Here is a 71,247-nt window from a genome sequence, read left to right as displayed (position 1 = left end):
CCTGCTTTCGAATAGAATCCGATGGCTCTTGAGGTCTCGCGTGCTGCATGCTAGCTAGCAACTAGCGGCTAATGCCGGAGATACGACCGCTGGAGCTGGCGTTGAATGTCAGCGTAATCCTTCGTCACAATGGTAACAAACGCTTTACTCGCCGCGGGCCGGACGTGGAGTGGGGTACGCGGTCACCTGGTTGCGTGAGACAGGGCTGGCAAGACAAGAAATAGGGTTTAGAGTGCACTAAAACTTGGACAGAAATGCTAATAAGACACATGAGAATTGTTTTTATATTGTGAAAAAAAAAAATCCCCAATACATTCTTTATAATAACACCTTATTTAGATTTGTGTTGATAAAATCAATACGACTTGATTAAAGTATTTGATGTATTGGGCCCTGCTTACCAGTGTTATTAAACTGCCATTGATTTCAGGGCAGCTAGCTGTTAGCGACAATGTGAGGGTTGAGCAGGTCTCAAAGGCGGGTAAATCAAAGGTTGCAGCTTGTTATCAGGTTTCATATGCAGCTCGAGGATTACGGGCTATGTAACGCAATAAAAATAGAGCTCCGAGGGAGAGCAAGGATGCTATTACGACTAGCGCGCTGGGCAAGGCATAAGCCTGGCAGCCTCACCAACATAACTTATTCGCTTATTCATGCATGCGTGTCATAATATAGTCCACAGAGGGACAACGGACTTACATAAACACCGCATTATATACATGTAAATGTGCAATAGTGTTAGAGTAGACAATATTTAGTATTCTACTCTTTGCGTGTTCAATTAACTGAATGGTGAGATTCTGGTGAAGAAGTCCCTTTGCAAAGGTATCAAAAGCTTTTGATCACACAATTGAATACACTCAAACCGTGTTCTGTTCAGATTGTGTGTCCTCTCCTCCGGCACATCATTATTTATTGAAAAGTGGGTGAATACGAAAAGTCTCCTCCCATCAGCAAGTTCCCAGGAATACAAATCAGATTAGAGAAAAACAATAATACATCAGCCTGTGCCTCCCCTCTTCCGACCGGCTGAGACCGGTACTAGACTAAACTCCCTTGTAGATAATAGTAGAAGAGAAACCCGTTGCCCTTCTTTTCTCATGAGAGGGGCAGATAAGAATACAATAGACAATTCTATTCATTGAGCTACACAGCTATAACTAAATCCAAAACGGCTAAAATATAAATTGAAACTGAAAAACAATGTTAATAACTTAACAATAGCCATATAGCATGTGTTTTTAAACTTGTAATTCTGGCGATTTATAAAAGTTTGGAATTTTTGATTCCACGCCTGTGTGAGCCAAACAATGCGGTGACGGACGTTATGTAAGCAGCTCGCCATGTTTCATCACGCCCTCTCCTCTTGTCATGTCTGGAGAACAAAGACTTCCTCGCGGCAATCTCACCTTTAAGACAGCGGCGTCGTCAATAATTCAGCGGCGCCGCTACTGCAGAGAGAGCTCGTCGTCGTCGGTGACCGATGAACAGCGAGGGTGGGCTCAGAAAGGAGCAGCACACCCAACCGACCCCAGTCACTCGTTTGTAATGGATAAGTCCAACAAGAATAGAGAAAGTATAGCACGGTATATTGTGGGGGGGGTTTGAGTGTGTTTACACCAAATGTTCTTTGGTTATTGATGAATGTCACCCCCAACTTCCCCCAACATTACTTGTGTAAGCAAAGACGTAAGTGGAAGATTCATCTCAACACTCCTTGCAGCGCTACACATTGAAACGTTTGATGAGTGGACTCGATTGGATTACAAACATTTGCCGATGTTTGCCGGAATGGACGACATGGCAATGTATGCTCTGAGCGGCTCCCAAAACACAGACATTCTTGAGTCTTCTGTACTTTCGGCTTTTAGCGGTTGCTATGTGCATTTGTCAATGGGGTAGATGCCACGGACTTCCGGGTTTTACACATCAGCGCCGTTTCCGGCCACTGCGGGCCGCGTTCCAACACTCGGACCCCCGCCCCCACGGCCCCGCTCATCGGCGGGAGGGCGTCTCGGCTATCTGAAATGCTTCGGACACTGAGACACGACACACTCGCAGCCTCGCGCCCGTCGACGGGAACGCGCAACCGAGGATGCACAAAGGCGGAAGCGCAAGTACTGGGACGCGGCCCACACGTCGCAAACCGGAAACGGAAACAAAGTTGATGGGTGAAAAGTCGGACGTCGGAAGTCCCGCCTCCTCTGTGGCATATAGTCCATTGTAAATTTGAGATGGATGGATGGATGGATGGATGGATGGATGGATGGATGGATGGATGGATGGATGGATGGATGGATGGATGGATGGATGGATGGATGGATGGATGGATGGATGGCTGCTGAGAGATTTTAAGGCGGGTATTTGGATTCTTGACCACCAGATCTATTTTTAGCCATAGCTAGCCACAGCTAGCAGCTCACCGATATCTCGATCGCATTATGGTAAAAGCATTTTTACCATCTTACAATGACGCTTACCATAATCAAAATGTCAGAACGCACTTTGGTCGACTTTGTCGCTTGGAAACCCGTGAACGGCACACAATGTGCGGCAAATAACGTCATGTGAACGCTATCTATAGCGAGAAAATCCATTGCGGTGAACGTCTCGGACTCTTTTTTTTCTGCAGATTGAGGCGGATGCATGTGAAACATTCCAGTTATTTGGATGGCTGTTAAAACTGTGTCATAACTTTTAGAAAAGTAGCAAACCACCCCGAGCATTATGTTTTGCCATTTTCGGGGCGGTTCAATAACAAGTTGATTGAAGTCCAGGTCATGTTCGAAGGAATCAAGAGCGCGAGGTGAATTCCCCTCAGGTGTTGCGGCCGCCAAGGTTTGCGGTGAACTAAAATTCAACCCTTGAAATCCTGCGTGTGCACTCCACGAGCGATGGTGGCCGCCATGACAGAAAAAGGCAGCAGGGAAGGCCGTTTAATGGCCACTGGTGAGGATCAAAGGCCTCCGGGGTTCCGGGATAATGCGGGAGTTGGAGGTGGATGTATATCTGTGGAGAACTCACAAAAAAAATGGCCGCCGGGCGCATCCTACCAATCGATGCGCTGCTTGACTCATTTTAAAGAAAAGAAAAAAACGTATGTTTTGACTGCTTGCAAAACACGTCAATTAAATTTGTGATTGGATGATCTGTTCATCATATGTATTGATTCTGAATGATCATTCTGTCTTTCCTGAGCGTTTTGTCGCCTCCCAAGTCTCCCCCGCAAGGGAATTTAACCGCCATAAGTTTGACCGGCGCCACATTTATGTGCCATCCCTTTTAACAAAGCGACGCGGCTGACAAGCCAGGAAAGTGGCGGGAGTCCTGCGACGCGTCCGCCGCGTCGGCCGCGTCAGCCGCGTCCGCCGCGGCGCTTCAGGCATCGTTAGCCAATTCCAGGCGGAGGAAGGGAAGATGGGAAACAACAAAGAAGAGGAGCGCATAAAGGAGACGAGGGAGGAGGAAGGCAAGAAGAGGACGGCCGTCATTTTCCGGGTAATAACAAAGCGGCGATGGGACTCGCACAGCAAACGGCGTGATTAAAATGACGTCTGTCCTTCCTTCCTTTTCTCGGTCTCTCCTTTGGTCTCTTGAGGCCTCCCTGATTTTAGGTTTTTTGGATTTGTTGGGGTCTGGATGTTTCTTGGGCTGGGGAGGAGTTCTGGTGGGGGGTGTCTGGTCGGTGCTGGATTTCACCTTCCTTGGTTTTCTTTGGTCCCCCTCGGGTCTCCTGGTGTTCGGTTTAGGTGAACGGTATGAGATTTTTTCTAATAGGTTTTCTGGTGAGCTAACAAATACACGCACGCACGCACGCACGCACGCACATACACATACTCACCCACACACACACACACAAAAAAAAAAATATATATATATATATATATATATTAAAAAAAAAAAAAAAAAAAAAAAAGAGCAATGATGATGACATTTCCGAATGAACAATACTGAGCTCTTAAGAAAAAAAATAAAAAATAAAAAATAAAAAATGACGTGATCACGCACTGCTCAGCTTTAACATTTGAGGAATGAGCAAAACTCCATCGGCACTCAAGGTTATTTTAAAAAGATGCACGCCGGACAAGCGTGACTTGCTCAAATGGATCCCTTGAAAGTTTGAGGGTCGTTTGACGCAAGAGTTGACGTTATTGCCGAGAGGTTTTCAAGTGCACGTTGTCGCCGAGAAAGAGATGATGACTTTCACGCCGTGCGACGTTACGCGTGCGATACGCCCTTTTGGCCACACGGGCTCTGCTCTGCTCTCAGCAGTCCATCTCTCTGCACACATCTGCATGAGACATAAAACACACGAAACAAGCACGGGAGCGATTTTCTCCTCTGCTTGTTGTCTCAGCAGAGAGCAAAGGAAGCCGCGTGTTCTAAAGAGCTCATTAACTTTTGATGACCGGCTCCTTTGGCTGTAGATCTTGAAAGCAAACAGGAGCCAGAATCCTTATGGCTATTGATTCAGCAAGCCCCGCCCCCTCCCCCACCCCCTCTGCAACCCCCCGCATCCCGACAAGGGCTACTGACAACTTCAAATTAGTCGTGCCAAGCAGACTAAAGACTTGATGGCGCAAATCTAGTTACGTTTGGATTTTTGAACTTTTAACTCAAGTAACAAATGACATAAGGTCTTTTTTCACAGCCCGTAAAAATATTTAGAGGTCACAAATGAACGGTGTCTGCAAATTGGGATGAAGCGGCTGAGACCCCCGTCATCTAAAATGAGTATTGTCGCTATTGTGTGTTTGTGCAAAAGTGTGTCAGACAGAAGCTTTTGGGCAAAAAAAAACAACGCATGCAGATAAACTAAACTTGTGACTACCATTGGAGGCTAAATATTGATGAGCTTTTTGTTTTAAATGTCTCACCGATCATGTATAATCAGATATACCATAGTAAATAGCAAGATAGTTCAATAGTCAGGTTTCCATCCAATTGTTTAAAAAAAATTTAAGCGAATTTATTGAAAATGCGCAAAACGGACATGCAACTTCTGCCCGTTTCCATTTGTTCTTCTTTTGCGAAGAAACTCCGCCGCTGTAGGTGGCGCTATACACCATAGAGATGTGTGTGATTTAAAAGAAGAAGAAGACCAGAAAGCGATTGCATCGTGCGATGACATCGTATGAGTTTGCTTTTGTATAAACTGGAGCGTTTCTTTGCTGTTTTCCGTCTAAAATTGCGTTCATATTTGCTTCTTTAATTAATTCCAAACAGACGTTCGTTTCGTCATCCCCCCAAACATACTTTACTTTATCGTCCGCCATTGCTTTGTGACTGCAAACGTACGTGTGACGTCATATCCGGTCTTTTATTCGCTAAACCTGTTTCCATAGCCAAAATTCGCATTTTCTACCCCCACCAAGCGTAAAAACGTTTTTGCAAATGTTGGGCCCTTTTTCGAATGTCTCGCATTTCCATTCAGTTTTATTTCCGCATTTCTTGAAAATTGGAATAAAAACGGGTGAATGGAAACCCAACTACGGTTGTTGTTGTTGTCCCAGCATACAGTATACTTTTTCTTTACATTCTCTTTTGTAATGTTTTATAATTGTTTGTATATTATATTATATTCCATTTCTGTTTCGTCCCCCCCCCTCCCCCCTTGTGACTATAAATGTACATGTGACTTAAGATCTGGTCTTGCCAGCGGTTATTTTCCATAGCCAAAATTTGCATTTTCCCTTTTTCGATACGCTTCAAAATCCACCCCCGCTAAGCGAAAAAAATAAAAATAATTTGCAAATTTTGAGCCCTTTTTCAAATTTCTTGCGTTTTTTTATTTTTAGTTTTATGTTTACTTTTCTTAAAAATTCTAATAAAAACTATAAAGGGTTGGATTTGTTTGGTTGTCCATCTGTTTGTTAATTAGCAGTCTACTTCCTGGTTCATTAAGGATAACAGACGGACAGGCGGTGCCATTGTGATTGGGGGGATTCAGGGTTCCGTTAATACCAGAATGACTCAAACGATAAAAAGTACATTCATGTAAATGCGTTTATTTAAACTTAACATAAATGCATTCCTTACCAAATATTCGACATTTTGCTTAAAAATAAAATAGATTGTGTTCAGTGGGGGGGAAATAGACCATTTTAGCCCAAAATTTCAGGAAAGGACATATAGAGCTGTAATTTCAAAATCATGGTGCCGCGATATTTTCATATGTTCAATATTTATTGTCAGCCCATACTTTGCACCAACCTTCAAGAAAGTTGTGTAGAAATTGGCTTTGTATTTGTTGTGAAATTTGCTAACAGGAAAATCGTATGAGCAACATTTAGAAGAATTCTTAACAAAACTACACAAATGCTAATTGGTCAAATTGTCTGGAGATGATGATGCATTCAAAAAAAAAAAAAAAAAAAAAGCCGGCATGATGCCTGCGACGGTTTGGAATTGAGCTTCAGTTTGCAGACAACTGACAGGAAACATTGTTGTTTTTTAGCCTCGCACAAAACCGTTGCATGGCACATAATTATTTTTTTTTTTTACTCACAATTGGCTTCTATTGCATTTTGGAAAAGATTTCATTTATTTTCCGTGTTTCTTTCCGATGGGGACGTGTACGCGTCGAGCATTGTCACGCGCGTGCGCCTGCCTGAGGGAAAAGACAAATCTTCACTTTTAAAGTCACACCTGGAACAGCTCAAAGGCCAGCAGGCGCCGTGGCTGAGCCCGATAGTGCCGCTGACTGACTCAACCTATATCTGACGCGGCGTTCCCAGCGTGGCGTTCCCAGCGTGGCGTTCCGCGCGGTGCCGGGAGTGAAAAGCGGCTGCGGCGAGGAGAGCGCTGATAAGGCGGGGGCTGGTCATGTCCAGGGTCCCGTGCAGCTGAGATAAGGCGGCAGGAAGTGAAGCGCGACCACTTTCTTACGGTCTCCCTCCATCTTCACGACACGGGCCTCCGGCTTTCTGCTCATTGTCAGCATACGCAACGTTATCTCGTCCAAGACGGATGTCCGCTGCTTGTGGCTTTGCTCGCGCTCATATTCCGATCGACGTGTGAACGGCACCTTTGTACGGAAGCGTGCGACTGCCAATGTGGAGTTTTGGACTGCTGAGCATGTTCAAACGTATTGCAAATATATTTGTAACGTACTTGTAAGCTAAATGCTACAAACATAGCATCCATCCATCCATCCATTTTCTGTACCGCTTGTCCTCACAAGGGTCGCAGGGAATTGCTGGAGCCTATCCCAGCTGGCTTCGGGCAGTAGGCGGGGTACACCCTGAACTGGTTGCCAGCCAATCGCAGGGCACACAGAGACGAACAACCATACTCACAATCGCACCTATGGACAATTTGGAGTGTCCAATTCACCTGCCATGCATGTTTTTGGAATGCGGGAGGAAACCGGAGTACCCGGAGAAAACCCACGCAAGCACGGGGAGAACATGCAAACTCCACCCAGGAAGGCCGAAGCCCGGACTTGATCTCACAACCTTTGCACTGGGAGGCGGACGTGCTAACCAGTCAGCCACCGTGCCGTAACATAGCATATTTTCCCATAATGCCACGGGGCACTACTTGCAAATGTACAAGTGAAAAAAACAAACAAACACTCTTTTTGGCCCACATTTTACTAATACATACGGAAATGACGCAAATATGATTGTTCATTCATAACTTTTAGGATTTATTATTATGTCTGTAGTGCATGATTTCGGTTCAGCGTTGTTTTCCCATAATGCAGCGGGGTACTGACTTGCGCAATACCCCATGACATTTTGGGGAAAATAGGCTATGTTTGTAGCATTTAGCCTCCACGTGCTTCTGAACGCTAATGCACTTATCATCTGCAGATCCTTGAATATAAATGCCTTTTTCAGCCCACTTCTCCCAAAGTTCTGTCTGGCTATCTCGCGCCGAGGTATCTCCCTCATCTCGCCTTCCCGAACCCCCGCGGGATAGACCTCAACATCTGTCTCATTGCTGGAAGTCATTTTGACGCTGAAGAGGAGAACGCGATCTCAGAGTTCTCTCATCTTCGGCCGGCCAATCCGGCGGGGCTGGAGGACACTTACGGTACAAGTTGCTCCTCTTCAGTGGCGGCTTTGATTCTCGGCCCCTCGCCGCTGATTTTTGCATAATCACGCCGTAATGAAGTTGGCGGCGGTCCCGGCGCACTGCATGCTAGCTCGCGCTAATATGCTCTAAATGGCTGAGAGGAGGTTCCACTAGAGAGGCGGTCGGAGGGCTGGAAGTTGGAAAGGTGTTAAGTCCCCTTCATGGCAGCCACATTTATTAGAAACACAATTACACAGGTGCACAGGGGCATTCCGCACTCCACAATGATTTCTCCATTCTCCGGTCGGTGGAGCGGCTAATTTCCTCAGCAGCTTAGTACTTATGGACTGTTCTGTCGGTGGCCCGAATGGAATTGCACGGTTGTTTCTGCGTCGCACGGTGCATTCAGAAACCGTTCAGACTCATTTTTGTTCTGCGACAGCATTGCGCCATAACATTTTGTGTCATTGTTTTCCTGCATTAAGACACATTCGATAGACTCCGTTGACAAAGCGAAAGGAGGTTGCAGTGGAAGTCAAATGACCAAATGCTGTAATGGCGTTTTCTAGCAACATATGCCAAAAACGCACGTTGTACAAAATCTTGGGGATAAAACCACCGTCATTCATCACATCTCGCTTTAGATCAAGCGTACATCACACCTCAACTCTGACCTGATGTCGTGCTTTTTGTGGCTCAGCAAGGTGCACTCTAAAAATGTTTATACAAAATGAGCCCATTTTTTTGAACCAAGTAAAGGATCTGACCAATATTTATGAGTTGTTTACGCTGGAAAAAAAAACATTTCTCGATTCAAAGTAGAGGATCGGTCCCTTTTTGAGCCATATGGAGTTATTTTTGACCCAACTGTTTTTAGAGTGTGTAATATCTCTTCAAGTCGACTCGCATTCTAATTAGTAAGACTCCGCCCTCACCATACACATTCTCACTTGTAGTCAAACATGTTATGAATTAGTGTTGAAGCTCTTAAAGGTGTATAAGATCATTAACAAGGGAGTTATGTGAGGCGCTTTCATATAAAGCACTGTCATTTATAAATAAAGTTTGGATTTTAAAATATGAATAGAAAACATAAGAGACGTTTGGACAGCAGGTCGAATTTTTAAACAGATGCTGTGTGCTTTCCTTCTATCCATATGCAGTATTTTAAATTCCTTATGTTGGTGTAAGCATGAACTTGTCCCCAAACCCGCTTCCCCTCTTCTTAGAGAACGTGTGGAAATATTCGCTTGATGGGAAGTGTAAATATTCAGAGGGTTTAATTGAGCTGAATCTTTTTTTAATTTATTTATTTGATTTTTTATTATTATTATTATTATTTTTTTTTTTTAAAGAGCTCAGTATTGTTCATTCGGAAATGTCATCATCATTGCTCTTTATTTATTTTTTAATATATATATATATATATATATATATATATATATATATATATATAATTTATTTATTTATTTTTTTGGTGTGTGGGTGAGTATGTGTATCTGCGTGCGTGCGTGCGTGCGTGCGTGCGTGCGTGTATTTGTTAGCTCACCAAAAACCTATTAGAAAAAATCTCATACCGAACACCGCCGTCAGGAGACCCGAGGGGACCAAAGAAAACCAAGGAAGGTGAAATCCAGCACCGACCAGACACCACCCACCAGAACTCCTCCCCAACCCAAGAAACATCCAGACCCCAACAAATCCAAAAAACATAAAATCAGGGAGGCCTCAAGAGAAAAAAAAAATAAAAAATAAAAAATAAAAAATAAAAATAAAAAAATATAATTGAGCTGAATCTAACTTTACAAATTGACCGAGGTCCGTTATAGGTGACTGTGGATATGCATTAGTCTGATTTCAATTAATGTCATGCAATTCTGTTTTCTTTAGCACATATGTAAACGTGTTGATTCACAGGAAAGCAAAATCATGGGAAATTCAAACATTTATACAAAATTTGTGAAAGCAAACTGTAATTGGATACATTTTTGTTCCTATTTTTTATTGGAATAGATTACGGAGTCTTCCCAAAATATTTGCTCATAAGAAAATGAAAGCTATTATCAGTATTCTGAGCTTTACTGTTTTTTTTTTTAAGACACCTCGTTAACAACACCTGCCCTCTATTTAACAATCAACTGAGTTGCAAAAAAAACCCACACAAAAAACCCCAATAGGTTCATGACACCAAAATGTCCATTTCCAACCACAGAGAAAAGAGCTGAAAGGTCTTCTGGCTTGTCATCATCACACACTTGACACAAAGAGGAACGACACGATACATAAAAGATTTGCACCAAGTCACACACAGGGATCATCGTCCCTCTGCCCTTTGACAAGCTCCTCCCATAATTGCGACATATAATATTCAGAGCACATGCTGACCCAAGTTTCATGCATATTCGTGTGTTGTTTTGTGCACTTGTTGTGTAAAGATGGCGTGTGTGAGTGCGTGCGTGCTCGCTTGCAACTGCCTGCCGTATGATAGCACCATTTTCTTGCTGTGCGGGTGCAAATATCCATCTCGCTCTAGTTTGGCTGTCAACATGCGCTCCCGCACATCTCTCACCCGTGAACACATCACATGGAGAGAGAAAAGCTTCCCAGACGAGGGTTTTATTTTTTTCTAATCGACACGTTGCTAGCCAATGCCGACATCCTTGAAGTAATCCAACAAAATGGCAGCTAGCAGCTAACCATTTAAAAAAAAAAAAAAAAAAACCTTATCAACCTTTGGGCTTGTCTTTTAATGAAAGCATCTTGCCTGGAGGCTTGTCTCAGAGCCGTAATGTATGGTTGAGTGTTGAGGCCTATTTGCCGTTATAACACTCATGTCTAATCAGAGGATGGGCCACTTTTGGAGTGTTTGGAGAAAGCACTTGTGCCCACAGGCAATCAACGCCTCATCACTCTTATGTGCGGAGAAGAGGGCACGAGGCGCACAGCAGTGAAGAGTGCAATTTCACCTCCTTCTCTTCCCCTTTGTTCTTGTGTTAGACGCCCCCCGTTTTCATTTTCTCCGCTCCGTATCACACATTTCTACAGCTAATTTAGTTCAGTTAAGTAAAAGACACCTTTTCCACCAGAGAGCGGGAATCCTGTTGAGCGCGCCGGAGTGAGGGCGGTCGCAACAAAATGGAACCCAACGTCGAGGAATTGTGACGCATGCGAATTGACAAGTGCAAACTGCCGACTTGGTTATGCTCGCATTAGCAATAGTGCTAACAAGTGGAGAGTGTTAGAGTAGACAATATTTGTATTCTACTCTTTGCGTGTTCAATTAACTGAATGGTGAGATTCTGGTGAAGAAGTCCCTTTGCAAAGGTATCATTATAACAGAAGCTTCTGATCACACAATTGAAGTCACCCAAACAGTGTTCTGTTCAAAAGTGTGCTCCTCCTCCTCCTGCACATCATTATTTATTGAAAAGTGGGTGAATACGAAAAGTCTCCTCCCATCAGCAAGTTCAGCAAGTTCCCATAGGTATAAATCAGATTAGAGAAAAACAATAATACATCAGCCTGTCCTTGGATTCTTCAACCGACTGAGACCGGTACTAGACTACACTCCCTTCTAGATAACAGTGGAAGAGAAACCCGTTGCCCTTTTCTTCTCAGGCGAAAGAGACAGATAAGAATACAATAGACAATTCTATTCATTGAGCTACACAGCTATAACTAAATCCAAAACGGCTAAAATATAAATTGAAACTGAAAAACAATGTTAATAATTCAACAAGAGCAAAATATTAAACTCACCAGTTCAGTGGATGTTGGAAATTGGTCTTCAACACAAAATAAATGGTCCGGTTCTGAAAGTTGTAAAAGAACAAGCAAACGTTGAGCCTATTTCCACTGCAGCAAGCCAGCACGGTGTTTGGCGAGCGTTTCCATTACAGCCGACCGTGTCGGAAGCGGACCGCGTGGAGCTGCTCGCGGCCCTGCGCCCACGTCGGGCAGGAGCGAGCTCAGGGCGAGCCCAGGGCGTAAAAACGCCGTGGCAGTGATTGGCCGGTCGGTCATGTGATGCCATCAGTGATGGACATCGGCGAGGGGAAAAAAATAACCAGCACTTTTCGACAAGTGTTGGTCGTCTTCTATTAGCGTGTTTTGCCTTGAGGGCTTTCCGACGATAAAGCATCGTCCTTTTCTTCGCGGCGGTATCCTCCTTGCGTTGCGAGCTCTGAAAAACCGCCACAAAAAAAACAGAACCAGCAACCGATACCGGGCAGCGTCGTCCTCCATGGCTTCCGTGTTTTGGTTATGTGTTGTGTTTCCGCGCTCTACTATTGTGTAACATCGACACTAGTGTACTTTCAACACTACTCGGTGTTTACCAGTGTCGAATTTTAACACTATACAGTGCTGGGAAAAAGTAACACTTCAAAAAGTGTTAGATTTAACACTCTCAGTGTTAATCTAACACTGGCGATTTTGCTGTGTATACTGTAGAGGCAATTTGACATTTGTGTGACTCAAATTCAATTTGGATTCTATCCAAACTAAACACGAGCTGTGGAAAAATAATCTTGTCTCCAATCATGATTAAAAGCGATTGCCTCCCTTTTAGGTCTTGTTAGAGTAGACAATTTATTTGTATTCTACTCTTTGCGTGTTCAATTAACTGAATGGTGAGATTCTGGTGAAGAAGTCCCTTTGCAAAGGTAATTAGTCAGAAGCTTCTGATCACACAATTGAAGTCACTCAAGCAGTGGTCTGTTCAAAAGTGTGCTCCTCCTTCAGCCCACAGTACATTTATTTGCAACTCAGTGAATACAAGAAAATCCCTCTCTCCTCCCATCAGCAAGTTCAGCAAGTTCCCATAGGTATAAATCAGATTAGAGAAAAACAATAATACATCAGCCTGCCCTCTTCCGACTGAGACCGGTACCAGACTACACTCCCTTCTAGATAACAGTAAAAAGAACTTGTTGCCCTTTTCTTTTCAGGCAAAAGAGACAGATAAGAATACAATAGACAATTCTATTCATTGAGCTCCACAGCTATAACTAAATCCAAAACGGCTAAAATATAAATTGAAACTGAAAAACAATGTTAATAATTCAACAGTCTGGAGTTGGACGACCTGCGGGCCACAAGTTGCCCACACTTAGTCTGGATGCTTAGATAGGTTAAGAAAAAAAAAAGTCTTATGGAAGCAGAGTTTAGCTGGATTGAAAAATACGCTATACTACAGAGTGACGTCGATAGATTTGGCCAAAAGTAGGCATTGAGTACGTCGATGCTGGACCAAATCGTCCATTGAGTTTGCTTCTGCTCGTCGACAGGAAAGGCTTTGGCTCCCGCGCCTGTCAAGGCAGGCAGAGCGAAAGAAGCCGTGGGAGTGAGTTGAAAAGAGACACGGGCAGAGATGCGCTAACGAGCCTCGGGAGGCAGACGTTTGCCGCCTCGCGGTGCCGAATGTACGTGCGGACGAGCGCATCACGCGAGCTGACAGCCACTCCGTCACTGTCAAGTGGCAAATTCGCAACGAGCGGCAATTTCCTACATTTGCCGCAAAACTCAAAGATCCCTCTTGTGTCTTCGGTTTTGGCGGCAGAGAAAAGCAACGACGTCAGACTTTACGGCACTTGTTTCATCAAAGTGGGATGAACGAAGCGCTTTCTAGGAGACGCCATGCGATCGTTGGAAGATGGAAGCAAAAGCCTTCTGACCGTCAGGATTTGGTTCCTCATTTGAAGTCAACGCATGAAGACGGTTTTCTTTGCTCGCTCCGCCGTGCAGAACTTTACACCTACACGGCCGCACTTTTAGTGATTCGCGACCCCCTTGACAGGCACATTCATCAAACGCGCACTCCACTCTTATGGTCAAGTGCCTCTTTGTGTCAAAAGCATCGATTTTATAGCCGAGTAGTTGTTGGGCAAACAAGAAGTCAGCCGGTGTGACGGCGCACATGCATGCGACCGGCAGAGAAATCAGAGACTGAATCTGGAACGATGTTTCCGTCTTCCCGAAAAGAAAACCTCGTGGTTGTCATGGCGTTTGAAGCAAATATGTTGCATTATTCAAACTGCACTGCATGAAGGATAATTATTCTTTGCTGTTTTATGCTTTGCGCAAAAAGAAATATGTCGTGCCCCCTCCTCTCATTTAAAAGCGCGTTCCACTCTTCCTTCATGATCTTTTTTTCCTCGCATCTGTCGGTCTTGTGCGACTTCAACATTACGCACACGTGTGGCCTTTTTCTCACACAAAGCATTTAAAACATTCTTTCTTTCTTTTTTTAATACATCCCTCCAGTTCAGGGGTAGAACATGTTGAAAGTGTCCTCGCGTGCAAATCCGCGTTCCCGCACACGCTCACACCAACGTTAAGCCCCTTCACACTCCGTTTGGCCACCAAGGTTCAAGGTTTGTCACATTCTCAACAATCCCTTTTTTGCCGTGAAAAGAACTCCCCCTCCAAAGTGCTCGAAGCTTGTCATTGGCTGCACAACAGGGTTGCGGTCAGGAAGTTGCACTTGACGAGCACCATCACTTCACTTCGCTGAAGCCAGCCGGCACTCACCTTTGTTTTGTAAAGTTGCGCAGTTTTGCACACAAAAATCAGGCCTTAATAGCACGTGCGTGATGGATAATAAAAAAAAAAACACTTTTGCTCCTCATAGTTGGAGATGAAAACCAGTAACCTTGTGGGAAAAAAAAAGCTGAGGGCCATGAATCATATCAATCATATCCGCATTTTTGGAAGCTGGACCTTGCTGGCTGCTTGCTTCTTCTTCTTCTTGCAGAAGCAGAACCCAAAGTGTGAAGAAAGAGAGAATCCTTCAAGACAATGAAAGCCTTAATGGCGCTTTTGTTTTCCGTCCCTGAGATGACCGTTGGTTGGTTAATTTCAGTCTTGGTGGTTTTGGTAGGCACTCCAGTGACCGGACTATCCGTGTTAGGGCCGCGGTTGGATTTTGATGCACAAGAGTTCCGTTTTTTTTTTTTTTCAATTCAATTCACTTTTCACTTCAATCCGATATTGATTAAGTATGGAACATCAAGTCTTATTAAATATAAAAGACACAATAAAAACGCCACAAACATTAAATTACAAATACAATTTTGCAGAAGAAGTGACTGGTTAAATGATTTGGTTATAATCACACAAACATTGGCATTTGCAAGGATGAGATGAAATTATTTTCATAATTCTAATTCAATAATTGTAAATTAATCCAAAAGATTCTGAATTGTCTTAAAGGCAGATCTTTCATTCATGTAAGGAAATACTTTTAAATTCATGTGAACAGTCAATTTTGAGAAAACGGTAAGATACAAAAAAAAATCTGCCTTTAAAATTCTATTTTCTTACAAATTTATGGGAAAAAGAGACATTAAAATAATTGATGCATTCAAATGGTTTTATGAATCAATATCAGGCTCGAAAAGGAAAATCAATTCATTATTGATTATTGGCGGAGCCAAACCCTCACAGGAAACAAATTCGACTTACTGCCGCCAAGGTTGCCCTTTTGTCACCGATTCTGTTCAAAACTTTTATGGACAGAATTTCTAGGCGCAGCAGAGGCGTTGAGGGGGTCCGGTTTGGTGGCCTCAGTATAGCATCTCTTCTTTTTGCAGATGATGTGGTGCTGTTGGGCTTCATCAAGCCGTGATCTGTCACTGGAGCGGTTCGCGGCCAAGTGTGAAGCGGTTGGGATGAAGATCAGCACCTCCAAATACGAGAAAATGGTCCTCAGTCGGAAAAGGGTGGAGTGCCCTCTCCGGGTCGGGGATGAGATCCTGCCCCAAGTGGAGGAGTTCAAGTATCTTGGGGTCTTGTTCACCAGTGAAGGGTAGGTTAGAGCGGGAGATCGACAGGGATGCGGACGCTGTATCGGTCCGTTGTGGTGAAGGAGGAGCTGAGTCGAAAGGCAAAGCTCTCGATTTACCGGTCCATCTACGTTCCTAGCCTCACCTATGGTCACGAGCTGCGGGTCGTGACCGAAAGAACAAGATCCCGGATACGAGCGGCCGAAATGAGTTTCCTCCGCAGGGTAGCCGGACTCTCCCTTAGAGATAGGGTAAGAAGCCTCCTGGGGAGGTGTTCCGGGCATGTCCCACCGGCGGGAGGCCCCGGGGACGACCCAGGACACGCTGGAGAGACTACGGCTCTCGGCTGGCCTGGGAACGCCTTGGAATCCCGTCGGAGGAGCTGGCTGAAGTGGCTGGGGAGAGGGAAGTCTGGGCTTCCCTGCTAAAGCTGCTGCCCCCGCGACCCGACCCCGGATAAGCGGTAGAAGATGGATGGATGGATTATTGGATTTTTTTTTTTTTTACCCAGACCTAATCTGTGTACAAGCAATAATTTATTTATTTTTACTAGTGCTTTATGTCCTCTTTCAAGCACTGATTTTTCCCGTGTCACTTTTGCAATATTGCACCAGAAAGAGTGACCTCAGTATAACTCATATCATAAATTTGAGCATGGCGGCCTTGGCGCACTGAAAGGCAGCCGTCTCTCATGATTGCTTACAAAGTTGTCACACTCTTCAACACTTTCTCCCGTCCCGCTTCTTGACATTGGTGAGGATACAAATGCATGCAGACTGAATAATAGTGGCTAATAAAACACCGGCATGTCACAAAATGTCCTTGCCGCGGCATCCCACAAGACAACCTTTGGTGCTAAATATTGGCCTGCTGGGAATTTTTTAATCACAGAAAACATTTGGAAACAAGATGGAGTGGCGCCAGCTTGTTCAACTGTGCGCAAATTGTCCCTTTATGGCTTCTTCTGCATACGAATGATCACAGCAAGCTTTGTGCTCTGACGTGAAATTGATGTGACTCTATTAAGTGCAATACAGGAAGGGAAGCGATAAAAATTAAAGTTATAACAGCAATATCATCCTCCCTTTTTTTTCCATCTCCGTTCGCGACATCCCAGCGCGGCGGTTCCGTCCTCGCTCGTAGAGCTCGCCTGCGCGTGCCGTCTTTGATGTTTTACGAGGACGTTCACTGGATGGCAATTGTGACTTACGGCCAACAATCGCCTTTGGACTTTTTTGGTGCTGTCGATAGCCGAAAGGCTTTCGCTCCGCTGAGATCAATATTGATTCGAGGCGGCCTGCAAGCAAACCTTCAATATCCTGGCTGAACTTTACACTCATTGGCTGGCCACACCCACCCCAACGCTTTGCCCCGCCCGTCTTCCGCACCTGATCTGAGAGCGTCAAGAGGAAAAGAAGCTGGCGGGTTCTACCGGCGTCGTACATGATATCGTCTTCTTTTCAAGGCTCCCGAGCGCCTCCGTCAAACATGACGGATCATGTTTGAGGCGTTCTTCTCTTGGGAGCGATCGGCTGTCGGCGCCGTCAAGTGCGCGACGGTGAGAATGAGGAAGAGGCAAGCGAGCGGACGTGGAGCCGACGCGTTTCTCATTACGGGCCCAATCCTGCGGGCTGTCGGCCGGAGTGAGAACAATTTGGAGGCAGCGCTCGAGAGCCTCATCTGGCACTCCTGTTGGAGGGGAGAGCCACATTCAGGCAACGCTTCTCTCGCCTCTGGGAACAAATTATCTCCCCAGACGCGCTCGCTCTCCCAAACGCACGCTGGCTTTTGTGACATTGGCTGCAGAGACGAGGAGTCCCGTAGACGCACTCTGGGATCGGGTCGGGATTGGTTGGCGTTACTGTTACAGATCATATCTGGAGAGCTCTGCTCTTTGGCAAAAGACAACAAGAAATTCTTAACTTCAACAGGTGCGAGCTTTGTAGGCGTCCTGCAACATTTGCCGCTGCGTCGGGTCGAGCTTTTGTGGAGTTCCGCCGAATCGGAACGGAGCCGTTTTGGACAATAAAACGTGCCAAAAGTCACATATGACCAAATCCTGTGACTCTCGGTACACACAGCAAATCGGTCAGTGTTAAATTTCCAGTGTTTGATCAAATATGCAGCAAGCAGTGCTATTTTAACACTTCTCAGAGTAAATGTCCTTGAGTGATATTGGGTGCAAGTACCTTTTTACCAGAGTAAAGTGTTGTTTGAGTAAAAGTTTTAACACTGACAATAGCGGAGTACTTTCAACACTTCTCAATGTTGACCAATGTAGATTTGTACTCACGACTGCGTCGCGACATATTCAGAGGTGGGTAGTAATGAGTTACATTTACTCTGTTACATTTACTTGAGTAACTTGTTGGAAAGTTTTACCACACAATACTTTTTACTTTTACTTGAGTAGATGTGTAAAGAAGTAACGCTACTCCGCTCTATTGGGCTACTTTGGAGTCGTTACCCGCCGTCCCATTCATTCAGTCTCTGCTTGACTGACTGTGTAGGAACATTTCCGCCGACACGAGTGATGTGACGTTCACAAACGAATCGAGCCTTTTGAACGCTCTTCAATGTGACGATGGGAACTGAGTCTTTATAGAGACCCGCTCAGCCCCCTAACCCACCGTTCGCTTTTGGAGGGAGCGTCATTTTCGCATATTAACATTATCAAACAACAACAACAACAAAAGAGGACACTGCTCATCGCGCATGCCTGCCTTAGCACCATGGCTGTTACGTTCGGGGGGGGGGGGGTTAGGACCCAAATGCAGGAAACTGGAGGCGAGGCAGGCTGGCAGGAAATTGAAACAAAAAGGGGATTTTATTTCCCAAGGAAAAAAAAGTAAAAAAAATAAAGTAACCAACAAAACTCACTCGAATAACCAGGGCAAGGACAGGACGGATGGCAGACTCAGAAAGTCAAACAAACACCTACGAGCAAACAATGAACCAGGATGAACTGAACCAAAGAAAAGAGACTAAGGCCCCGTCCAGACGGAAGCAAAGCCGGCCTCGTTCTTCAAACAAATCTCGTCCACACCGAAGCATTTCAAGACTTGCGTGCGTCCAAAAGAAGACGCTGAGGACGTTTAACGGCTGCAATGTATATGCCAAGTCTGGAGGGGCGCTGTTGCGCAGCCACAGGGAGTTAACGGAAAGCGGAGAAGAAGAATCAGCCAAGATTAACTTTATTGCAATCTACAGAACAAACGTGGCTTTGCGTGTATCGAAACAACATGAAAAAGACGAACACAGTGGCGGGTTGATTCACGTACAACCGCTTGTTGAAGGTGGGGCTAAAGAAGCTAAATGTTTTGCGAAAACGGCTACAACGCGGCTATCCGCCATTGTTGTTGACAGACTGACAGTCACGCGAGAATTGGCGCATACGTCATCAATGTGCGGCAATGCGTCGTCACGGAGCTGCGACCGTTACATCATCGCTGGAGGAGTCGCCTGCATGTGGCGTCCAGACGCACGCGTTTTGAAATCTGTCCACTCTGGAGCCCGCTTTCAAAAGTCATCGCTTTCAAAAGTCATCGCTTTCAAAAGTCATCGCTTTCAAAAGTCATCGCTTTCAAAAGTCATCGCTTTGAAGCTCCGAAACCGCGCCATCGTGCGGACCAACGGCCTAAACGGTAAGAAACATTGACACCGGTTTTCGTGTGGGCGGGGCCTAAATACACTAACACTGATTGACAAGACGAGACACACCTGGATGAGACACAAGTGGCAGGGGACACTGATTGGTTGATACACGAGGAAGGTCAGGCCAACAGGTGGATCACATAAAGCTTGACGAGACAAGGGAAGGACACACGGACAACACAAACCAAACCGATGACAGACAACGAAACAAACCAAACCCAAACCACAACAATGGCAGACGTTAGAACATAACGAGCTCAAAAAGTGTTGTTGTTTTTTTATGATATGAAGATATTTGCACATCATTTGACGTTTTTGTCTATCTGATGACATTGTTTTTAAAAAAAATAAATCCGACTTCATGTTTAAGCAGTTACTCAGCACTTGGTTGTTCTTTTCAGCGTTTTAGGACTACTCTTTACTTTTACTTGAGTAATATTATTTTAAAGTAATGCTACTTTTACTTGAGTACAATTTTTGGCGACTCCACCCACCTTTGGATATAGTAAGCAAAGAAAAGGTTGATAACATAAACTAAATCCAATGGGAATATTGCTTTTCATTGATTTTTTTTTTCTAGTGCGTGCGTGCGCGCGTGCGCGCGTGTGTGTGTGTAGATGCATAAACACATGATGGTGGGTAGAAGAAACAATGATCGGTTGTTCCAGTCCACCATACGTTGACTAATGTCTTCATCATGGGTGCAAATGGAAGCGTAACTCTTTGAGGATGTTTAGGAGACATGAGACAGCACAAGACAATAACTTACAGTAGGAGAAGCGAAACGTGTTGTTTGTGTGCTCGGGCGCGCGCGCACACACACTCTACCAACGTGCCAGTTATTCGTTAAATGCCATCACGACTGCTCCGGAGTGCCTAATTGGATTTCCGTTCTCACTAAGAACCTGTCCACTGCTAAAGGGAACGACCTCTTCGTTAGTCTGTCACAAGCGTGGCCGCAAACACACGCACGCACGCACACACACCGCAAACACACTTGGATTCAGCTACACACACATTTACTTGGTTTCAATTTCAAACACCGTCAATTGAATTTCGAAAGAGCAAGTGTGACACAGAAGGTCTTAAAGGTCTGCGTCCTTTTGGTCGTATATGAAAACGGATGACATCATAATCTCATGAAAAGTCGGTCCTGATTGGACGGGACGGCTCCTCGGGTTGCGGTCAACAAATGTGCTTACGAGTTAACGGAATTCTTCCTTTCATGCTGCCTGAGCTGAATGCATTAGTGAGGTCTAAGAATAGTTGCTGCTAATATTACGCTTGTATGCATTTTAATGTGAAAAAATAGAATACTGGACATAAAAGTAACATCAACATTAGCGGTGCAACGGAAGTCACGGTTCGGATCACGGATTTGAGTCACGTATCGGATCGTTTTGCGGACCAGCAAAACAAAACAAAAGATCAAAGCACTTTTCCCATTTAAAAAAAAAAAGGTCAATTCAAAATGTCTAATGTAGCCGTTTGGGATTTAGGAACAACTTGTAAGTGCAATATGAGGCAGAAACATTCTTATTTTTACACGGTTCATGTGTAAAATAACAAAGTATTAATGGCTTAAAGTTGTGTTCCTATAAGCTAAACAGCTAAGTTTGACATTTGAAGTTGAATGTTTTATAAAATAAATGTAATTTATTATTATGATTATGATTATATTATTTGTGTATTTAATTACAAAGTAGCCTTAGTCCAGAATTGTGAAAAAGTATTCAAGTAAGCCAGGTACCAGCTGTCAAACTTACTCGATGGTTATGCTAACAGCTAGCCGCTAGCCACTTACGTCGGAGGCTTCTGCTGAAATTATACAATAACGGTGTAATTAATTAGTGGTTTCTTAACGTCCTAAATTAGCGATTGAGCATGAGTTCGAGATAGCGTTGTGTTGATGTTGGTCGCAACTTACAATGTCAAAGAAACGTCTCAAAGGGAAGTCAAGTTAGCTTCACGCTAGCTACGACGTGGGTGGACTTCAAAGTAAAAGCGTTCTAAGGCTTTTTGCATTGTCGTCAATGTATTGCTGTATTTGGTCAACTTTATTTTGAAGTTAGGCTTAGCGTGTTACGTTGGGGATGTTTCAGCTTCCTTGACATGTCAAGGCAAGTCATGACGCTTTTGTTTTTGCCCCCATGCCCCACCCCAACCCCGCTAACCAATCTGTGGATCGGGCCTGATCCGAACCGACCACTAATAAACATACATGATGGTGCAGGTGAAAAAGGAAATCGTTGTCGTGCCACACGAGGCGTGGAATCAGTTTCACATTCACAGGCAGCTTCTTGTCAATCCCTCCGAGTTCTGTGGCACCAGATTGCGAGCAGGCCGTCAGGGCGACCCGGTGACTTTCGGAAAGTCGAAATGTCTGCCAGTCTTCTGCGGAAGCGACCTCGTATGCTTGCACCCTGATCTCACCGTTATTGAGGATTATGGCCCTGGCCCCTCGTCCCCCACCATCCACCGCCTAAATGAACCCTCCTCGATTCACACAGCAGTTTTACGACTTGTGATTTTATGAGCCCTTCCTTGAGCGGTCACTTTATCTTGGCGGAGGGGTTTGTGTGTCCCAATAATCCGAGGAGGTACATTTTCTGGCGCTTTATGCCCCCCGGCAGGGTCACCCATGACAAACAGATCCGAGGTGAGGGACCTGCTCAAGAACCCTTTAAGATGGGGGGGATTTGACTTCCCTTGCCAGGGTAGGCAAGTGAGGCAGTGCCGCACTGCCCCCTGCTGACCAGGAGTTTTTTTTATGACTAAAACCCCTTATGATTACATTGAATTATGTTCCATTTTAACTCTATTGTCCATGCTTTTCATTCATTTTCTTTTTCAACCATTCATTACCAATGATTTAATTAAATATTAAATAATAATAAAATTGATTAATTAAATATTAAAATAACTGAGTGTGTTCAACTTCCCATGGGCTCACCACTTGTGGGATGGGCCAAGTGGGTCAGGTGCATTTAATGCTGGATGGCGGCCGAAGGCAAGAACCTTGGTGGTCTGATCCACGGCTACAGAAGCTGGCTCTATAGGGACGTGGAATGTTATCTGGTGTCGGTGGTTGGGAAGTTTGGACTAGATATAGTCGGGTAACAGTCCTCTAGTGAGAGGATATTGTTGGTTGGATGGATGGATGGATGGATGGATGGATGCATGGATGGATGATGAATGGATGATGGATGATGGATGGATGATGGATGGATGATGGATGGATGATGAATGGATGATGGATGGATGATGGATGGATGATGGATGGATGATGGATGGATGATGGAAGAATGCATAGATGGATCCATGGATGGATTCATGGATGGATGGATGATGGATGGATGATGAATGGATGATGGATGGATGATGCATGGATGATGGATGGATGGAGGAGTGGATGCATGGATGGATGATGAATGGATGATGGATGGATGCATGGATGGATGCATGAATGGATTCATGGATGGATTCATGGATGTATGGATGGATGATGGGTGGATGGATAAATGCATGGATGGATTCATGGATGGATGATTGACAGATGCATGGATGAATGCATGGATGGATGGATAAATGCATGGATGGATGAATGCATGGATGGATGGACGGATGGATGGATAAATGCATGGCTGGATGGATGGATTCATGGATGTATGGATGGATGATGGATGGATAAATGCATGGATGGATTGATGGATGGATGATTGACAGATGCATGGATGAATGCATGGATGGATGGACGGATGGATGGATAAATGCATGGATGGATTGATGGATGGATGATTGACAGATGCATGGATGAATGCATGGATGGATGGACGGATGGATGGATAAATGCATGGATGGATGGATGGATGATGGATGGATAATGGATGATGGCTGCACGGATAAATGCACAGATGGATGGATGATGGACGGATGGATGATGATGGATGGATAAAATGATGGATGGATTTATGAGGCCCAGCCACTTTGATTTTCTGTGGCCGGCCTTTTCAGCTCATTTCCACCTGCAACCTGCAGGGCAAAGTTTTGTCTTCCTCGCGCCCGCCGCCAACTTGCGCGAGCATAAAGCAAAGTAAAAACGTGCCTTTGTGATTTGTCAGCCAGAATCCTGCGGGAAATATGAAGTCATCCTTGAAATCGATTCTTTTGAGACGCCGCATGCGCACGCGTTCTTTGTTTGTCATTGTCGTTATATGATGTCGTCATGCGTGCGTCCTGATGCTTCCCACCCCCTCGCCATTTTGTGTCCATTGTCATTCAAACGTGACCCCGCCTTTATTGTTTCTCCCCCCTCCTTAACTCCCCCTCGACATGCGTGCGCGTGAAAGGCAGCCTCTTGCGACCGGCTCTTATCTTCCGCCGCTTCCTGCCTTTCGGCCCCGCCCACCCTTGCTACACCCCCATTACCGACAGCCCCCACGCTGCTCCCCCGTCCTGCTCCGACGCCCGCCGACAATAGGGACCGGAGAGCCATAATGGCAGCCCGAGTCTGGCTTTGGCCCCGGGGGGGGGCGCGGCATATCGTCCCGGCCAATCTTAATGCACGTTTTCCGCAACAAATTGGCCAGTTTTACTTAAGAGAGGCGGCGGCTGAGCGCTATGAATATTTGATGGGGCGAAGGCGGCCGAGTGAGGCCATACAATGACACGGGCTTATCTTATTAAGGCAGACAGAGGGGGTCGGTACCTGGCCCGGTCCGGAACACTCTCCTGAGATCTGAGATTCATGCGTCTTGTAAAATACACACTTTTTTTTTTTTCATATCTTCTTGTCCTCACCCTTCAAATAGAAACGGCTTTTCAATCAGAGGTGCTGGCAAAAGTCCAGACTGGGGCAGAATCTGTCCTCACCGGGTAAACACAACAGGCTTTATGCTCGGGTTTGACCGATTATCGGCCGGGCCGACCCGATTATCAGTTTTAGACGAATATCGGCCTTTTTTCAAAACCATACGGCTGATAATATATCAATTTAAAAATACGTCAACTTCAGGAAAACAAATTATTAAAATGTTCCGTTAATGTTATAAGAGATGCTGCTGACCCCGTTTGAACTAAGATAAGTCCAATTTGAATACCGTACTTTTTTGACATTTTACAATAGGGAGCAATTTGTTTAACGTTTTTATTAAACTTTTGAAGACATGCTACTTTTTTTTAACTCCAATATTTTACAAATCCTAAAAGTTGCTCAATATACATTTTAGAAGCTGGCGTTCGTATTTTTTCAAATTTTGACGCCAATATTTTCTTTTTTTAGTGAAAATGAATATTGGCTCCAAATCGGTCATTGGCATCCTTGACGACTAAAAATCGGTATCAGCATCGGCCCTGAAATAACCATTTGGGTCAAACTTCAACGTATTGAGTTGAATACCCAAAGCGCTGCCTTGCTCAAGTTACCGCGACGCGCCACACTAATGTTCGTTATTCCTCTTTGTGACCAAGTCGAGCGCATGACGGCAGAAGAGGAAAGAACACAAGGATAGTTTTCCCAACTGTCCCTCCCTTCTCCTTCTCCTTCTCCTCTCTCTGTTTCTGCGCCTCCTGTCCGTCCCTCTGGGCTTGTGTGATTTACAAAAAAAACGGCGTCTCATATTGCCTTGGCGGTGATGGCGAGTAATACAGCAGCCTCCAAATCAATGGAGCCTGTCCTAGATTTCGCCGCGGTCTCAACTCTCTCTATAAAGGGATCTGGAGGGCACTCTATATTTTTATTAGCTGCAGAGAAATGGAGAGGCAGGGACCTGGATCTCATTACACACACACACACACACACACGCACACACACACAAACACACACATGCACAAAGATGAAGTGGACATATGAACACAAAAGTTGCATACGCATAAAAACACATGAACAAGCATGTGGAATCTACGCACTTCACGTGAGACCTGCAGGTGGCTGGAGGAAAGGGACTGAACCCCCCCGACCCCCCCCCCCCCCCCCGCCACACACACACGAGCACGATGCAAATGTCAGAGTGGGTTACACTGCATTGCTGACACTGCACTTGCGAGGCCGTAGCGGGAAAAGATGCATGCGGCGTGCAAAGGGACAGAAGGCAGAAATAGCAAAAGACATGTTCCGCTTGCGTCCGGACATTTTCACTTCCTCAGCAGGGATCAAGTCTAACGTTTGACGACAGTGAAATCGTTGATCAATCGTTCTGTTTTCTTGTTCTTCGGGGGTTACGGAGAGCCGAGCGCGGCTAAAAACGTAGGACGAGATTCGATACGACCTGGACCGATCACAAAGCTGAATCTTCACGGAAAATGCGCGGATGTTTTTGGACTGTGGGAGGACGCTGGAGAAAAGCGACACGTGCAAAGTGAGAGGATGTGAACGTCACACACAAAGATATAAGATGCTCGTTCGCAGGACGGGGCTATCGGTTATGATTAGAAAGATGTCACACTTTGTCTGTGGCTGGTGTCTGTGGATCTCACGCGGCTTCGTCTGTCCTTCCTTCCTTTTCTCGGTCTCTCCTTCGGTCTCTTGAGGCCTCCCTGATTTTATGTTTTTTGGATTTGTTGGGGTCTGGATGTTTCTTGGGTTGGGGAGGAGTTCTGGTGGGGGGTGCCTGGTCGGTGCTGGATTTCACCTTCCTTGGTTTTCTTTGGTCCCCTCGGGTCTCCTGACGGCGGTGTTCGGTTTAGGTGAACGGTATGAGATTTTTCTAATAGGTTTTTTTGGTAAGCTAACAAATACACGCACGCACGCACGCACACACGCACGCACATACACATACTCACCCACACACACACAAAAAAATAATAAAAATAAAAAATAATAATAAAATAAAGAGCAATGATGATGACATTTCCGAATGAACAATACTGAGCTCTTTAGAAAAAAGAAAAAAAGAAGAAGAAAAAAAAAAAAAGATGTCATACGATTGTCCTCAATACAATGTTCCCTCGCAACCTTGCACTACAGTTATCGCCGATTTTCATTTGTGACCAATTTGGTTTTTGGTTAAGGTACGCTATTTCAAGATTAAAAAAAACGAATTTAATTAAAAAACACGAGCAGAGTTAAATAAAAATGGAGGAAGTTTCTCAGATCCACCACACCAGCATCTACCGAAACTCAGACCCAATCTGTTTCCTCCTCAGGTCATTGAATCGGTGGAGGCTGGTGTCTGCGGATCTCACGCGGCTTCGTCTGTCCTTCCTTCCTTTTCTCGGTCTCTCCTTCGGTCTCTTGAGGCCTCCCTGATTTTATGTTTTTTGGATTTGTCGGGGTCTGGATGTTTCTTGGGCTGGGGAGGAGTTCTGGTGGGGGGTGCCTGCTCGGTGCTGGATTTCACCTTCCTTTGTTTTCTTTGGTCCTTCCTCTGGTCTCCTGACGGCGGTGTTCGGTTTAGGTGAACGGTATGAGATTTTTTCTAATAGGTTTTTTTGGTGAGATAACAAATACACGCACGCACGCACGCACGCACGCACGCACATACACATACTCACCCACACACACACAAAAAATAAAAAATAAAAAAATAAAAATAAAATAAAATAAATAATAATAATAAATAAATAAATAAAAATAATAATAAAGAGCAATGATGATGACATTTCCGAATGAACAATACTGAGCTCTTTAGAAAAAAAAATTAATAAAAAAAAAGAAATAAAAAAGAAAAAAAAGAAAGATGTCATACTTAAGATTGTCCTCAATACAATGTTCCCTCGCAACCTTGCGCTACAGTTATCGCCGATGTTCATTTGTGACCGATTTGGTTTTGGGTTAAGGTCCGCTATTTCAAGATTAAAAAACGAATTTAATTAAAAAACACGAGCAGAGTTCAATAAAAATGGCGGAAGTTTCTCACAGCGCACACTTTTGGAGTGAGGAGGAAACCGACAATTCGTGTGGCGAGTGATGTGGAAAAAAAAGTATTTTATCCATGGTATAAAATACAAAGCGGAAATGGCGTCTCTTTGCGTCATACGTGTGTCGGTGCGACGTGGTTGAGACGGCAGTCGATCACGTTAGCACGAAGGGAGCTACTCGATCTCGTCTCGCATATAAAAAGGTTCATGTGAATCTTTCAGGAAGCGGGATTTGGACCGGTCCTTTATTTTCCAGTCTTACTCTTTGCTTTATTTGCAATCTGCTGCAGGGGGCGACATTCAGAGTTTCGTTTCAAAAAGCATGCTAGCTGTTGCGACGTTCAAAGTCGAGTTGAAATCAAGCATAGCAAAACAATAAATGTCACCTCAACACGTAAAAACAAACGTGTCCGGAACGAAATATTTCAAAAGAGCATTTTGCAAACGCACCCTGGGACCCACGTTTGATTCTGCGGGCTGGACCGATGCCAGACTTAATTGGACGCGCTGAAGCAGCGCTTGCAAAGTGCATTCTCAGTCGTCCGCCGCCCCGTTGACCCGGGGCGGGTCAGAGGCGAGCGTCCCGGACGCACCCGTCCATCCGCCCGGCTGCCAGACAGCCGGGCTTCGTCAGCGGCTAATTGAATCTGCCACTATTCATTTGCCCTTAATACGCTTTTAATTGGATTACAGGCCCGGTGCCAGAGGGAGGGGCTTTCCACTTTCCAGGGAGGGCCGACGGGTAAGCCAGAGGTGAGGCGGCGGGGGAGCGCGTCATTCTGAGCGGTGACCTTCCGTTCCGACCAAACTGGAGGAGAAAGATCAAGAAGCAAGCTTTCACATTGATGCTTTAAAAAAAATGAAAAAAATGTACGGTCAGCAGGTTTGAGAGATTTGAAGGGAAATATCCATGGCGGTAATTGATATCTTTGCGTCTTAAGGCAGAGGAAAATGACTATTCTGGCCGAGAAAATAATCTTTTTCAATGATGGCATTAAAGTGGTGGGAAGCACAAGTGATTCTTTTTTTCCTTCCACGGAGCAACGAATCCCTGATGGCCGCCGTCCGTGTGTGTGCGTGACACGCGGACGGGCTCGAAATATCCTTTTGTCAGTTAAAAGTTGGGGGGAACGAGATGAGACAAATGAGAGGAATGGCGGTAAGAAATATGAGAGCGCTCGTTATTGCCCCGTTAAAAGATGTCTTTATTTGTACTCACATTTACGCACATTTGGTATTCGAGTCGCGACTTGCCGCAAGATTAGAAGATTGGAGAGGACTGGAGGTCAATGTTGAATTTTTAGTAGAATTGCTAAAAAAATGACGGTGCGATCGATGGACTTTTAATGTGTCTGTCTTGAAAGGCGGCCAAGTCCGACGCGTCTCACGCTGCCTGATTATGATTGCTCGTTGTTTTCCAGCATGCTCACTTGGAGCAGGACCTCCTGCCTCCTTTCTCTTGCCTCTTGCCTCTTGCCTCTTGCCTCTTGCCTCTTGCCTCTTGCCTCTTGCCTCTTGCCTCTTGCCTCTTGCCTCCTGCCTCCTGCCTCCTGCCTCCTTTCTCCTGCCTCCTTTCTCCTGCCTCCTGCCTCCTTTCTCCTGCCTCCTGCCTCCTGCCTCCTGCCTCCTGCCTCCTTTCTCCTGCCTCCTGCCTCCTTTCTCCTGCCTCCTGCCTCCTGCCTCCTGCCTCCTGCCTCCTGCCTCCTGCCTCCTGCCTCCTGCCTCCTGCCTCCTGCCTCCTTTCTCCTGCCTCCTTTCTCCTGCCTCCTGCCTCCTTTCTCCTGCCTCCTGCCTCCTGCCTCCTGCCTCCTGCCTCCTGCCTCCTGCCTCCTGCCTCCTGCCTCCTTTCTCCTGCCTCCTGCCTCCTTTCTCCTGCCTCCTGCCTCCTGCCTCCTGCCTCCTGCCTCCTGCCCCCTGCCCCCTGCCCCCTGCCTCCTGCCTCCTGCCTCCTTTCTCCTGCCTCCTGCCTCCTGCCTCCTGCCTCCTTTCTCCTGCCTCCTGCCTCCTGCCTCCTGCCTCCTTTCTCCTGCCTCCTTTCTCCTGCCTCCTGCCTCCTTTCTCCTGCCTCCTGCCTCCTGCCTCCTGCCTCCTGCCTCCTTTCTCCTTTCTCCTGCCTCCTGCCTCCTGCCTCCTGCCTCCTTTCTCCTGCCTCCTGCCTCCTGCCTCCTGCCTCCTGCCTCCTTTCTCCTGCCTCCTGCCTCCTTTCTCCTGCCTCCTGCCTCCTGCCTCCTGCCTCCTGCCTCCTGCCTCCTTTCTCCTGCCTCCTGCCTCCTGCCTCCTTTCTCCTGCCTCCTGCCTCCTTTCTCCTTTCTCCTGCCTCCTGCCTCCTGCCTCCTGCCTCCTTTCTCCTGCCTCCTGCCTCCTGCCTCCTGCCTCCTGCCTCCTTTCTCCTGCCTCCTGCCTCCTGCCTCCTGCCTCCTGCCTCCTTTCTCCTTTCTCCTTTCTCCTGCCTCCTGCCTCCTGCCTCCTGCCTCCTGCCTCCTTTCTCCTGCCTCCTGCCTCCTGCCTCCTGCCTCCTGCCTCCTGCCTCCTGCCTCCTGCCTCCTGCCTCCTGCCTCCTTTCTCCTGCCTCCTGCCTCCTGCCTCCTGCCTCCTGCCTCCTGCCTCCTGCCTCCTGCCTCCTGCCTCCTTTCTCCTTTCTCCTGCCTCCTGCCTCCTGCCTCCTGCCTCCTTTCTCCTGCCTCCTGCCTCCTGCCTCCTGCCTCCTTTCTCCTGCCTCCTGCCTCCTTTCTCCTGCCTCCTGCCTCCTGCCTCCTTTCTCCTGCCTCCTGCCTCCTTTCTCCTTTCTCCTGCCTCCTGCCTCCTTTCTCCTGCCTCCTGCCTCCTGCCTCCTGCCTCCTGCCTCCTTTCTCCTGCCTCCTGCCTCCTTTCTCCTGCCTCCTGCCTCCTGCCTCCTGCCTCCTGCCTCCTGCCTCCTGCCTCCTGCCTCCTTTCTCCTGCCTCCTGCCTCCTGCCTCCTTTCTCCTGCCTCCTGCCTCCTTTCTCCTTTCTCCTTTCTCCTGCCTCCTGCCTCCTGCCTCCTTTCTCCTGCCTCCTGCCTCCTGCCTCCTGCCTCCTTTCTCCTTTCTCCTGCCTCCTGCCTCCTGCCTCCTGCCTCCTTTCTCCTGCCTCCTTTCTCCTGCCTCCTGCCTCCTTTCTCCTGCCTCCTGCCTCCTGCCTCCTGCCTCCTGCCTCCTTTCTCCTGCCTCCTGCCTCCTTTCTCCTGCCTCCTGCCTCCTGCCTCCTGCCTCCTGCCTCCTTTCTCCTGCCTCCTTTCTCCTGCCTCCTGCCTCCTTTCTCCTGCCTCCTGCCTCCTGCCTCCTGCCTCCTGCCTCCTGCCTCCTGCCTCCTTTCTCCTGCCTCCTGCCTCCTTTCTCCTGCCTCCTGCCTCCTGCCTCCTGCCTCCTGCCTCCTGCCCCCTGCCCCCTGCCCCCTGCCCCCTGCCTCCTGCCTCCTGCCTCCTTTCTCCTGCCTCCTGCCTCCTGCCTCCTGCCTCCTTTCTCCTGCCTCCTGCCTCCTGCCTCCTGCCTCCTTTCTCCTGCCTCCTTTCTCCTGCCTCCTGCCTCCTTTCTCCTGCCTCCTGCCTCCTGCCTCCTGCCTCCTGCCTCCTGCCTCCTGCCTCCTTTCTCCTTTCTCCTGCCTCCTGCCTCCTGCCTCCTTTCTCCTGCCTCCTGCCTCCTGCCTCCTGCCTCCTGCCTCCTTTCTCCTGCCTCCTGCCTCCTTTCTCCTGCCTCCTGCCTCCTGCCTCCTGCCTCCTGCCTCCTGCCTCCTTTCTCCTGCCTCCTGCCTCCTGCCTCCTTTCTCCTGCCTCCTGCCTCCTTTCTCCTTTCTCCTTTCTCCTGCCTCCTGCCTCCTGCCTCCTGCCTCCTGCCTCCTTTCTCCTGCCTCCTGCCTCCTGCCTCCTGCCTCCTGCCTCCTTTCTCCTGCCTCCTGCCTCCTTTCTCCTGCCTCCTGCCTCCTGCCTCCTGCCTCCTTTCTCCTGCCTCCTGCCTCCTTTCTCCTGCCTCCTGCCTCCTGCCTCCTGCCTCCTGCCTCCTTTCTCCTGCCTCCTTTCTCCTGCCTCCTGCCTCCTTTCTCCTGCCTCCTGCCTCCTGCCTCCTGCCTCCTGCCTCCTGCCTCCTGCCTCCTTTCTCCTGCCTCCTGCCTCCTTTCTCCTGCCTCCTGCCTCCTGCCTCCTGCCTCCTGCCTCCTGCCCCCTGCCCCCTGCCCCCTGCCCCCTGCCTCCTGCCTCCTGCCTCCTTTCTCCTGCCTCCTGCCTCCTGCCTCCTGCCTCCTTTCTCCTGCCTCCTGCCTCCTGCCTCCTGCCTCCTGCCTCCTTTCTCCTGCCTCCTTTCTCCTGCCTCCTGCCTCCTTTCTCCTGCCTCCTGCCTCCTGCCTCCTGCCTCCTGCCTCCTGCCTCCTGCCTCCTTTCTCCTTTCTCCTGCCTCCTGCCTCCTGCCTCCTTTCTCCTGCCTCCTGCCTCCTGCCTCCTGCCTCCTGCCTCCTTTCTCCTGCCTCCTGCCTCCTTTCTCCTGCCTCCTGCCTCCTGCCTCCTGCCTCCTGCCTCCTGCCTCCTTTCTCCTGCCTCCTGCCTCCTGCCTCCTTTCTCCTGCCTCCTGCCTCCTTTCTCCTTTCTCCTTTCTCCTGCCTCCTGCCTCCTGCCTCCTGCCTCCTGCCTCCTTTCTCCTGCCTCCTGCCTCCTGCCTCCTGCCTCCTGCCTCCTTTCTCCTGCCTCCTGCCTCCTGCCTCCTGCCTCCTGCCTCCTTTCTCCTTTCTCCTTTCTCCTGCCTCCTGCCTCCTGCCTCCTGCCTCCTGCCTCCTTTCTCCTGCCTCCTGCCTCCTGCCTCCTGCCTCCTGCCTCCTGCCTCCTGCCTCCTGCCTCCTGCCTCCTTTCTCCTGCCTCCTGCCTCCTGCCTCCTGCCTCCTGCCTCCTGCCTCCTGCCTCCTGCCTCCTTTCTCCTTTCTCCTGCCTCCTGCCTCCTGCCTCCTGCCTCCTTTCTCCTTTCTCCTGCCTCCTGCCTCCTGCCTCCTGCCTCCTGCCTCCTTTCTCCAGCCTCCTGCCTCCTGCCTCCTTTCTCCTGCCTCATTTCTCCTTTCTCCTGCCTCCTGCCTCCTTTCTCCTGCCTCCTTTCTCCAGCCTCCTGCCTCCTGCCTCCTTTCTCCTGCCTCCTGCCTCCTGCCTCCTGCCTCCTGCCTCCTTTCTCCAGCCTCCTGCCTCCTGCCTCCTTTCTCCAGCCTCCTGCCTCCTGCCTCCTGCCTCCTGCCTCCTTTCTCCTGCCTCCTGCCTCCTTTCTCTTGCCTCCTGCCTCCTGCCTCCTGCCTCCTTTCTCCTGCCTCCTGCCTCCTTTCTCCTGCCTCCTGCCTCCTGCCTCCTGCCTCCTTTCTCCTTTCTCCTGCCTCCTGCCTCCTGCCTCCTGCCTCCTGCCTCCTGCCTCCTTTCTCCAGCCTCCTGCCTCCTGCCTCCTTTCTCCTGCCTCATTTCTCCTTTCTCCTGCCTCCTGCCTCCTTTCTCCTGCCTCCTTTCTCCAGCCTCCTGCCTCCTGCCTCCTGCCTCCTGCCTCCTTTCTCCTGCCTCCTGCCTCCTTTCTCTTGCCTCCTGCCTCCTGCCTCCTGCCTCCTTTCTCCTGCCTCCTGCCTCCTTTCTCCTGCCTCCTGCCTCCTGCCTCCTGCCTCCTTTCTCCTGCCTCCTGCCTCCTGCCTCCTGCCTCCTGCCTCCTGCCTCCTTTCTCCAGCCTCCTGCCTCCTGCCTCCTTTCTCCTGCCTCATTTCTCCTTTCTCCTGCCTCCTTTCTCCTGCCTCCTTTCTCCAGCCTCCTGCCTCCTGCCTCCTTTCTCCTGCCTCCTGCCTCCTGCCTCCTGCCTCCTGCCTCCTTTCTCCAGCCTCCTGCCTCCTGCCTCCTTTCTCCAGCCTCCTGCCTCCTGCCTCCTGCCTCCTGCCTCCTTTCTCCTGCCTCCTGCCTCCTTTCTCTTGCCTCCTGCCTCCTGCCTCCTGCCTCCTGCCTCCTGCCTCGTAGCGGACCTCCATTACTTGAAAACGCTGACATTAACGACGGCCCATATCTTTTAATCTAACGCAGTTGTCACACTCGTCCCTTTTAAATGGCAGATTTTAACGGTGAAGGCAATTCATTTCTCGTGACTTGTTCAAAGCGGCAACAGCCAGCTTGGCATGCAAATGCGACGAAGCCAGCGCAATGTCAATCGATGCCGCAGTGACGTACGGATATTTAACAGACCGTACAAGCCTAATCTGTTTTTACTTCGTATTCAAGGTCAAAGTCTCAATAAATGTGTACTTATGTCTGATAACGGCAACGGATTCATTGCTCCTCCACCTCAACGTATTCGTACGTACTTTCATCGAGTCATCGATACCAAAACGTGAGGACGCGCATCGATTTATTCACTTGCAGATGCGGCGGATCGGAGTCACTTGCAATACAAATGAAACGGCGGTGACGTTCGCGAGCAGCACAACCTTGTTTGGCCGAATGAAAAGGCCTCGTCATCCATCAAGCGAAGAATCGCAGGACGGCAGCCGTCGACGTTCTCCCGCTTCCGAACTCTTAACGCGCGGCTTCGTGTCACATGTCATCGCTTTACATCAGAATTGTCTCGTGTCACTCGCGGGGAGCTTTATTGAGGTCTGTTTTCACAGCGTGCTGCACAGGAGGGAGCGCCGTGCGCTGTTGCGGACTGTTGAAGAAGCGATGGCGGCGCGTGACAGCGGATTACCCGCAGTAACGGAGAGGATCTTGTTGCAATGAGATAAGAACGCAAAAAGGTTCCAGCTTTGAGCGCTGAGCAGCTGGAAAGGAATTTGCTTCAACTTCAGTGTGTCAGCAACGTAATGTCGGTAAATTGTTGTGGCAAATTGAAAACAACATTCACAAGTCGCAAAAGGCACCGAAGCGCCAAAAGAAATACGCTCAGTGTTATGTAATGTATGGAAGGATACAAAAATGGACATTTGCAGAAAAAAAGCTGGTCATATGCTGTTATAAAGCCGACTGTATACTGTAAAAAAAAGTATTTTTCAGTATTACAATTTGAATGCAGGCCCGGCCTCGAATGACACTCAAAGTTTACTCAAAGATGCCATGCATGCAGTATTAACAATTTGATCGTATGTCTCCTCTGCATGGGTAGAAAATAATAATAATAATAAATAATTTTTCCCCCTTACACCCCCCTCGAATCGGGAGCACTTACTTGCAGTTACGATAACAACACGATGCACTCCGCCTCCCATTTGTACCACAATAAAAATTGGACATTTGTAGGATATTTTTTTTTTTTTTTTTACGGACGCCCGGACAGGACGTAAAAAAAAGTGGACATGTCCGGGCAAAGGCGATGTTTGTTTATCCTACTTGGGGGTGATCGTTTCTGCCATTGGGGCCACGACAGCTCACGTTAGCTTCAAAGTGATGTTGGCAAGAAAAGCCCAAAGGTATAAAGGTAAGTGATGCTGGAAACCCGCCATGTTGGCCTTCCCAAAAGTAGCCATTAAAAGCAAAGGAGTGAGCGGTGACGGTTTGGACCATATTCAACAGAGGACTTCCATCCATCCATCCATTTTCCCAACCGCTTATTCCTCATTCCTTTCCGAAGACAAGTGTGAGCTGACTGGATTGCTTAACAGAAAGATCGCAGCTAGCTAACTAGCTAGCTAGTGTTAGAGTTCAGCGTCGGGGTCGCCATTTGTTAGAGTATAATATATTTGTATTGTACTCTTTGCGTGTTCAATTAACTGAATGGTGAGATTCTGGTGAAGAAGTCCCTTTGCAAAGGTAAATAATTATCAGAAGCTTCTGATCACACAATTGAAGTCACTCAAACAGTGGTCTGTTCAAAAGTGTGCTCCTCCTCCTCCTGCACATCATTATTTATTGAAAAGTGGGTGAATACGAAAAGTCTCCTCCCATCAGCAAGTTCAGCAAGTTCCCAGGAATACAAATCAGATTAGAGAAAAACAATAATACATCAGCCTGTCCTTGGATTCTTCAACCGACTGAGACCGGTACTAGACTATACTCCCTTGTAGATAATAGCAGAAGAGAAACCCGTTGCCCTTCTTTTCTCATGAGAGGGACAGATAAGAATACAATACTATTCTATTCATTGAGCTACACAGCTATAACTAAATCCAAAACGGCTAAAATATAAATTGAAACTGAAAAACAATGTTAATAATTCAACATTAGCTAGCTTGGCAGCCCAGCCGCCGCACGGCTGACCGCTCATTTGTGCTGTTTCACCACAGATTTGCAATAAGCAATAGAGGCGCTAAACTCGACGTTGGCTATTAAAAAAAAAGCCTGCGTATGACGTAGCGTAACATCGTATCATAACTCCAAGGGTGAGGGGGGCGATTAGGGCTAATGTTCGTTTTCGTTCCCGCTGATTGCATTCATAAGTTTAAGAGGAACATTTTATTGCTCAGAGCTTGCTCGTCTCATGAGACAAATTGGAGAATCTCACCGTAGTCTCAAATTACTCTCTTTTGTTTCTCCTAAAATAAATAAATAAGGGAGACGTCGCAATTAAAGAGAGAATCATACTTAAGACTTAATGGAGATCATTTTGAAATCTAACTTCATAAGACCCATTTTCACTCGCGATAATACAAACGGGTTAATGTCGTTCAACAGGTTCACATCTTAGTTTAGAACAAAAAACAAACAAATCTCCCTTGTTTTGTTTGTTTTAACAAAAGGCGATAACTGTTTGTTACTGTACATATGATGACCTTGCAGGATGGAGCAAAATGTTCGTTCTGCTGTTTATTACAAGGAAAAGACAAGCTTTGTTATTCTCATCCTATTAACGCATGACAGGAAGAAAAAAAAAGCGAGTCAATGGCAATACACAAGAAAGCAAGAGAGCGCAATGTGACTTGCAGCGTCGTAAATGCGATTGTGGCGGAAAACTGTTGGCTTTCATTTGAACCACGTTTCCTTGGGATGTAAAAAACGTGACACGGGATTCCATCCTTGACCTCGGCGGCCCTTCCGGTCTGCTTCCACAAACAAAGTGACACTTTGGTGGCCGTGCTTTAAGAGGCAGCCGCTAAAGCGCATCCCCACCGAATGATGTCAAAATCAATAAGGCAATGTCAGCAGGCCGCCGCGGGAGTAACGACGGGAGCCCGAGCGTGCTCCCGAGTCACGCGCGGCCAGGCACGCACTTAAACACACCCACTTCATCATATCATCAAGCCCATCGGCAGGCGTAATGGGGGAGCGCTTGATACATGGGCGAGGCGGAGGCGAGGCGGAGGCGAGGCGGAGGCGAGGCGGAGGCGAGCCGGGCCCGCCACGCTCCCGCTAATGGCCGCGGCCGGCCGATGCGCTTATCGCGGCGTCCCTTGTCACGAGCTCCGGCGGGGGATGACGGCAGGCCAGAGGTCAATCCCTCCTGACGTTATGAAGTCATTAAGTGAGGAACTTGTGAAATCCAGATGATCACGTTGGGCCATTCCCCTCCGCCCCCTAACCCCCCCCCCCGCCCCTCCGCCCCTCCGCCTCGCTGCAGTCTGTTTATCATGCCAGGAAGAGAGTGGCAAAAACAAATTAGTCCACGGGAGAGGAAAATAGCCAAGGATATCGATTTCGCCTTTTCATGCCAGAGTGGAGCACAGAAAATATTGGCCTATAAAAGGGAAACAAGGATATAAAGCCATTACAGTGCACACTTAATTGATCCCTCTTCCCATAACAAATTAATTGAGCGGAAAATGGCAGATGGCTTTGATGAATGTCATAAAAAGGCTTGTCAGCGAGGCGGCTGCGTACGACCCCCTTGCCCATACGCGTAAGAACGGGGGCTTCTTATTTGCTCATATGTTTGCATCCCGGCGATGCCGATGTTAATCATGTTGACTTTTTTTTTTTTTGTGGACATAATTGCTAATCGTCTTCTGTTTCATTTTTTTGCTTTTTCACCACCGCTTCAACAGCTGCTCGACGCGCCAACACTTGGCTTGCGCGCTTGCGTGCTTGCGTGTATGTTTGCTTCAGGTTATGCTTACTGACAGGTTGCTGCCCTCGTAGCAGAACAAATGCTAATTTAATCAATTGGCTATAAATCCTACTGGTCGCTGACTCATGCGTCTTCTGCCCAGGGGACTCTGACAAAAAAAAAAAAAAAAAAAGCCCTGCCAGTGCAGTTTGTTCAGCACACTTGTGCCCATCCACACACACATCCTCATGGTGCTATCTTTGTGGGGACATCTCATAGACATAATGCATTCCTTAGCCCCTCCCCCTAACCCCAACCATCCAAAATGATTGCCGACCCCTATTCCTTAGCCTATTCTCAACCATAACCCAATTCAAACCTAAACTCTAAAACCAAGTCTTGGTTTAAGCAAAATGGCCCCACGTGGACGGGTGGGCCCCACAACGCTGTGAAATCACGATTATATTGGCCCCACCATGTGACAAAAACAAGACCACACGCACACACACACACACACACACACATCCTTCATCGTACTCCTCTTCCATCATGCAACATCACGACCACCCCCACAATTATCCTGAAGAAACCAGACTGAGCGCATATGTTGACATAGTGGAACCCCCCCCCCCACGCCCCCCCCCCATCTCCTCTAAATTCCTGCATCTGTGCAGACAGCTTGGAAGCTGCGGTGGGTAAACACACTCGGGTAGGAATCCATCCCTGGTAAGCGCTCCTGCAACCCTCTTAACCACAGAATTATTTATTGAGAGCAAATTCCCGCGCATGGTTGCGCCGCGCACACACATGCAGTTTCTTGACATCCAAATATCCAAAATTGGCTAATGCTGCTGACAGTGACTTAAGGGGGCTTAGAGGCTGTTCGGGGAGTGGGGTGGGGGGGGGGGGGGCACAGGGAAGGTGATGGAGTGACACAAACGCAGCAAACTGGGATGCAGAAAGTGTCATGCGACAGAGGAAGAGAAGTGCCGGCGTGGGCAACAGCCTGATAAAGAGAAGTTGGGAAAAAAAAGGAAAAAAAAAAGGTGACAAGGGAGACAGCCGGGCTCTGCTCAGAATTCTGTGGGGCCTCTGCGGCCCCAGCGTTCCCCATCAATCTCGGGCTCCTATGGCAGCTGCATCTTAATCTGCCGGGGCCGGACGTGAGGACGGACAGGTCGCCAGGGCCGAGCGGTAAATAACAAATCTCCAGAGTGTCGCAAAATGCACTCGTGCCAACGCGCCGCTCCTGAAACTCCACATTATCGGCAACAAAATGTTTTTTTTTTACTCTACTGTCAAAATGAGTGCGTTCATTTTGAGTGAATTTAAAGTTCCTTTAATGCCATTCATTTTTTTGAACGCCCCCTTTGTACTGGAGGATTCCAGTCGCAACGCGGCCGATACGTCAACATCAAAATTTAACAGTGATGCATAATTATGCTGTATTTGTGAAGTTTTATTTTACAATTTTTCAAATGTGCAGAATTTCACAAGTTACTTCCAAAAAATGCACTGAGCTGTCCCCAACGTCTTACAAATGCAATTATGCCATCTAGTGGCAGAAAAACGACCTCAGCACAAATCAAAATGACCTCGTTTTTTTTACAGTACACTACATCTTTTTAATTTTAACTCAATTTTATGAATTGTTATGAAATGACTGTCTGTATCAATTAGCACGTCCGCCTCCCATTGCAGGGGACGTGAGATGGAGTCCGGGCTTCGGCCTTCCCGGGTGGAGTTTGCATGTTCTCCCCGTGCTCGCGTGGCTTTTCTGCGGGTACTCCGGTTTCCTCCCGCATTTCCAAAGACACGCGTGGCAGGTTCATTGAACACTAAATTGTCCATAGGTGTGATTGTGATTCGTCTGCGTGTGCCCTGCGATTGATGAGGGCGTAGCTGGGATAGGCTCCAGCACCCCCCTGAGACCCTTGTGAGGACAAGCTGTTAAGAAAATGGATGGATGGATAAAAGATGCATCCATATTTATATTAGTGTAACATTTATTTCCCATTTTTTTGCTAAGAACAGATATAAAATTTGAGATTAATTGTGAGTTAACTATTGAAGTCATGCGATTAATTACGATCAAAAATGGTCATCGCCTGACACCCTTCGTTTTTTACATTTACAACATGCATTCCAAAGAAAGCACTCGCGTTCACAATTCTTCCGTTCTTGTGAAACTTCGGTTTCTCTTTAAATTCCACCACCTTTTTGGTGTGAGGAGATTTTTCCTCACTGTGAAATCATTGAACGACGATTATCCTCACGACAGCAAATAGCATCTGGCAAGCGTTGCCGACCAAACCGCATTGGAAAGTCTTCAAATTGACAACATGCTGCAAAAGCAGGCGGAGGTTGCCGGCACTGCAAGGTGAAGACCAAGCGGGAGGCACAAAGAGACACTTTGTTATTCAATGATTTACTCTCGTCGAGAAGGGAGATGTGGCAAGAACGTAAAGAGGACTCAGCATGAAATATCTTTTAGCAAATGACTTTTATTGTATTTTCAATATGTGACTGTGAAAAATGTTTTCGTTTGGCATGACTCAAAATAAGCGGTTCGGAAACACTTGGCAACTATTGGTTTTGTGAGATCATGTGAGAGCTCTCCTCTCTCGGGGAACAGGATGCTTGACACCGCCGACCAATACCGTTAAATGCCCCATTTTGTATCTTTGTGTGCGGGATCTGCCAAAGATTAAAAAAATACAAAATACAAAACTTTATATGAGATTTGAAAAAAAAATCCTTACGTGTGTACCTGACCTTAAGGTGTACGTCAGCCAGGAGGAGTGGCCTATCAGGTATAGTATATTCATAATAGCGATGACATTTTTTAATCGGAATTAATTGCATGATTTCAATAGTTAACTCATGATGAATTGCACATTTTCTGTTCTTAATGTACAATAAAATGTACAATCATGTTTTTTCTAAGTTTGTTAACATACAAGTGGAAAAAAAGGTAAACTAATAGAAATATGGCTGCATCTTTTGGTCAATAATAGTCATTTCGTAATAATTCATTCAACTGAGTTAAATTTAAAAAGATGTATACTGTACTGTAAAAAAGGTTTATACTGTACTCTAAAAAACGTTGTGATACTGATTTGTGTTGGTCCTTTTTCATTGCATTTGTAAGACATTGGTGACAGCTCAGTGCATTTTTCTTTTCATATAAAGAGTTATCTCATCGTTCGATGCTGCACATTTTTAAAATTGTAAAATACAATTTGACCCCAGTCTCCACAAATATATGAATTATTATCACATTTATTACTGCTAAAGTTTGACGTGGACGTGTCTGTTGCGTTGCGACTGGAATTCCCCCAGTACAGTTTTCCAAGAAAGGGGCGGTCCTTAATCGCACGTTAAAAAAAGGTATGGTGTTAAAGGAACTTTCAATTAACTCAAAATGAACGCACTAATATTATAATATAAATTGAGAACCTCAAAAATGTTTTTCAAAATAGAGTCCTGAGATTTAATTTTGACACAACAGCACAATAAAGACTTTCCAAAAATGACAGCAGTTCGATCTAATCTTTTTTTTTTTAACTCAATATAGCTTTTTTTTAGGTTGCTACTACACACAATGCAAATTGTCATTGTTAAATAAAGTTATTGTTTCGCAAAACTGCTAAGCAAAGAAAACAATATTTTGAACCTTGTATTTATGGAATAAAAATCCATTGAAAATTGGCCCATTAAGATCATCATGATTTGTAATCTGTTCAAGCACTGAAGTTTACTGAAAAACAATCCATGCATGACAAAAGTAAAATAGTGAAGGATGTCAACTTTTGGTTTTGGTGAAAGAAACTCAAAGCAAGGCAGCAACACGTTCGAATTCACAGCAGTTGACATCAAACGGCAGAAACAAAAAAAGATATAAGACCAACATCATTTGCATTTGTGTTCAAAGCGATGCGGACAGACACAAAGATGTGACGCAATCGATTCTTTATCTGACAAACGCGCAAGAACAACAATCTCTCTCTCTCTCTCTGCGGGACGACCATCTTGGATGTCGTAAGCCACGTGAATGCATTTACAACCCAAAGCAGCTGTGTTGCTTGAACCCCAGTTCTCTGCTTGCGTAAGACCTTGGCGGGTCAAAGGTCAGCGCATTCTCCCCACCTGCCAAGCCTGCTTGCTCTTGCAGCCTCGGGCTGGAGACGTTTGTGGTCCGCCGGGATGTTGGTAACCACGGCAACCTTTGAACCGCCAGAGGAGGCTCGGGAAGAGCGAGGATAGAAGGTAACATCACACTATCAGGAAAAGAAGGTAAAAACATGACCGACCCCAGCGTCACTGCACGCACACACACACACACAAGTCTATACTATTGGTCAGTCCGCAAGTGTGGGTGTTCTTTTTTAACAAATGATTGACCAATCGGAAGTCTTGAAAATGACTTGTTCTCTTTGATGACATTATTGGTTAAAAAAAAACGTGCCACTTTCAGGGTCCCCTAAAAAGTGACGATTTTGGAGTCGCCGACAAGATTTTGGCCCAACGTCAGAGATATGCAAACAATATGTGGATTTCCTGCCATCCGTTCATCATTCTTCATTATCTGCTGCACTGAACTCATCATGTCTGCTCAGAAGTCAAGCAAGCGAACCACTACATTATCAATCACTGCTTGATTTTCTATCAGTGTTGACCAAACATTGGCAATCCATTTAGATTATTCGGAGAAAACAATTACATTAACCTAGATCTGCAAATATTGCAAACATGAATTGTATCCCGTTAAAAACAATTGCCGGTAGTTGCCTTTTAGTCAAAATATGTTCAACAGTAATTAACAAATTAGTTAATTATTGTGTACCGACCGTATTGTTTTTCAGTGTGTTATTTGAATACTGTACAGTGTGTAAACTAGAAAATAGAATGGCAATTATTATTATTATTATTATTGAGCCTTGATCACTTTTTTTTGAAAGAGCTCTTGAAATATTATTTTGCATAACTAACGACTGTGGACCAAATAATTAAACTAGTCTGAAGGTATAAATCAAAATGTACGTCTATTGAGTACATATTCAGCATTTTAAGAAATACTGATCACTATCGAACCAATTCAGGGTAAACCCCGTCCGCCTACTGCTCGCAGCCCGCTGGGATAGGCTCCAGCAACCCCGCGACCCCGGTGAGGAATAAGCGGCTCAGAAAATGGATGGATAGATGATCGCTATCATCAGGCACGTCGTCTCAAACATCATTAACCTTTCCTATGAAAGGGTTTGTGTTATGTTGCTGAAGAATCAAGATGACGACTTCTGCAAGCAAGAGTAACATTTTAATACCAACTGCCACATCACGTCTGTGAGCCCAGTTTTAAACCCATATAACTTGGATGGCAGATTTGGAAGATGAAGGCCAGTTCATATTTACCTCGCAAATATTCACGTGACTACCAGATGCGGTCCAATAAAGCGCGGTGCCTCCAGCCTGGATTAAGACGAGGTCCGGGTCAGCACAATCTGGCCACGTTGGGATAACGTTGCCGCCTTCGGCTCCAATGTGACATCGCAAGCAACTCCGATTTGAAAACCTTCTCTTGTGTTTGTGAGTGCGCGTGCACGTGGGGCCTTGTAGCCATGGCAACCCCCGCCAGGTGTTCATATGCGAGCCCGATAATTCCACTTGTGATAAAAAGCAAGCATATAAGGTCAGTGGTATTCAAAGGAGTCCAATTGCGCCCTCGGCCACATTCCAGACTCTCTCCACGCTTGAGTGACAGCTCTGATATTTTCCACTCTCGGCAAGATTTGGGGCTGTTTCAAATGTTGACATTATGATGTGATTAATACACCCAATAATTGTGTCGAGAGGAGGTGCTGGCAACAGCCACTGCCCGCAAAGTGAACGGGTGTCACTGTTGCAATAGGAACATGTGACTAGAAACGCAAGCGAAGGGGAGGAGCCAACGGTTGAAGGCGCAAGCGGGCTGAAGGGATACAAAGTGTCGCAGGCCGCGCCGTCGATGGGCTTTCAGGAGCTCGTGTTAAGCCAAGAGGTTTGACAGCTGGATTTAAGGAGAGGGGAAAGGGCTATAGATCGGAGTCGGGGCGCTACATGCTGCAGATTAAACTCCCATCCTCCTCCTACGCCATTTTGGGGGGCGTCTCTCACATCATGGGCTCCACTCTTTGGGCCGTGATTTGCAGCCGGCCGCGGCTCTCCGGTAGCCTCGAACATCGGATTTTCTCTTGCGGCATCGGCAAGGCCAATCTCATTTCATCGCAACGCACGCTGACCATGCATGGTGAGAGGGAGAATGTGATGAAGACGTGCATAATTAAGGGATTTTCCCATTTTGGCTAAGTTTAATTTTTGGACAGACAGGAAGCAAAACATTTAGCTGTGTCACACTTTCATAAAGATAATTGGGCAACTGGATGGAGGGGTGGATGGATGGATGGCTTAATGGATGGATGGAGGGGTGGATGGATGGATGAATGGATGGATGGATGATGGATGCATGGATGGATGGAGGGATGGATAGGGGGTGGATGGATGGATGGAGGGGTGGATAGATGAATGGAGGGGTGGATGGATGGATGGATGGGTGGATGGATGGAGGGGTGGATGGATGGATGGATGGATGGATGGATGGATGGATGGATGGATGGAGGGTGGATGGATGGATGGATGGAGGGGTGGATGGATGGAGGGGTGGATGAATGGATGGATGGGGGGTGGATGGATGGATGGAGGGGTGGATAGATGGATCGAGGGGTGGATCGAGGGGTGGATGGATGGATGGATGGATGGATGGAGGGTGGATGGATGGATGGAGGGTGGATGGATGGATGGATGGATGAATGGGTGGATGGATGGAGGTATGGATGGATGGATGGATGGATGGAGGGGTGGATGGATGGAGGGATGAATGGATGGATGGGGGGTGGATGGATGGATGGAGGGGTGGATAGATGGATCGAGGGGTGGATGGATGGATGGATGGATGGAGGGTGGATGGATGGGTGGATGGATGGATGGAGGGTGGATGGATGGATGGATGGATGGGTGGATGGATGGAGGTATGGATGGATGGATGGATGGGTGGATGGATGGAGGGGTGGATGGATGGATGGATGGAGGGTGGATGGATGGATGGGTGGATGGATGGAGGGGTGGATGGATGGATGGATGGATGGATGGAGGGTGGATGGATGGATGGATGGATGGATGGGTGGATGGATGGGTGAATGGATGGATGGATTAATGGATGCTTAATGGATTGATGGATGGATGGGTGGATGGATGGAGGGGTGGATGGATGGAGGGGTGGATGGATGGATGGATGGATGGTGGATGGATGGATGGAGGGGTGGATAGATGGATCGAGGGGTGGATGGATGGATGGATGGATGGATGGAGGGTGGATGGATGGATGGAGGGTGGATGGATGGATGAATGGGTGGATGGATGGAGGTATGGATGGATGGATGGATGGATGGAGGGGTGGATGGATGGAGGGATGAATGGATGGATGGGGGGTGGATGGATGGATGGAGGGGTGGATAGATGGATCGAGGGGTGGATGGATGGATGGATGGATGGATGGAGGGTGGATGGATGGGTGGATGGATGGATGGAGGGTGGATGGATGGATGGATGGGTGGATGGATGGAGGTATGGATGGATGGATGGATGGGTGGATGGATGGAGGGGTGGATGGATGGATGGATGGAGGGTGGATGGATGGATGGGTGGATGGATGGATGGATGGAGGGGTGGATGGATGGATGGATGGATGGATGGATGGAGGGTGGATGGATGGATGGATGGATGGGTGGATGGATGGGTGAATGGATGGATGGATTAATGGATGCTTAATGGATTGATGGATGGATGGGTGGATGGATGGAGGGGTGGATGGATGGATGGATGGATGGATGGTGGATGGATGGATGGAGGGGTGGATGGAGGGTGGATGGATGGATGGAGGGGTGGATGGATGGATGGATGGAGGGTGGATGGATGGATGGATGGGTGAATGGATGGATGATGGAGGGATGGATGGATTAATGGATGCTTAATGGATGGATGGATGAATGGATGGATGATGGATGCATGGAGGGATGAATGGATGGATGGATGGATGGAGGAAAAAATGGATGGATGAATGAATGGATGGATGGAGGAAAAAATGGATGGATGAATGGATGGATGCCTCCACTGCTTCCTTTTTGGTCTTTTTCAGGATAAGAACAATCTTCGAAGGAGTGTTCTTATCCTGAAAAAGACCAAAATCTTCGAAGGAGTGAAATCAGGATCCACACTGCAGTTGCCCCATTACGTTGTTTGCCAAGCGCCAAGAAACAACAATAGAAGTGGAATGTGACAAAAAGAATATGAACACATAAGCGCACTATTTATTGACCAAATGGCACAATCATGTGGCAAATATGTTTGCACTTGCAATTTATGGACGCTGGCGGCCTTAAGGGAACTCAACGTCTCATCAAACCAAGCACGTACGTGAAAAGATTTGTATTTCTTGCCTCACTTTGAATGGGAAAGTGCAAAAATTGAAATCCTTGCAGATGCCGCATGCCGCCACGCACGCTTTATTGCAAAGGACGGCGTTTCGGTCAGAAGTGTTTGCACCGCTGGGATCTTCAATCACTCGCTCGCTATGTTTCACATCTGTACGTGCGGGTTGAAGAGCGGCTGTGTTGACCTCGCACATAGAGATGATGGTCATAAATTGGTCTGAAGTCTCATTTTCCCCGCAGGATTTTGAGCAGCTGCCACAGCTTAGAAGCCACTTTGCTGCGGCGGCCCCCACAGCGGGCGAATGACAGAGATAATGAGAACATTTTATGGCCTGGCTTGATGACCAGGGAGAGGCCAGCGTATTGCGAATGCAAGAGCTGTAAATAGTACATAATAAGCACCGCATGGCCGAAATCCGCTGGCCTTCCATTAAAAAGGAAAGAAGATAGTGGCTCATTTCACCTATTGCACCCACGGCCAGGCTCGGGTGAGAGAAACATGATGCCAATGACATGAGGCGGGATGGCGAAGGAGACGGGAAGAATTATACTGCCACCATGTGGACGACAAGACACATTGCTGCTTCATGGCGGAAAATGGGAACGTTGCGAGAAATAGTTGAGAACGAGAACTTGCCAGTCAGTCAATATTGTTAAGCACTTAAACCACCTCGCAAGGAGAAACGTCCGCCAGTCACTGTTCTCTTATAATCGTGACTTTTAAATGAGGATATAACTATAATGTGCACATAATGTTGCCAGTGCCACCCCAAAGAAAATACATCAAAATCAAAGAATTGACATTTATAGTCTTCATTTGAACATACTGTTTTCAATTTATTTTCGTCATTCACAATTTGAAATGGCATCATGTAAAAATGTCAGTGAGCTAGAAGAAAATAACTATTCCTTATGAACTCCTTTTGTTGGACTATTTAAAATAATTAATTAGTCATTAACATGTCAATATTGTGCATGGTTTTCATTGTAACATGAAAACTACTTTGAATAAGTACCTTGTACCTTGTGTACCTTGCACTGGAAAGAGTTGACGTGATAATTGCATTACCACAGCATTTAAAAAACGGACAATCTTTCTGGGATACAACACCCTCCTTGGGAATTGACATTGAATAATAATAATAATAATAATAATAAGCTGGTCATAATGCTTCAGCTAATTTAAAAAAATATATATATATACATTTTTTTTAGATGTACTTAACCACTAGTCACAGCACTGACACGTTGGGATTCGTGAAATTAATCCAAAGCAGGTTTTGTTGAAGTCATTTAAAAAATATATACATGTTTGATTAGCAATTGGCCAGGCAAACTTACAGCAACCCAATGTGAATTATTCCTAAGAACCGTGTCGGAACCGAAGGGGGCGCCAATGCAACCAAATCCTTGTATGCCAACACCTATAACAGAAGAGGAAGAAGCTCTCGGCCTTACTCGCGTGTTCTCGGCCGCTCGGCCGTCTTCGGCCCTTTCCGGACATCCGCTCGTTTCTTGCCGATTCCCCGCTGTCGTCGTAGCCCTCGTCCTCCTCTCGGTGTTGTTGTTCTCGGTGACGCGACGGAGGTGTAGCCTGACGCGGTCGCTTACGTGTCGGTCTGAATAAAAGTGGAGCTCCGTAGACCCGGGAGTGACGAAGCGAGTCTGTGTTGGTAAGAGGATACGCATCCGATCTTTGCTAGACAGTTAAATGGCTGCCCGCAACGTTTATTTGCGGCTTGTATCCGCACAACGCCAACAAAGAAATCATGGCGGCGGCGTTGCAGAGGCTAACTAAAATGAGTCAGTCGCTGCAATGCTTGCAAAAAAAAAGAAAAAAAGAAGTCAGACTTATACATTAAAAAAAAGAGAAATTAAAATCAAATCCAATTCATAACACCGTTAGACTAAGTTACAGAAGCAGTTTGTCTGATACATTTGAGCAGCTCCATTGTTGTGAAATAAACATGAAGCATATAAACTGTGTGGGACTCAGTTATAGAATTTTCCCTCGCAAATCCTCCATGTCTGCAACTTTGCAATATAAATCACCTTAAGTTTGAATTAATCATTGGATGCGCGTTTTTAATCCGACCACTAACGACTCGCGGTGCGAATGCGAAGGAAAGTAAACGGTCTTATTTCAAGCGGAATTAAAGTTAATACGCGTTCATTAGCTTGTTAGCATGCTAACGAAACAATGTTGGCCACGGGGGCTAGCGGCATGCTACATGCACTATATCTGCACACAACTAAGGCAGCGAGACCGCAAATGGATGCATTGGACTGCGATCGGTTTGCTAACCCGGTTCATCGTTGCTTATTTTTTATTGTGTTTATTTTGTGGGAAAGAAATGCGTGCACGCGTGTTCACGATGCCACACCCTCCTTCGGGATGCCTTCAAAAGTTGCTAAGGTCAATCAAGCATCCCCGCTGGATGACAGCTGTGCACATGAACGTGATGAAGACACTGACTTAATACTAATGCACATACATTTAAGGTTTTTTTTTCATCGTGCAGGTTTTAAATGACAATGGAAGCTTGTGCAGATACACAGCAAAGTGGTGAAACGGGTGTGAAGCAAGAGTCTGACATTGGCCTGGCCCAGGTAACCACATCACATCGCCGCTGACATCGTTTTCAATATTCTAACCCAATGATTGGCAGCCAGTGTGCTGCGGGAAATTATCCACTGTTAAATATTTTGACCCCCCAAAAAAAATCCACTTTTTGTGAACCGGTTTGGTAAATGGTCGGGATAGACCGATTATCGTCTGGGCCGATTATCGCTGCCAATATTTGGCTTTAAAAAAAAAAAAAGATCTGAAAGCCGATACAGATGGTTTGACACTGAATGGTCGCAAATGCAACTCTTTTTGGATTTCCATCCAGATTTGTAAGGTATATTGCAAAGATGTTCACTGTTTTTACTTGTCGCAATAACGTTTGGAGTACATTTTCACTAGTGTTGACTCGATATCGGCATCGGGAGAGGCCCCGATCAAAACAGCGGCATTGGCAAGTACTAACAAGTAACATGCCGATTGCATGCATTATTTCCGACGCTAATATAGGACTTTGGATACCGCATTTTATATCTTGCTTGTGCACGACATTCACTGACGTGTGATGTGTTCACTGCGTGCTGAGCCAAGATGTCCGATTGGCCCTTCAATGCTCTGAACCAATGGCAGGGCAGCTTTTTCGTTGGGGGAAAAAAAAAGTAGTTATCGGACGGTGTGGTATCGGCATCGGCCGATACTGCAAAACTGAGTATCATATCGTGGGCCAAAAACGGTATCGGAACAACACAAATTTTCACCATCTGTGAACATTTTTTGAAAACGTTTTACAAATCCTGACGAAAGCCCAAATTCGCTACGTTAGCAAGCAAACATTCAGTGCTCGTTGAGATAGCAGCTTTCGAGGTCCATTTCAAACATGGTCAACCTTAGGGAACTTTTTATTTGTTTGTATTTAGATTTTCACTTAAATTTATGAAAGATGCTGCTGACACTGGAAACTACCTGCAAAATAAAATAAAAATAAAGAAAGTGAAAGTTTAATAGCATTTCAACAATGTTTTTTATTTTAAATATTCACGCTGATATTTTCTGTTTTATTGCAAATTAATATCAGCTTAAATGATTGGTTATCAACCTCTATGAATACTAATCATCGGGCCTGATAAAAAAAAAGCCATCATCCTATCACTTAGTAAAGGTACGACGTGAGATTTCTTTTCTAACGTGAGACGTACGCCTTGGCTAAGTAACGCTCGGGAAACTCTGTTGTCGTCTTATCGGTGACCAGAAAGTGTCCTAAGTGTCTGCGCTGTGTTGCCGGCAGGCCTCCCTCGCATCGAGCCAGACGTCGTCCGGCAGTCCCACGGTGGCCTTGGTGCAGCTGCCCAACGGCCAAACGGTTCAAGTGCACGGCGTGATCCAAGCGGCCCAGCCCTCCGTCATCCAGTCGCCTCAGGTCCAAACCGTTCAGGTGCGCCACCAAATGCCCGGCGCTTGCGTCGGCAAAATGCAACACACGAAATGCTTTATTCCTTGCACAGATTTCAACGCTTGCCGAGAGCGAGGACTCTCAAGAGTCTGTCGACAGCGCCACGGATTCCCAGAAGAGGCGAGAGATCCTTTCCAGGCGACCTTCGTACAGGTATGTGCTTTCTTGTTTACTTTTCCCGCAACCTTGTTCAAAATATTGCCTTTCCAACGTATCGCGTGTCTTATTTGTCGGAGTCGTCGGGGCTGAACAATTATTTGAACGGCTTGCGTTGAACTTAACAAGCAGTCTTGATTGCCTTCAATTAGTTCACGTGTCGCATGATCGCGGCGGAGCTGACCAAAGCGACACGAGTGCCTTGGATTTTTAGTTTGCATTGTAGCCTACTTATAAAAAAAATTTATTTGAAAAAAGTGTACGTGTGAAGTCTGTTTTAAAAATCGCCCATCAGTGATTGGATATTGCTAAGAAAAATAAAAACAGAGGAACAATAAACATTTATTTACTTAGAAACTAAATGTACCAATTTTTCTATGTGAATATATTACATGGAAAAAAATATGATTACGTCCACAAATATTTCAAATAGTCACATTTTCGAGCCGATACCTTGATATTTTTACTCCTATTGGCTCATGCCCGTTAATAAATGTTCCCGGCGTGTGTGTGTGAAAGCGGCTCCTTGCTCTGGAGCCGAGCAGGCGCCGCTTGCTGGTAAACCACAAGAACATTTTTGCCATCCGGCATAATGGACACATCATTTCGCTGAACTGTTACAATAAAAATGCAAGTGCGTGAATGTAAAATATTGGGATATGTATGACCTTAAAGGTCGTGTATTTGGCTCCAATAAATGAGCAGTCAACTAAGATTAGATTGCGCATGTTAATGCCATTAAACACCTCCGGATGGATACGTCATTTCGAAGTAACGGACGTGCTAGCTTCGGCGTTAGCCACCTCCAACACGTAGCATCACACTCGAGTCACAATCAGGCAAGTACAGCATTAAACATGAATGGATGATGGCAATAATGAGTGATGGTTGCGCAACTGTAACGCCGAGAAACTATGAATTGATACGTTTTTATATATATATATATATATATATTTATTTTTATATATATATATATATATATATATATATATTTATTTTTATATATATATATATATATATTTATTTATATATATATATATATATATATATTTATATATATATATATATATATATATTTATATATATATATATTTTTTTTATTTATATATATATTTATTTTTATATATATATATATATATATATATATATATATATATATATATATATATATGCTACACTTTGTATTAAGATTGAATGAAGGTTAATGCAACTGCATCTATCGATGTTGCGTCTTGCGTAAAAAAACTAAACATTTACGCTGCACTTATTCAATGTCATTGTTTTTCCTCATTTCAAATAGGCAAGAAAATAATAATAATAATCATCAATATTGATTCTTGAAATACTTATTTGTCCTACTAGGAACTTTATTTCACTTTTTATAGTTGCCTTAACCTCTTATTAAAGGTTCATTATACCTAAATTCGGTCTTTATTTCTCCACGTCCTTATTTTAAAAAGCATTTTTTTTTTTAAATCCACTCATGATTGAATGAAACACTTGTATTGTGGTACACTTTTCAGCCATGTTGGCCAAGTTGAAGAGATGAAGTCAAAGATTTGTTTGCATTATTGTTCTAATCTGATTTATGACTTACTGACTTCGGTGAGTTTGCAAAAATGTTCTGAAGTTGTCGTGAACGCTTGAAAGACGACAAGGCAAATTGTTTACCAAATGAACAACGTCTTTCATATTAATTCATGCTTCATTTGCCTTCATTTTTGTGTAAGATGATTTTGTTTATGAATGAATTTCTTGTTTAAAAGATAAATCCGTACAATACAATAATCACATATTAAAGCACAATTTGCTTCTTTTTTCAAAATGGGTCGGCCCAACTCGATCGTCACGCACGTCTGCTCGTCTGTTCAGGAAAATCCTCAACGACTTGTCATCCGACGCTCCGGCGGTTGCGTGCATCGAGGAAGAAAAGTCGGAAGACGACTCGGCCCCGGCCATCACCACCGTCACCATGCCGACGCCCATCTACCAAACCAGCAGCGGCCAGTACAGTACGTTCGCTGCCCGCCGCCGGCTTGCAATGCGGCTTTGAAGACATTTAATGGCTGACGTGTCCAAAATCATCTGCCCCCCCCCCCCCCCCCCCCCGCAGTCGCCATCACTCAGGGAGGGGCCATCCAGTTGACCAATAATGGGACCGATGGCGTCCAGGGCCTGCAAGCGCTCACCATGGCCAACGCAGCCCAACCTGGCGCCACCATTTTGCAATACGCCCAGACAAGTGATGGGCAACAAATCCTGTTGCCGAGCAACCAGGTGGTTGTACAAGGTGAGAAAAGATGGCGGCCGGACACGGTTTCTTTGGTTTTGATCTTAGTAACTTTACCTCTTGTGCTGTCACTCGTGAATATTTTTAGAATCGACAAATCTATTGATATTGATTTCCAAAGTAAAAATGGATCTTATTTTGATGAAACGCCGAAGATAATCCGTCTTCTTTCATGAAGGACTACAGAAATCTGTGAAACAATTACTGTTGGTATGCTGAAAGCAGAGGATTTGGACAATTTCCTATTAAAAAATGGCTCCAAACGATTGCTCGATTATTAACTCATTGACTGGCAGCCATTTTCGCTGAAGCAACCCCCTTCGCTCCCGGCTGTTTGACTGGATTTTGACTGATTTTGACTCTTCTATTGATAGAAAACATGGAACCTACCAAGAGAAATATTAAAGTCTCTTCTGTCATCAGGGAAAAAAGTATATTTCTATCTGTTTCCGTTTTGCAGCAATTAGCGTTAGAATACAGTTTATTCGCAAATCTGTGTAACACAGTAAGGTTGATCTCTTATACTCTGCTGCCACCTGCTGGCCGTTTGTGTAATAACTACCATTGCTTTAAGGCTGCATCAAAGCTCCAGCATAAAAAAAAACCACTCAAAGAAAATGTATAAATACGTCTTTGGGACACTTAAAACATATTTAAACATTTTTGGGAGCAAATTATTTAAAATAGTTGTCGATTAATTTTGACAGCTCTATTAGTAGTGTTGTTCCAATACCGATACTGGTATCGGCAGAAGCCCTCGATATTGCATGAAAAACGGTGGTATCGGTATCGATGAGTACGAACAAGCAACATGTCGGTTACCATGAATTCTGACGCTGAAATTGGATTTTGGATGCAGCATCTTGTGTCTTGCTCTTGCACGACATTCACTGACGTGCCGAGCCAAGATATCCGATTGGCCCTTGAATGCTCTGAACCAATGGCAGGGCAGCTTTTTCACGTTGAGTATCGTGGGCCCAAAAACGGTATCGGAACAACACTTATCTATTCGTAAACTTTCCTCTCGCCCTTCAGCCGCCTCTGGAGACGTTCAGGCTTATCAGATCCGCACAGCGCCAGCCAGCGCCGGGGTTGTCATGGCGACCTCGCCTGCGTTGGGTATGGGGACGGGAACCGAGGAAGTCACGCGCAAAAGGGAGGTGCGCCTTATGAAAAACAGGTACGTCGCTGGCGATCCTGCGCCATAACAGCCCCGCAACCCGAGACCGTTTTTCCAAAATGTCCTTTTGCCGTCTCGTCCAGGGAGGCGGCCCGCGAGTGTCGCCGGAAGAAGAAGGAGTACGTCAAGTGTTTGGAGAATCGCGTCGCCGTGCTGGAGAACCAGAACAAAACCCTCATCGAGGAACTTAAAGCCCTCAAAGACTTGTACTGCCACAAATCGGAGTAGGCGCAGCCATGGGAATGTACAGAGACTCCACGAAGAGCCATGCAAATGGACGCCACTCCACTTTTCTCTCTCCTTGTTTTGCTTCCTAAAAAACAAACACAAAAAAAAAATGGCAAGAAATTCATGTGGCCCAGTAAGCAAAATGAGCTGCCAGTTGCAAGTGTGAGTTCTGTCCCGTTGACGTGGTGACGAGTGGGCGTGTCCTCAGAGGAGCGCCCATAAATGGAAGGGATTTTGTCACCCATGGAAGTGCAAGATGTCATCGGCGGGCGCTCGGGATCGAAGCGTTGCCCCCCCCCCCGCGCGGCCACGCCCGCTTCACTCGGAGATCAAACTGCAACAGCACAAGCAGTTTCGCCCTTTTTGCATCTTTTTGAGCTGTGTTGATGTTTTCCTTCCGCCTCCTCCTTTGCCATTTGCCCTCTTTGCTCGCTCACTTTGCCTTGCTACGTGAACAAACGTGCGTGCGTGCGTGCGGCTTTTCATGTTTAATGTCGCAGGAAACGCAAGCGATTTGTGGACTTTCTTTTAAAATTGACAATTTGTCTCTAACCTTATTACTGCAGGGTCAATGTTTTTTGTTTGTTTTTGTTTTACTGATCATTTAAAAAAAAAAAAATTTGAAGACTGGATTTCCACACATCTGCGTTTGCAATAAGGTCTTTTTTCAGACCTGCAATGAGGAAAATGTGGAGAAAGAATAACGGACATAACGCGTGTGTGCGATCCAAGTCATATGAAATGCTTTTTGTATTGTGGCTTTTATTCTAATCATTATTTTCTTATATTAAAAACCAAAAAGAATGAGCCCCGCTTACAACTTGTTATGCAATACGTGCATCGTCGCAGGCGGCCCGCGACGATGCATTTTCACTTCTCGGACTTCCGTCGGGAAAGTTGAGAAGTTCCAATGAGTAAGACGAGTTTGTATAGAAAATGCACTTTTCCTTGCTGGAACAATCCGGATATAAAAGTTGTGTCGGAAAAGTTCCAGGCCCGGTTTTCGAGATGGTTCAAAATCCAAATGACAAGTTTGAAGTAAACGCACCAGGTTGGGTGAGTGCTTCAACACAACCATGTTCTTGGGCCAGCACAATGTGTGAAGACACGTTAAAAAGGGGCGGAGCCATGAGTTGTGCCACAACGCTTGACGAGCAAAGTCGACGCCACGAGCTTTTTGTAAACGTGCCGGTTGATGGTCTTGCCGAGACTTGGAGGGGGGAAACTATCACATGGTTTGGATTTGAAATCTATTTTCCGTGTCACTTTGTATTCCGTATTCAAACGTGAAACGCTGAAGCGACTTAAAACCGTCATTGATCACAACATGTTGGGAAGGTCAGTTTCCATCTTCAAAATCATGTCGCACACGAATTTGATAAAGGTGTGTTGCACATTTGACTTTTTGGTCAAACGAGGATTTGCAAAGCGCACCCACGCCAGGAAGACTTCATTCGTGATGGAATAACATGTTTTCTTAGGTATGATGTAAAATGAGACTTTGTTATAATTCTTGTGGCTTTTCATTGATTTTCTCAATGTCTGCACCGACTTGTACGATACGTTATGTTAGAGCTGTTACGTTTTGGCAGCTGTTAATAAAAAAAAAGTCTTTCTCATAAGTTGCATTGCAAAACATTTATTTAGATTAGACATCTTTACAAAGAAATCATAAATCCCTCCTAGGCAGTTGTTTCCAAGCTTTGTAAATATGAATGTCCCTACTTTTTTCATAGAAAACCTCCTCGACAGTGAAACGCCCCCTCAGCATGTTTAAAAATGTGCGATCTCGTTCGTAGCGTATCCTGCATGCCAGCAGCACCGCCGTGGCTTCGGCGCACAAATGCTGAAGAGTCCGGATCAGCGGCACAAACGTGTCCTCCAGGTAAACGATGTCCGCTCCCAGGACCAGGTCGAACCCCCCCGCTGGGAAGCGGGCGAGGCCCTCGCCCCAAGACAGCTCGGACACCACTACGGATTGCTGAAGGTCAGAGGGCAGGTTGGCTTTGACATTGGTAGAAAGGAAGTCCAGAGCACACTTCCTGTCGGTGACGGTCACGTTGGCGCCTGTGAAGTCGAGAAAAACACAAATTCACTTTTTGAAGCGTGAACACTGCGAAGGCATATGCAGTCACGGTCACGACATCGGGTGCGATTTACCCAGCAGAGCTGCAACGATGCCCACCAGTCCAGTGCCCGCTCCCAGCTCAATGGACACTTTTCCCTTGAGATCCACATGGCCCAGCTCCAAGTACATACACAAGACAACGGCCTGCAAAAAAAAAAAAAAAAAGCATGATCATATTTCGAGCACATCGTCGAAGCGTTCGATCGTTCGATCGTTCACGTGACCGACCGCGTCCCACACAACCGCTGCGACTCCAAGCGTCCTCCAATCCTGAGCAATGAGGATGTCATGACCGGCAAAATGAAAACGCGCTGATGAATTTTGAAGTTTGGAAAGCGCAGGCACCACATTCTCTACATACGGAACCAGAGCCATGCCAGTTGAAATTCAATTGCGTCGACAAGTTCCACTTCCGCTGAAGCTGAGCTCACCGTCATCACCGCTCTTGCGAAGTTGCCACGCTGTTGCCCTCTCCTGGTGAATATGATCACTACATCACAGTATGCGAACAGGCGTGATTGCAGGAGGTCGCACTTGCAAGTTTACAAATGTCACGCCCATTTTGATTACATATTCATTTAACATATGCGATAGGCAAGAAAAGGGCCAAATCACATTTAGCATTTACATATCAAAACAAAGAACATACACTAGGGCAGGGGTGCTCAAGTTGGGTCCTCGAGAGCCCCTATAACTAACACACCTGGATTCATGATCAGGATCGTTATCAGGCTTCTGCAAAGCTTGCTGATGAGCTGATCATTAGATTCAGCTGTGCTGCAGGAGGGAAACACGGAAAACAGGCTGGATAGGGGCTCTCGAGGACCCAGCTTGAGCACCCCTGCACTAGGGTTTTATCTTTCCAAAAATGATTGAAAAATCATTTCATATGATGAGTTTTTAGCCAATCACATCAAAGTAACCAATTATTAAGTATAATGGTAGATGCACAAACACAATTTTCGATTCATGTTGCTATTCAAAATAAATGATTCAAGACGTGGCATCCATACGTGTGTTTATTAAACTGTAATGCACATTCATTAAAGCACATTGCAAACAAATAGCTTTTTTGAAATCAGAAAGTAATCTTCTAAATCCCGTTAGAATGTTTGCCATTGTCGAGTGTGGTTTTCTCTTCTGAAACAGATTGACGTCATGTAATAAACACCGGAGTAAAGTATAAATGGCGACAAATGCATTACCGGAAATGTTACGGCGTCTTAAATGGCGTATCTCAATTATCTTGAAAGTCATTCCCCGGATATGACGTTTATTGGAAGCGCAAGTGGTCGGCCGTCCGTCACCAACTATGTGCAAAACATGAGAGCTAACGTGGGATGTCGTTTGACAAATCGAATTCGTTTCTTCTATGTTCAATCTCCCTTCAGGGCCATTGATTGTGTTTATCTTTGTACCTTCGCTCGACGCTAGCTTTGAAAATTTTCGCTCCGGTTATTATTAATATCAAGCGAAGTCGTGGATCGGAACGGGATGCGGAAGCGGAAGCTAGCCGGGCAGCAGCTACCCGTGGGTCAAGAGAAAGCGGTGACTTTGTGTTTTTTTAAATCTCTGCTAAGTAAGATGACCTGACATGTTTGACACGTTGAAGCATTTGCCATCTACGCTTGAAGCCATCCAAAAATGCGGCGGCGCTTCCATTGCTTCGCGCGCGCCCTGAACATGTCAGCTGTTCAAGACATGTCTGCTTTGTTTGCATATTTGTCAAACAGCGCACATCCTTGTTCTCTGAAGCTAAGCCACCTTTCGCCGAGGAGCCTCGCACGCCGGCTTTTACACACTTAAGCCTGCGCGAAGTTAAAGGGTAATAGTCGAATCGATAAGAAATCGACTCGGATGTTCTAGTGTACGTGACGTCACACCTGACAACTCGCGAGCTTGCAGCCACATTTCTTGTCAAATAAGCAATGGGTGGCTCGGTGTCCTGCTGCGTCTCCCCGAGAGGGAGTCCCAAGAGCCGCAGGAGGGAGCTGGAGCTGGAGGAATGTCCTTTCACCGCAGAGGATGTGAGCGAGGACACTGGGACGTACCTGCAGCACATCAGTGACCGAGAACTCCCCGATGGTGAGAGGTTCGAGCGCGGCAACGTCGAGCAGCGGGATTCACCTTGTATTGCATTTCCTTCCGTTTCAGAGCTGGCCCAAGAGACCAACCCATCGGACCACCCGGGAGCCGACACCTTGTTCCTTAACAAGTCTCAGACGGATGGTGCGTCTTTCTCCGACATTGTGGTTCGCCTGTGAGGTCGCCTAAATGCTATTCTGTTTCTCACCTTTGAATTTAGTGCGAGAGAAACGGAAAAGCAACTACATAAGCAATGTGAGTATGCCTTACAATTGTCGTTTTCGTCTTCATTCTTTGCTCACTCTGGATACATTTTGAAGTACATATGTGTAGCAATGTGTATATAAATGTGTGTTTTTTTTAATGAGTTGTTTGAGCTAGTAAAACAAAACACTTAGCTTAGCTTGATTAATCGTATCCGCTAAAGGGTTAGGGTTTAGAATTGTAGATATCAATGTGAAGCTAAGATCAGCTGGCGGAGGCCCCCGCCATCTTGTCAACCTCCAGTCAGTCGTACTGAAATGATTTTGATAGTTTGACGACTGGCTGGCTTAATGTAAGGTTAGCTTCCTCTTCCACTAAACGTGCGCGTTTCCCACCAGATGTCCCCCGGCCTCGCCATGAGGAAGTACAACTCGTGCTCTACGATCTTCCTCGATGACAGCACGGTCAGCCAGCCCAACCTCAAGAACACCATCAAATGGTACGTGACTTTGCGTTTGCGCTCCGGCACGTATGAGAGCTGGCAACGTTGAGGGTACGCATGAGAGTTCCTAAAAAAAAAAAACCCTGCAGCGTCTTTAGTAATGATCAGGCGAGAAAAAGGGGGAAAAAAGAGAAAAAAAAAAAAGTAATGATCAGGCGTGGTGAATGCAAGTCCACGATTCGAACCCTTGTCCTTCCATCTGTTCTGGGCGGTGGCGCACGTCCCAAACTGATATCTTTCTTTTCTTTTTTTGTTTCAGTGTGGCCATGGCCATTTACTATCACATCAAAAACAGGTGAGAGTCTTTTGCTCGTTGACTTGATATGAATATTCATGAGGGCATCTTCCGGATAGCGACGCCAATGAACTTGCGCAACAATTTAGAGAAGCTTTTAGCGAAGCGTTAATGAGCTCACTGTAAGATGCAGTAACTGGTGGTTCGTTTCTGCTGAAGGGACGCACACAGGAAATGTTTCCAAGGTTGAAATGCATGATAGAATTGTTAACTTTGAAATTCTCAACTATGAAATTGTGTGACGATAAAAAAAAAAAAAAAAAGACAAATTCTGTACCGTGCACCGTTAATTCCACACGGTCTTCAATTGCAGGGATTCCAGTCGCTCACTGGACATATTTGATGAGAAGAAACATCCTCTGTCGGTGAGATGAAAGCGTTTCGCTTTTCACCGGAATGCGTTTTGGCTGACGAAATGCGGTTTGTGTCTCCGCAGCGCGAGAAAGTTGCAGACGACTACTCGGCGGTCAACCCCGAGCACAGGCTCATTTTCCGTTTCATACGCACGCTGTTCAGCTCTGCGCAGCTGAGCGCCGAGTGCGCCATTGTGACGCTGGTGAGTTCATGACACTCCGTCGGCACCCGGACGTCCGTACGTCCATTTCTTTGACACGATATAGCGGCAATTCACAAGAGTTAGCGTTATCACAAGGCGCTTTAAATAGGGAGCAAAAAAACACTTTAGACTGTCATCAGTCGTCGTCAGGCAGATTTTTGATTCATTTTCATGTTTAAAGAGTCCAATTAAAATTCTAAAATCAAAAGGGATTTGTAATGAAATAAATGTTTGCTTGTGTGTGTTTTCTGCTTCTTTTGTGAACAACGTACAAACTGTTTTTTGGTTTTTTTTCCAGCCAGGAAATTATATTTACAATTGTATTCTTACAGTTTACTCTCCCTCTTCTGCAGATCTACTATGGCAAAAAAAAAAAAAAGACTAAATTGTCATACATCAGAATATTGCAGATTTAAAACATTTTTTTTTTATGTACATACTAAAGAGAACTGGGCCAAGTATATTACCCTGTGGAACACCAGTCCATACATTTATAGCAGCGGTGCCCAAGTCGGGTCCTGGAGAGCTTCTATGCCGCCTGTTCTCCACGTTTGAGCGCAGCCGAATCTAATGATCAGCGAATCGGCGCGCTTTGCAGAAGCCCGGTAACGATCCTGATCATCAATCAGGTGTGTTAGTGGAGAGAAACATGGAAAACGGCAACTCTTCAGGACCCAACTTTGGGCACCCTTGATTTATTGGAATGGCGCTAATTGGTGATTATGAAGAGAGGATGCGATGAACAACACAAATGGAGCTGTAGTGCGAGGAAATTGCACATGATGACCACTTTGAAAACAGGATTCACACTGACAACCCCCCCCCCCCCCATCTTAAGGATATCTTGACTTCTGGATGACGATTGTGTCTCACAGGTGTACTTGGAGCGGCTGCTAACGTACGCCGAGATGGACATCTGTCCTTCCAACTGGAAGCGTATTGTTTTAGGTGCCATCCTGCTGGCCTCCAAAGTCTGGGACGACCAGGCGGTCTGGAACGTGGACTACTGCCAGATCCTCAAAGACGTCGCCGTGGACGACATGTGAGCGCTGATTGTAATCGGACACGTTGAGCCTCCCCACAATTCAGTGCGGCGCGTCTCCATTTTTTGGCGCCATGCGGCGGCGCAAGCCTCGTTTTTAGCCTGTTGGGGAATCGGACTCCGTTCTGGCCGTTTGTTTGTTTTCCGCCCGCCCGTGTCGCACCCGATCATTTGGTGGGCGGCTGAAAATAGATGGAACTCTACGTCGGATTCTGAGCTCTTTGGATATGTGTGGTAGATGTCATGTCCATCCATTTTGTTCCGCTTATCGAGGGTAGGGTCGCGGGGGGTGGGGGGGGGGGGATGCCACGGCACCCATGGACAAAACTAAACCGCATTTTGTGCTAGACTTGCACTGGGCACGAAAATTGAGTCCTTAATCTAGAATCAATTACCTGAGGTCAAAAGTCAAATCAGTCTTTTTTTTATTGCTCTTGCATCTTCAAGCGAGGGCTGCTCAATTATGTAAAAAAAACAAAAAAATCATTATTCAAACAATTATTTATTTTTTGGTACAAAACAAGAAAATGTTTAAGCATTTAAAAATATTAAGACCAATTTAAAGAAAGAATATAATAATAATAATATAATAGAATAAAAAAATAGAAATGATGTAAGTTCCTTTTGGACCAAACAGAATTTAGAATAATATATATTTATTTATTTATGTTGGCAAAAACTTGAAGTTGGAGTGGAGAATGTGCTCTGTGAAGATTTTGAACAAAACAAGAAAATGTTTCAATGTAAAAAATAAGACAAATACAATTCTTTGAAACACTATAATTATGCAAGTTCCTTTTGGATGAAACAAAAATTTAAAAAGGTGTAAATGTCAAAAATGAGTATGATTGATCAGTTTTTTACGATGATGCAGATTTTGTAATTGTGGAGTGTAATAATTGTAATTGTAATTGAATTTTGATGAATTGCGCAAACCATTTTGAGGCAACTCCTCCTCCGACGCAATCTGTTTGAATTTCCAGGAACGAGATGGAGCGTCAGTTCCTCGAGTTGCTCCAGTTCAACATCAACGTCCCGGCCAGCGTCTACGCCAAATACTACTTTGACCTGCGCTCGCTCGCCGATGACAACAACTTTGGCTTCCTGGCGGAGCCGCTCAGCAACAAGCGGGCCCAAAAGCTGGAGGTGAATACGAGCGGTCGCAGGCGCTTTGCCGCGCCTCGGCGTTCTGCCGCTCACAGACTTGCGATGTTGTCTTCAGGCGATCTCCAGGCTGTGCGAGGACCGCTACAAGAACCTGAGCAAATGCTGTCTGCGGAGGTCCGTCAGCGCGGACAACTTTGGCGCTGTCGCCAACACGAAGGCAATACTGTCCTAATTTGGAAGCCACCGAGCGACGATGGGCTACGATCCCACACGTTTGGACCGGAGCTGGAAGTTTTTTCAATGATGGCCGCTCACTCCGATATTTTGCAGAGCGACATTTCAAAGTGTCTTCACAAACGTTTGGATGCGAGCGACCCTGTGGCGTCGTCCCTCGCATGGAGACCAAAGTCCGTTTTTCTTTGCTTACTATGTAGGCTGTTTTTGGCTGAAATGTAACACACTTTATTCAACTCAAATAAAATAAGTACAGAAGTTGTTGCTTTTTGATGCGGGACCGAGAAGTTCTGAAAAGAGTCCAGGATCCCGGAGAGAATTTGTTGGGCCAGAAGTTGTAAGGAAGAAAGTCGCGTTACCGAGGATGAGCCCTGCGTCATACTGACAATAGTTTTTTATTTTGATTAGTCTTGTAAGCTCGTCGTCAATGTTGTCATGCTCGTTAGTACCATCAAGCAAACCAATTTATAGGAAACAAAATGTTTTATGGAGACCCAAAGGAGGATCCTAATAAATCGTGGTGAGGTTTTGGAAAAAACGTGGACATCGAGGAGTTCTGGCATCAGTGAATTCTGGAATCTATCCAGAATCTTTTGGCAGGAGAATTGTGCAATACAAATTTGATTACATTAAAAATGTGGTATCTATCATGGTGGAATATCAATTTTTACATCCTGCAAGATATTTTGCTGCACCACACAAAAAAAGCAATCCACGCACACATTAATGTAAGATGAGTTGACGGATATCGCACTGAATATCTTCCACAACATTTGTCAGCTTCATGAAAAACAAGACCGCATCCTGGTTTTGCTTTCATCCAGCACAGCTTCCGTTCGTTGCCACTTGTTCCAGAATTGTACTACGCGCTTTCCTCCACTGGGTGGCAGCACTGCAGTGCCTACAGTGAGTGAGCGCGTGCATGTGGCGTCTTCCGGTGCACGTCCGCTTTATGGAATAAGGTTGCGGCATTCCGGCAGCGTTTTCCAACGATCATGACGCATTTTATGGCGCCTCTTCCTACGAACCAAAAGAACTAAATAACCAAACTGTCAAACTTCGCTTGAGTTGAGACACCGCCGGGTTTTAAAATGTATTGATTTAAAATGTCAAAATCCTCTGATAACTCTTAAATGTGAATGTTATTTATTTTTATAATTTCATTTGCCCCCCAGACACAACCAGTTGCCTGTTTTCAGCAACAACAACAAAAAAAGAAAAAAGGTTGAAGCACTTTCACATGCAGGAATATTCAGCAAGATACATTCGAGAGCAACCAATAATGACCATATTCAATGTTTAGGCTTTGTTCATATCCATCAATATGGACAATTCCGAGGATACGTCACAAGTCAAAAATGGCGGTCAACTCTCCGCTCATTGAAAAGCATTGGACTTTACATCCCTGGAATTTGATGTGTGAGTATTGTTATGATTTCAAAATGTAATGAAATGAACGTCGGACCAGGATAACAATCGGCCTGCTTGCTATCCTCGTCACAGGCGAAAGCGCCTGCTGTTTTGTTTTCAGCGTAAAGGAAGCATTTATTTTGCGTTGCATTGCGGGAATGCTCGGATGTCGACAATTGTCCCTCCGACGACATCAGTGATGAAGGTTCAGCAAGTTGGGGTCCATCGTGTTCATGCAGCACAAACTTATTTTCCAGCTTTTGTCACATCACCTTCCACATAAACGGAGTCATCGTTGCGTTTTAAAGTCAATTATATTCTCGGACGGGTTCATGTCGGACCTTCTGCCGTATTTGGAGTCAAACGATCATCCCCAAACTATAACGTAGACACAATTGGGAAAGCGGGAAGGTCATGTACCTCTGGCAATATGCCCTTGGTGTGGCGTAATATGATGAAGTATGCTGTGTAATATGAAATCTGTACGCGCGCGTGTTGTGTTTTGTTTGGTTTTCCCCGCAGGAGACGCAAAGCCAGAGTGGCTTCATTAATCTCTCGGCATCACGAGACTTGACTGAACTCATCCAGCGGCACCCGAGGGAGTCGCACCATTTACCCTCTGCCCGGGTCACTCTTCACCGACAAGGTGAGCGTTGGACTGCACTTGTCAGCCTTCACGGCAGGAATTGGGCCGTACGTTCATTCAGTGCCACAGAAGTATCAAATCCAACATGAAACCAACGCACATTACTTAGCATATAATTCGCCGCAGGTCCGATTCATCTTAATATCTTTGCCTATGGATTTAGAATTCAATGTCATGAAGTCCAAATTGCACATTTGATCCGTTTGAAAATGGGCATCATGAATATTTACCGTTATGTAGCTCATAATGTGCACAGAGGCATCCGTCTGATTGCATTACAAAATTTAAACTGAAAATGGCTGACATCGTGCAAAGCGACGATGCTCTCAAGCGCGCGTTTTCAGCCGCCGTCATCCGGTGGCCCGAACCAGCCTCTTTTCTGTCTCCTGCAGTCAACCTAGGTTATTTCAGGAAACAAAAAATAACAAAAAAACTAAAAGTCAAATAAAAACAAAAACAATTTTGTTAACGAAAGAAAAAAAAAAAATATATATATATATATATATATATATATATATATATATATAATTAAATAAATAACTATAATTATAGCGAAATATCCTTCGTTTTTAGTCTTTGGTAATTCATTTAATTCATGAGCCTTTGGGGTTGGTTTTACATGTGATTTAAAGTATAATTATTTCAATTCAATATTAACCGGAATAAGGACGTTTGAAAGTTTGTCACACAGAAATGATGTCATCTAGCATCAGCCAATAGAAAAGGACCTTCAGATGATGTCACTCCGAGGCGACAATTTTGCCTGCTTGAGCTTCGGCTGCTTTTTCATTGAACTCCGACCAAATGCAATGCGAGGTAAGAAATGTGTTACTTTTTTCATGTTATCAGAATGTTTATTAAATATTGCGCACTTTAAAAAACTAAACAATTATTATTATTTTTTAACTAAATTTAAACAACAAAACTCAAAACGAACTAAAGTGAAAATTCCAAAACTATAATAACAACACAGCTGAGGATCGTTATCAGGCTTCACGCGGAGCTTGCCGATGGTTTGAAGCACCTGCGTTGCTCGTGGGAGACATGGAAAACCGTCCGGATAGGGGCGTTAATTTTGTTAACGAAAGAAAAAAAAAAAATATATATATATATATAAATAATTAAATAAATAACTATAATTATAGCGAAATATACTTCGTTTTTAGTCTTCGGTAATTCATTTAATTCATGAGCCTTTGGGGTTGGTTTTACATGGGATTTAAAGTATAATTATTTAAATTCAATATTAACCGGAATTAGGACGTTTGAAAGTTTGTCACACAGAAGTGATGTCATCGAGCATCAGCCAATAGAAAAGGACCTTCAGATGATGTCACTCCGAGGCGACAATTTTGCGTGCTTGAGCTTCGGCTGCTTTTTCATTGAACTCCGACCAAATGCAATGCGAGGTAAGAAATGTGTTACTTTTTTCATGTTATCAGAATGTTTATTAAATATTGCGCACTTTAAAAAACTAAACAATTATTATTATTTTTTAACTAAATTTAAACAACAAAACTCAAAACGAACTAAAGTGAAAATTCCAAAACTATAATAACAACACAGCTGAGGATCGTTCTCAGGCTTCACGCGGAGCTTGCCGATGGTTTGAAGCCCCTGCGTTGCTCATGGGAGACATGGAAAACCGTCCGGATAGGGGCGTTAATTTTGTTAACGAAAGAAAAAAAAATATATATATATATATATATAAATAATTAAATAAATAACTATAATTATAGCGAAATATACTTCGTTTTTAGTCTTCGGTAATTCATTTAATTCATGAGCCTTTGGGGTTGGTTTTACATGGGATTTAAAGTATAATTATTTAAATTCAATATTAACCGGAATAAGGACGTTTGAAAGTTTGTCACACAGAAGTGATGTCATCGAGCATCAGCCAATAGAAAAGGACCTTCAGATGATGTCACTCCGAGGCGACAATTTTGCGTGCTTGAGCTACGGCTGCTTTTTCATTGAACTCCGACCAAATGCAATGCGAGGTAAGAAATGTGTTACTTTTTTCATGTTATCAGGGTGTTTATTAAATATTGCGCACAAGTAATACACTTTAAAAAAGTAAACAATTATTATTATTTTTTTTTATTATTATTAACTAAATTTAAAAAACAAAACTCGAAACGAACTAAAGTGAAAAAACTACAACTATAATAATAAGAGCTTGCCGATGAGCTGATGGTTTGAAACACCTGCGTTGCTCGTGGGAGACATGGAAAACCGTCCGGATGGGGGCGCTCGAGGAGCGCGGTTGAGAACCACCGCCGTCACGGGGCACCAGCGCAGATCTCGCATCCCAGCAGCTCCGTGCCGAGACGAATGACGGGCCAGCCGCACCGAGCGAGACGCCGTCGAAGCTGTTCTGGGTCAAACCATGTGCACGATAAGGCTTGTCAATTCCATAATACTTGTGCAGCAGAGCTAAGTACCTAATGAAGGCTGCCATTTTGTCTCTGATACCCGCAAAGCTTCCTGCGGGTTTGAGTCAAATGCTTGGTTGGGTTGTCACGGAGGAGCAAAATATAGCGGCGAGCCCGCGAGTCCACGACAACGCGCTATCCATTCCGCTGTCAGACGAGGCATCATATTTGTTGCATTTATTAGCATTTAGCATTTAGCAACAGAAAAGTCAATCAAATAATCACAGCATTTCCACGAAATATATTTTTTGGGGAGTCACACAAGCATGTTCCTCCCGACGCCAAATGGGATGGTTTGCTTTTGTGTTGCAGTGCGTACAAAAGTACGACACGTCGGCCTCAGCGTCATCCGCGTGTCGGATCCAAGCTTTCGCATTACAGCATCCATCTTGGCTTTGCCGCCCCCGCTGCTCTTCCTGCTGAGCTGGCACAAAAATGGCTGCCGACCGCCGCTGCTTCTGTTTGTCTTCTAACGAGCCGCCGTCCAAAAGTTGCCACGCCGCCCTGGCAGCGGAGCAAAGCATTTCGGGGAAGCAGATGTTCGGCGGACAGCGACGGCAAGTTTAGCTTGCGTGCGTGCGTGCGTGCGCCCGTCACCCCGGTTGCCCTTTGACCTTAGCGGGGAGGCTGCTACGGCGTTCAAACGGCGGGCATGCGAGTTGGCTTGCAACTCATCATCGCAACACAAACGTGCATGTCGACAATGAGGTTGTTGGCAGCAGAAGCCAGATGTGCTAAACTGGAGTTAATCCCGCGACCATGAACGCCTCAGGCCTTGTTCCAGTTTACGACTTTCAGCCTGTTTGGGACTTTTGAGGGACCATTTTTGCCCACATGCGGACATAAAATCGGCTTTTTTTTTCAATGCCTTTTGCTTCTTTTATTGAATCAAGTTTTTAACCAACATCAGTTCCAAAATCACATTTTGTGCAGTTTCTCACTGCTACCTTATTTTTTCTTATACAGCTATTGGTACAGCTTTTTATTTTATTTTATTATTATTATTATTATTTTTTTAAATCTTTACAATAATACGTTCTTGTGCCCCCACGAGTCCAATCACGCTATTCTAATTATTATTGCGTTTGTGATATATATCGCAAGGCCCAAAAATCCACCCGTTTTTCGCCATCTCCGGGGGCGGCCATTTTGCCACTTGCTATTGACTGAAAATGACATCACAGTCCCTAATGACCACGGCTTACCTGTTTTCTGGATTTGGTCACGTGACGTTCGCAAGCCGATGCTGCAATCGAGGAAGTCGGCTCGTCAGACTGAACCCACTCGGAGAGTCCCAGTTCCGACCTCAAAGTGCTTGAGGCGAATGTAAACAACAAAGATGGCCGATTCCGATAAGTTTGTTGTTGTTCTGCTTCACGCAGTCAGTAAAAGTCACGTTGGTTTACATCACGAGTTACTCATTTCAAAGAACGAAATTCATGTTAAATAAAGAGATAACTATGTTTATAATCGTGTAAACTGTTTTCGCATTCATAGTTTGTGACAACGTGTCGCCATTGTTGAGTGACGTCGGATTGAAGCCGGTGGGTGAAGTTGGCGTCCATTTTGTTTTCTCCGACTTCCCAACGGAGACCTCCCAGTTCAAAGGGGCCTTCCGGTGGGTGAAGTTGGCGTCCATTTTGTTTTCTCCGACTTCCCAACTGAGACCTCCCAGTTCAAAGGGGCCTTCCGGTGGGTGAAGTTGGCGTCCATTTTGTTTTCTCCGACTTCCCAACGGAGACCTCCCAGTTCAAAGGGGCCTTCCAGTGCACTTTTCGTGGTCAGAGGTTGGGAAATTACGACTTCCCACCTTCCTTGAATGCAGCATGAGCCCTCAGGTGCTGTGATGTCATTTTGGGAAACATGGCCGCCCCCTGATGGATAAAAACGGGTGGATTTTGCTGCTTAACTCATATGCCACAAATGCAATATTAGTCAGAATTATGTATGAGCTCTTTAAAAAAAAAAAGCAAAAAAATAAAATAAAATAAAAATTATGTTTAGACTAAAGATTTTATTTTATTTTTTTACTCAACTTTGCTTTTCTCCATAGCCAACATATGGAAAGTGCATCATTAATTTCATCCATGACTGCAATGAAGCGGGGGTCGGGGGGTCAAGAAAATGGTTGAAGTCGAGCTCGGTGGACACAAACGACCCGTCGGTAACCAAGCCTGAGGGTTAAGCTTGTATTTTTGACACACCGAGCCGCATTCCTCACTTTTGATGGCAGATGGCGAGCACTGCTATTATTTCATTCAGGGTCATGAAATGCTTACCTTTTCCTCCGGCGCCAGTTAACAAGCGAAGCAATGCGGCGCCGGAGGCGAACCTAATGATGATGCCCGCCCGCTTTGCGACCATTACGTGAACGTTGCTGTGCGCTGCGCTTAGCAGTTGCATCGCGGTCATGATGAGTCCGACAAAATGGTCTCGTTGCGCATTACAACTCGCGTTGTTTTGTTTATTTTGGATGAGACTAAAATGTGCGCGCGGGCTCTCGTGTTGACCTTCACATCAAACCCTGCACAATAACTGCCGTCAGCCAAGAGTGTAATAAAGCTAATGGAGCACGAGGCGGTTGAGAGAGAATGGGGGGGAGGACGCTGCACGGCTGTTCGTGCAAATGTCTCCGCCTTTTATCGTCCCCAAATCTGGCTCCACTCTCGCCGCGCGCACGTCAACGTCGCAAGCGTCGCGTTTATTTGTCGAGAAGCAAAATCCCGCTTTTTGTGCTTTGATGTATGCTCGCGCGGAGGCTAGCTTAGCGTGCTCCAAATTGAATGGGCATGAAAAACGTTCCCGCATTCGTAAGTGGGCGGTTCCAGAGCCGGCCAATGAGGTGGCGCTTTGCCTCTCTCGTTCTGGTTCCCCCCCAATGGAAGCTTAAAATCACCTTATCGCACCCCCCAAGACAATTAAGCTCTCTGTTGAATCACCAAGAACGGACTTTTTTTTTGCGCCGCTGCTCTTCGGCTCCCGCAGTGACAGTTAACAGGATTAGGCACGGCTTACATAAGCGTCTCCCATGGCAACAGAGCCACGGCAGCAAAGAGAAGGCAGGGAGACCGTTCGCACCTGCAAAACATCGCCGCCAGTTCACTGCATGCGCGCATACAAGATTGCGGTCAGCCATTTTAAAATTTCCATTCAGTTTGAGTCCACTTTTAATCACGCTTGTTAGTTTTTAACATAGTTTGTCAACCTCATCCCGTTTTTTTATGTCGCCTATTTTTAGTCGACTCTAAATCTAGCATTTTTTTGTCCAAGAAAAACGTAATCGTGTTTGTCTCGTTTCAGTCAACAAAAACTGTCAACGTTTTAGTCTTAGTCAAGACAATCTTTTTACCGCTGTATATTTTTTTGTCAGCAGATAAAGTTGAACATTTTGGATGTTAAACTATTTCACATCAAATGTAATCTCATATTTTTGATGAAAAACAAAAAAAAGTGGCTACAATGGCTCCATGCTATGAGCTAGTAAGTTAGCCAGCATTAGTTAGCGGTTGGATTGACATTATTGTTGGAACGTTACACGTGTTGGGTTCATGTTACGTTCGAACTATAATTGACCGTGAATCCGTCTCGTGTGTTTGTCGTCTGGAAATCCGGAGAGTGCGTCTGCTCAAGCGTCCCATCAGTCGCATTTCTGAGCTAACAGACAGTGGAACGAACCAATGAGCGAAGAGCGCAGTGACGTCAGAATAGCGACTCGTTAAAGTCTTTTTTTTCCCCTTCTGAGTAAAAATCCAACATCCAGCCGAAGAGAGATTGTCGTGAATGACTTGCGTCGTCGTTGCGGGAAAAACCTCGCTCACGAAGACGACGTCACGCAAATATACGAATTTGATTGGCCGGCCTGTTCTCGGCCGCAGCCGTACACACCCACTTTGTGGGTGTGGCTTGCCAGGCTAATGTGTTTGTGCATGTTGCACTTGCTAGCTGCAGATTTGAAAGGGGGCGTGTCACTGTGTGTCACATGACAGTGTCACTGTGACAGAGTAGCAGAGACAAGATTTTACAAAATCGTCTCATTTTCGTCTCATTTTTGTTCATGAGACTAAAACGTCCTTTAAGTTTAGTCCAGTTTTTATTAAGTCATTCACTGCCATTGACGGCTATAGACGTAAAAAAAAAATCTATTTAACATTATTCCACTTTGTTAAGAGTATGAAAACCTAAAAGAAAATACTGTACATTTAGAACAGATGTAAAATGTGTGTTTAATCGTGAGTTAACTATTGAAGTATTACAATCAAAAATGTAAATGGCCTGACAAGATTAAAAAAAAGGAAAGAAAAGATGATTAAAAATTAGGGCCGTCAGGCGATTAAAATTTTTAATCGTAATTAATCGCATGACTTCACTAGTTAACTCATGATTAATCACAAATTTTATATCTGTTCTAAATGTACAATTTAAAAAATTCGAGGTTTTTGTACTCTTGTTAACAAAAGTGAAAAAAAAAGTGAAACTAATAGAGATAGTTCACATGAATTTTGACGTCTATAACCGTCAATGGCAGTAAATGAGTTCGTCTTCACCTCGTTGACAAAACAACGCATACCGATTTAGTCCCACTTATTGTTATTGTGAAAAATCTTTGTCGACAAAATGATTTCTTGTTGAGTTTCATCGACGGAATGAACACTAAAGCAAGAAGCGCGTGTGCTCTCCATCTTCTCGTTGCTACTTTCGTTGACACGATGTGTTTTCTCGCTGCCTGCGACCGCCGCGCCTCAAGTTGTGTCCCGTCGGATACGCGAGGCCTTTACAATGGTTCATTTGCCACGATTCCCTCAGGAGAGTCACGTGCACGCGTTCTGCCTCTCGCGACTCCCGACATTTTAATGATACATTCGCAGTACATGAGAAAAAGAGTTGAATTCATACAGAATTGCTGAATTTAATTGTTTAATTTAATTAATTTAATATCTCCAGGCCAGGCCGAGCGTCCTCTTTTTTTGG

At 45.7% G+C, this 71,247-nt stretch overlaps 3 protein-coding genes across 3 annotated transcripts; 2 read left to right on the top strand and 1 right to left on the bottom strand.

The window, feature by feature from the left end:
- The first annotated feature begins 47,258 nt into the window (after positions 1-47,258).
- On the top strand, positions 47,259-54,439 carry LOC147180119 (cyclic AMP-responsive element-binding protein 1-like). Its single transcript, XM_086069911.1, has 8 exons — positions 47,259-47,435; positions 48,285-48,372; positions 49,614-49,760; positions 49,831-49,931; positions 51,807-51,946; positions 52,048-52,224; positions 53,260-53,404; positions 53,488-54,439. Exons 2-8 carry the CDS (start codon positions 48,292-48,294, stop codon positions 53,630-53,632), a joined length of 936 nt encoding a protein of 311 aa, XP_085926037.1. The 5' UTR covers positions 47,259-47,435; positions 48,285-48,291; the 3' UTR covers positions 53,633-54,439.
- Positions 54,440-55,255: 816 nt separating this feature from the next.
- Positions 55,256-56,210, bottom strand: LOC147180118 (protein N-lysine methyltransferase METTL21A-like). Its single transcript, XM_086069325.1, has 3 exons — positions 55,989-56,210; positions 55,793-55,904; positions 55,256-55,699 (listed from the first exon to the last, which is right to left on the bottom strand). The coding sequence occupies exons 1-3, from the start codon at positions 56,133-56,135 to the stop codon at positions 55,302-55,304; spliced, it is 657 nt and encodes a 218-aa protein (XP_085925451.1). The 5' UTR covers positions 56,136-56,210; the 3' UTR covers positions 55,256-55,301.
- Positions 56,211-57,038: 828 nt separating this feature from the next.
- LOC147180117 (cyclin-Y-like protein 1) lies at positions 57,039-62,043 on the top strand. The gene is made up of 10 exons (XM_086068503.1): positions 57,039-57,845; positions 57,915-57,989; positions 58,066-58,100; positions 58,448-58,548; positions 58,811-58,846; positions 59,160-59,211; positions 59,283-59,402; positions 60,278-60,444; positions 61,428-61,590; positions 61,667-62,043. The coding sequence occupies exons 1-10, from the start codon at positions 57,689-57,691 to the stop codon at positions 61,781-61,783; spliced, it is 1,023 nt and encodes a 340-aa protein (XP_085924629.1). The 5' UTR covers positions 57,039-57,688; the 3' UTR covers positions 61,784-62,043.
- Positions 62,044-71,247: the final 9,204 nt, after the last annotated feature.

Source organism: Leptonotus elevatus, chromosome 2 (genome assembly GCF_054856555.1).
Source record: "Leptonotus elevatus isolate MCC_2025b chromosome 2, RoL_Lele_1.0, whole genome shotgun sequence".
NCBI classification, from domain to species: domain Eukaryota; kingdom Metazoa; phylum Chordata; class Actinopteri; order Syngnathiformes; family Syngnathidae; genus Leptonotus; species Leptonotus elevatus.
This window is presented reverse-complemented; position numbering and strand designations above follow the sequence as displayed.

What these genes read in the sequence shown, in the direction of transcription:
- LOC147180119 (XM_086069911.1), top strand. Translation starts at nt 48,292, where the DNA reads ATGACAATGGAAGCTTGTGCAGATACACAGCAAAGTGGTGAAACGGGT. An exon ending in TCCAGGCGACCTTCGTACAG is followed by an intron (nt 49,932 to 51,806) that starts GTATGTGCTTTC and finishes TCGTCTGTTCAG; the next exon opens with GAAAATCCTCAACGACTTGT. An exon ending in AACCAGCAGCGGCCAGTACA is followed by an intron (nt 51,947 to 52,047) that starts GTACGTTCGCTG and finishes CCCCCCCCGCAG; the next exon opens with TCGCCATCACTCAGGGAGGG.
- LOC147180118 (XM_086069325.1), bottom strand. Translation starts at nt 56,135, where the DNA reads ATGGCTCTGGTTCCGTATGTAGAGAATGTGGTGCCTGCGCTTTCCAAA. An exon ending in CAGCGGTTGTGTGGGACGCG is followed by an intron (nt 55,905 to 55,988) that starts GTCGGTCACGTG and finishes TTTTTTTTGCAG; the next exon opens with GCCGTTGTCTTGTGTATGTA. An exon ending in CATCGTTGCAGCTCTGCTGG is followed by an intron (nt 55,700 to 55,792) that starts GTAAATCGCACC and finishes TCGACTTCACAG; the next exon opens with GCGCCAACGTGACCGTCACC.
- LOC147180117 (XM_086068503.1), top strand. Translation starts at nt 57,689, where the DNA reads ATGGGTGGCTCGGTGTCCTGCTGCGTCTCCCCGAGAGGGAGTCCCAAG. An exon ending in AGAAGAAACATCCTCTGTCG is followed by an intron (nt 59,212 to 59,282) that starts GTGAGATGAAAG and finishes GTGTCTCCGCAG; the next exon opens with CGCGAGAAAGTTGCAGACGA. An exon ending in AGCGGGCCCAAAAGCTGGAG is followed by an intron (nt 61,591 to 61,666) that starts GTGAATACGAGC and finishes TGTTGTCTTCAG; the next exon opens with GCGATCTCCAGGCTGTGCGA.